General features: G+C 58.4%; 3 protein-coding genes and 2 long non-coding RNA genes across 8 annotated transcripts in view; 3 read left to right on the forward strand and 2 right to left on the reverse strand.

The window, feature by feature from the left end:
• Positions 1-7,261: 7,261 nt before the first annotated feature.
• On the forward strand, positions 7,262-19,125 carry MKNK2 (MAPK interacting serine/threonine kinase 2). The gene is given in 15 exon segments (XM_072948065.1): positions 7,262-7,424; positions 7,572-7,706; positions 10,997-11,084; positions 11,184-11,285; positions 11,363-11,460; positions 13,443-13,522; positions 13,728-13,801; positions 14,067-14,171; positions 14,319-14,374; positions 14,461-14,556; positions 14,982-15,176; positions 15,963-16,127; positions 16,791-16,834; positions 17,167-17,317; positions 17,319-19,125. Coding segments are annotated over 14 exon segments (1,392 nt in total). The 5' UTR covers positions 7,262-7,424; positions 7,572-7,655; the 3' UTR covers positions 17,406-19,125.
• LOC140688502 (uncharacterized) lies at positions 19,071-23,881 on the reverse strand. 2 transcript variants are annotated; one of them, XR_012063238.1, is made up of 5 exons: positions 23,744-23,848; positions 21,664-21,748; positions 20,833-21,059; positions 19,997-20,221; positions 19,071-19,666 (listed from the first exon to the last, which is right to left on the reverse strand). It is a non-coding gene; the product is annotated as an uncharacterized lncRNA (long non-coding RNA). The 2 variants fall into 2 exon arrangements; XR_012063239.1 differs by lacking the exons at positions 19,071-19,666; positions 19,997-20,221; positions 20,833-21,059; positions 21,664-21,748 and adding an exon at positions 23,025-23,205 and having other exon boundaries at positions 23,744-23,881.
• LOC140688501 (uncharacterized) lies at positions 21,455-29,213 on the forward strand. 2 transcript variants are annotated; one of them, XR_012063236.1, is made up of 8 exons: positions 21,455-21,841; positions 22,167-22,565; positions 22,811-23,008; positions 23,785-23,995; positions 24,484-24,808; positions 26,024-26,160; positions 28,152-28,256; positions 28,994-29,213. It is a non-coding gene; the product is annotated as an uncharacterized lncRNA (long non-coding RNA). The 2 variants fall into 2 exon arrangements; XR_012063237.1 differs by having other exon boundaries at positions 22,811-22,988.
• Positions 29,214-36,478: 7,265 nt separating this feature from the next.
• On the forward strand, positions 36,479-55,546 carry BTBD2 (BTB domain containing 2). Of its 2 annotated transcripts, none has more exons than XM_072948066.1 (9): positions 36,479-36,867; positions 46,453-46,572; positions 49,582-49,738; positions 50,659-50,764; positions 50,844-51,107; positions 53,300-53,492; positions 53,607-53,694; positions 54,057-54,203; positions 54,491-55,546. In XM_072948066.1, the coding sequence occupies exons 1-9, from the start codon at positions 36,494-36,496 to the stop codon at positions 54,650-54,652; spliced, it is 1,611 nt and encodes a 536-aa protein (XP_072804167.1). In that variant the 5' UTR covers positions 36,479-36,493; the 3' UTR covers positions 54,653-55,546. The 2 variants fall into 2 exon arrangements, with proteins under 2 accessions (XP_072804167.1, XP_031529775.2); XM_031673915.2 differs by having other exon boundaries at positions 50,910-51,107.
• Positions 55,547-64,815: 9,269 nt separating this feature from the next.
• CSNK1G2 (casein kinase 1 gamma 2) overlaps positions 64,816-67,720 on the reverse strand; it is a 25,732-nt gene continuing 22,827 nt past the window's right edge. The window contains exons 3-12 of the mRNA XM_072948067.1: positions 67,501-67,541; positions 67,314-67,383; positions 67,088-67,236; positions 66,775-67,009; positions 66,625-66,710; positions 66,461-66,545; positions 66,190-66,338; positions 65,996-66,079; positions 65,806-65,912; positions 64,816-65,716 (exon numbers count right to left, since the gene is read on the reverse strand). Of these exons, the coding sequence (XP_072804168.1) occupies positions 65,662-65,716; positions 65,806-65,912; positions 65,996-66,079; positions 66,190-66,338; positions 66,461-66,545; positions 66,625-66,710; positions 66,775-67,009; positions 67,088-67,236; positions 67,314-67,383; positions 67,501-67,541 (1,061 nt within the window). The 3' untranslated portion in view covers positions 64,816-65,661. The remainder of the gene's footprint in view (positions 65,717-65,805; positions 65,913-65,995; positions 66,080-66,189; positions 66,339-66,460; positions 66,546-66,624; positions 66,711-66,774; positions 67,010-67,087; positions 67,237-67,313; positions 67,384-67,500; positions 67,542-67,720) is intronic.

The raw sequence follows: 67,720 nt of genomic DNA on the forward strand, positions 1-67,720 counted from the left end.
AGGTTAGTGGTGTCCAAGGGCACTGGGGTGGGGGGGTGATGGAAGTACAGGAAAAGGGACCACTAGAGGGAAGCTGGGGCCACATCCCAAAGCCTGCCATGGACCAGGGGCTCTGACCAGCTAACTGTCCCTCTCTTGCCCAGGTCTCTGGGCCGATGTCACATCTTACCCCTGATCTGTGTTATATTGACCTGGACCATCTGACAGTGGAGAGGAGGGCCCATCCAGAGAGGCCATTGCCCCCCAGAATCCACAGGAAACAGACCCTCACCACCAAACTCCTTTGCTTTCCACTGTGGGAACAGAGGGCCAGTGGGGATAGTGCCAGGGCATCAAGACCCGAGGACAGCGGACACAACCTCCCGGACCTACAGATGGAGGAAAGGTCCTTGTAAGGGACGTTTCCTGGCCCCTGGGGAGGATGGGTGGGTGCAGGGGATCAGGCTGGAGGACAGATGCAGACCCCCAGCTGCGGTATGCTCTATGCTCTTCTGGCGGACAGGCTCTCCCCAAAGCCACGAGGCGTGGGTGATCCTGGGATGGGAGGGCGATGGGGAGGGTGCTGTCTGGGGTTCAGGTGTAAACCGCAGCACTGCCCACATGCACGGGGTCCCTTCGAGGGAGCTGCGGGCTCTCGATGTCTCGCCCCCCGCTCACTTGCTATGCGCACCTGAGAAAACTGAAACTCAGGGAGACCTGTGGTCCGGGCCCGCGGACCCCCTAACCCTCTGTGTGCCCTTCTCCCCGAACAGGGAGCCAAGCCCCACGCTGTGAAATGCGCGCTGTCCCTTTAAAAGGGACATGGTCCTCCTCGCGCAGCCTCGACAACAATCCCATTGGCCTGAGAGCAAGCCTCGGCCACGCCCCTCACGTCTGGCCCCTGGAATTCTATTGGCCCAGAGCCAGGGCCCCGCCTCCCACTCCTGGGAGCCCAGGCGCTACGCCAGGTTCGGTGACGCAAACGCATTGCCCAGGCAACCGGTTCCTGTCGCGGGGCAGAGGGGCCGCGCCGGAGCCGGGGTGCAAGCGCTGCCGCCCGGATCCCCAGGGCATCTGGCTCGGACCCTCCCCTCCACGGCTCCCCCCTGCCACCGACCCCCGCCGACCGTCACCCCAGGGCAGCCGACGAGGGGCGCCCCGGGAGGCCCCGCTACGCGAATGGGGAGGAGGCGCCGGGGGAGCGCATGCCTGGCGGGGGTCATGGCGTGGGAACGGGCTGGGCGCCGCTGGCGTCCCGCTGCAGAGGGCGGGGAGGGTTCAAAGGCGCCGGGTCACACGCCTGGCAGCAGATCGGCTCGAGCATTTAGCAGCACAAGCAAATCCAACCCCGGGGGAGGACATTCCTGGAGCATGGTCCCTGGACCAGCCCCGTGGTCCGGCGGAACCCCGCCCCGCCTCTGGCCACAGCGGCCTCAGGAGCCTTCAGCAGCTCAGCAGACAACGGGCCCAGGAGTCCAGGCTGCGAGACGTGTCGGCCCCCTGAACCAATCGCCCCTGTCCCAGCGCCGTCAGGGGCCCTGGCTGGGAAACCAGGATTGATTGGCCTCCTTCTGCCCTGGCTGGACTTCCCTCATTTTGCTCATCTGCTAAATGGGAACTTTGGGATGCCTCGGGGCTTTATATGAGCCTCCTAGGGCTGCTGTAACCTATTACCACAAATTTAGGGACTCAAAATAACAGAAATTTATTCTGTGACAGTCCTGGAGGTCGAGTCTGATTTAGGTCTCATGGGGCTAAATCCAGGCCTGGGCGGGGCAGGTCCCTCCTGAGGCTCTAGGGGAGAATCAGCCTTTCCCAGCTTCTAGAGGTGCCGCATCCCTGGCTCGCGGCCCCTCCCTCCATCCTCACCGCCAGGAGCGCAGCATCTCCCCTCTCTCTGACTCTGACCTCCCACCTCTGTTTTATAAGGACATTTGTGATGATACCACCTGCCCCCCAAATCCAGGATCCCCATCTCTCGGCCCTTAATCTTATTCACAAAGTCCCTTCTGCCATGTAAGATTTCACAGCCACAGTTTCCGGGGAAAGCCCCCACCCTTGTCAAAACTAAGGGCTGTTGTACATGCTGCCGGGTCACTCTTGGGGAGCAGGTCAGCTGGCAATGGGAGAGCCACCTGGTGTCTGCTGCCTTGGACAGTGGGGCAGAGAGAAAGAATGATAAGCCAAGTTCCCTGTCCCCAGTCACTGGGGCAGAGTGGTGGCCTTTGGACAGCTGCTGGGCCAGCACTGCCCAGGCCCCACCCCCACCCCATGGCTCCCTCTGAGACTTTCAGTGACTGACCCCAGGGAGGCTACACAGCCCCCCACAACCCCGCCTCCGCCTGCCATCACAGCAAGGCAGGCCTCAGGGCTGCTGAGACACCCACAGCCGGGCCAGCGAGCTAGCTTGGAGCTCCTGGCCACACCCGCCCCTGCTTCCCTTCCCCCCACCCCCACAGAGGACAGCGGGCCTGGCTCCGTCCCTAGGACTGCTGAGCCACTGGAATGGAGCAGGCCCGTGAGTCAGCCAGTAGGAAGGGGCACTTACAGCCACTTGCATCAGATGTTCCTGCCACTGGGCCCCACGGCCAGAGGCCCCAGCCCAGCAGGGGCCTAGTGGTGATCCTGCCTGTGACCCTCACTTCTCTCAGACTTGATAAGACCTGGGGCTTGTGGTTCCTGTCCCTGGGGGGAACATGCAGACAGGATCCAGGCCAGGCTGGGTGCCAGCCCAGGATTCTAACTCCACCTGCCCTTTATGTCCACAGCCACCCCAGCCCCACGTGCCGACCCAACCCTGATTCCAGCACCGTGACCCTAACGCAGGAGCTGTGCTGGGACAGCCTCTGCCTGCAACAGCTCAGTGTTCTCTCACCAGCCCTGTGCCCCCTCTGAACCTCAGGGACCTGGCTCTGAGCAGAGGAGGGAGGGGCCAAGCCAAGCCAAGCCCTCCCCAAAAGGCACAGGCCTGTGAGGCTATTGTAGTGGTCCCAGCACCGCTGCATGGCGCCCAGCCCCGAGCATGCACATCTCCTGCTCTCTGGAGTCCGCGCATGCTGGTGGGGGTGTGCCGGGGCCACACACCTCCACTCCACTCCCATCTGCGCACAGAGTCTGCCCCACACAGATGCAGCCTCAGGCACAGATGCACCCCAATATACTCACACTCACACCAAACTGATGTCCTTTAAAAAAAATATTGGGGGGGAGGTAACTTGGTTCATTTATTTATTTATTAATGGAGGTGCTGGGATTGAACCCAGGACCTTGTGCAAGCATTCCCTTGAGCTACACCCTCTCTCTGGTGTCTTTTTTAATGTTGGGGGCAAAGGTCTTTACCGTCACCCTCTGGTAGGGTTGCCAGATAAAACAGAGGACGCCCATTTAAATTTGAATATCAGATAAACAAGGAATAATTGTTTTGGATATACTTATGCATGGGAATTACACTGAAAAATTATTTGTCTGAAATTCAAATTTAACTGGGAGCCCTATATTTTTATCTGCTAAGTCTGGAAGCTCTGCATGCAGGACTTGGAGGCCCCGAGCTGTCCTGGGGCCCCTTGGATGCTGCCCAGGAGGTGAGCTCCGCACAGCTGAGCCCCCAGGGTCCCAGGGCTCCGGCTGCCCGGCCAGGCAGAGGAGGAGGTGGTCATAGTAGACACCACCCATTTAGCCAGCCGGAATCCTCCTGGCTCCTCAGAGGCAGAGGGAGGCAGAGGCCCTGGGGCTCAGAGTCAGGACATGCCTGGTGTCTTCTCTGGGGTTTGGGGGAGACCCCACATACAACATCGGCCAAGAGTCTCAGGAACTGGACGGGGCACCTCTGAGAGAGCTGACTTCCTGCACCTTGGCCGAAGGCTAGCCACGCCCCCTCTGTAACTGGGGCAGGAGATGGGGGCCAGAACTCCTCTCTTCCTCTCCCCCTAGGGTGCCACAAGGGAATTAGGTGTAGAGCTGCAGCAGGGAGGGGAGGGAAGGGCCCTGGAGCCAGGGAACCCGCCGCCACCTCATTTCCTGCTGGTCCTCCTTTTTCAGGCCAGTGCCTCCTGACTCCGGGCCCCCAGGGCAATCCTGAGCCTGCATCCCGGGCTGGCCACCTCCCCTGGCATCCTTTGGGTGGGGGAATATCCTTGTCCTGGACCCTGACTGTCCTGCCCACCAGCTCTGTGTCTGTCCTTTGCCCCACTGCACCTGCCCCCAGCTGACTGTCACTGCCGCAGCCCTGACTGTGCTTTAGAAAGATGGAGAAACCCAGCAGGCAGGAGGAGTGGGGGCCAGGGGCCAGGTTTTCTGCTTCACCTGCTTGGCAGGTCCCTCCCTGCCTGGAGCAGGAGGGGTCTCCCTCCCAGAGGCAGACAAGACTGCTGGGGGCCCAGGTGAGGTGGGCAGAGTGGCCAGACCCCTGTACCTCCCAGCTACCACATGCCCAGCACTTCTGAGAGCTTGGGCTTTAAATAGGGCTGCCCTCGAGGAAGATGACAGAAATCAGCCTGCAGCTGGACAGGGCTAAGGCCAGAGAGCCACAGGCTAAGCACAGAGGTCCCTCCCCCACCCCCCGCCCCCAGTGCAGGAGGGGCTGGGGCTGAGCCTGGCCCACAGTTGCCCACAACCCAGGCCAATCCTAGGGCTCTGGGGTCGCAGGTGCACCTGGGGGTCTGCAGCCTGTCCTGTTCTGGGGGTTGTGTGTCAACTGTATGCGCCCGTGGACACACACGTGCAAGCAATCATGTTACCAGCACAGAAGCCCACGTGTGTGCACACCCATGCATGGCCCCACCCATGTTGGAGGGCCCATGTATGCACCAAAACCCCTCCTAGCACTCACACAAGTGCCCCCTTGGCGACCACCCTCCTCACGCACAGGGTGGGGGCTTGCAGGACTTGGCTCACCCTGTGCACAGAAATAGTGGTTCCCACCCGGGAGGTGATCCTGTCCCCTTCAGAGACACTGGGCAATGTCTGGAGACATCTGTGGTTGTCACGACTTCGGGGGCTCCTGGCATTGGGTGGGGGCAGGGGTGGTGCTCAACTCCCCACAGTGCCCAGGACCCCCCCTAGGTGTCAGCGGGGCTGAAGGTGAGAAGTGGGAGGAAGGACCACAGAGGCAGGGCCATCTCCCCAGGTCTCAGCTCCCTGTTTCTCCACCTGCAACACGGGGCCCAAGAAGAGACCACCTGCTGGGGCTTCAGAGGGTAAGGCAGCCCCTCTGACCAGAGCCCGGGGCTGGGCCCGGCTTCTGGCTTTGGGAACAAATCTGCCCCCAATGGCCGAGATCCTAATCAGGCTACCAATGACTTGAGCTTGGCTAGGCCTAGAAAGATTGCCCCTGGGCCAAGATTACAGTTCATTTCTGTTCCTCAAGGTCAGCATGACTGGCAACCCCACCAGGGTCCACACAGGAGGACTGCGCTGGACGCCCGTGCCAGGAGACGGATGCGTCCCCACCACACGCCAGAAAATGGTTTCCCTTACTGTCTAGGCTGCACTGTTTCCTCCAGAAATATGTGTCTGTGTCCCAACCCCTGGGACCTGTGAATGGAACATTTCCGTATTTCTGTAAATAAGGTCTTTGTAGGTGTAATCAAATTAAGATGAGGTTGCACTGGATTACAATGGCTTTAAGGCAGTGATGGGTATCCTGACAAGAGAGGAGAGACCGCTGGAGACAAGAGCACAGATGGCCACTTGAAGACGATGCTGGATGGGGCGATGGAGCTCTCAGTCAAGGAGCACCAGGGATTACCAGGAACCACCAGGAGCTTGAAGAAGCAGGAAGGAGCCTCCTCTACAGGCTTCAGAAAGGGTGTGGCCTTGCTGACACCTTGATTTCAGATGTCTGGGCTCCAGAGGCAGCCTCAGGAAGCTCATACACTCACACAACCCCTATATGCGTGCGCACAGACATGCACACACGCTTAAAGACATCCTTTCTCTGCAGCAACATTCAGTGAGCGTTTCCTGTGTGTGTGCAAGGCCCTGTACTGGGTATTGGATCAGCAGTGGGAGGTTCTGGGCTTTCTCAGAGCTGGGCTTCTGGGGCGGGGCAGTGGCCCATCTGTCCCCACTCTCACCATCCAGAAGCACACGAAGACCTGCAGGTGACGGTGCACACCAGAGAGGGCCCTGGCTCCAGAGGCATGGGTGGGAGGCGACAGTCAGGTGAGGAAATGGCTAGGGGTGAGGAGGAGGGAGTCTGAGGCTTGCCCTGGGCAGGCAGGTCTAGCAGCCCCACACCAGGCACCTGGAGCCAACGTGTGTTCACACACACATACCAGGCAGGGGAAGGCAGGGGCTGGCTGGGGCTTCCCTGTGGGTCCCTCCTCTGGAGCTAGCTGAAGTCAGGCCTCACAGTTCCTGTGGCCTGAGCTGTGGCCTTGGGGGATAGCACACAGAGGCAGACTTACAGAGGAGGAAACAATCCAGCTCAGGCCTGGTTGGAGGACAATTGGGAGTGGGTGGTAGGAAGCCTCTGGAAGGACAGGCTGGGGCCTGGATGGGAGGGAGGACAGTCCACTCTGCATGCCTAAGTGTCTAGACACCGGGTCTGAGGACCATGCACCACCAGGCTGCGGGGACAAGAAGTTTGCTGATTCTCTCAGAGCCAGGATCAGGGGCCGAAGCCGAAACGGGGCTGTTTTGCCTCCTGTCCTAGTAGCCCCCATCCCTCAGGCTTTTTCTCCATCAGTCAGTGGAAATGCTCATTTGCAGCACTGAGGGACGGTCCTTCACAGATCTCAGTCCCTACCCCCTACTGTAGTCCCCTTTCCCGTCCAACAATCGGGTGAACTCTTCGGGAGCAAACTGGGAAGGCAGCTGGGCCTCTAAGCCTGTTGGGGTGCGCCTGCAAGACAGCTGGGGCCAGGATTGGGGAGTTGAAAGGAGAGAGAGCCATGGCAGAGCCTAAAGCAGAGAGATGAATGAGGGAGCCATGGCAGGTTCTAGACCAGGGGCGTCGCCCAAAGGAGTCGTGTTTCCTAGGCCCCGGCCGACTGACTCGGGTTGTTGCCAGAGGGCAGGGCCGGGCTCCGGCTCAATGCCAGGCTCCTGCAGGCCTCCCCGAGCCTCCGGCAGCCCCGCCCGCGCCAGCCAGGATCCCTCCTTGGCCCAGCGCGCCGAGCCCCGCGCATCGCACAGCGCAGGCGCACAGACACGCCCCGCGGCTAGAGCGGCCTTCCAGCCCCGCCTCCGCCGAGCGCGCGTGGGCGGAGCCTTGAGGGGCGGGGTCTGCGTCGGGGCGGGGCCGAGCCGGCCTATAAAGGCGGCGGCGACGCGGCGCGCCCGGCTCCTCTCGGCGGTGGCGGCCCTGGCGGGGGAGTCCGCGGTGGCGGCGGTGGCATCGGCGGCGGTGGCGGCGCTGCTGTTCCCCGCGCGGTCCGCGCAGCGGGGTCCGGGCTGCGCGTCTCGGGCGGTGGCACTGCGGCCCCAGCCCGAGCCCGACCCCGGTGAGTGCGGCCCCGCGACCCCGGCCTGGCCCGGCCCGGACCCTGGCGCAGGGATCGGGCCCCACGGAGCCTGGCGGTCCTGGCTTGGACTCCCAGCGCGCCGGCCTCGGTCACTCAACGCCCTCCTTTGTCTGCTCCCGCCCACAGGGTCCCCTCCCCGGCCGCCCCCCGCCAACGGGCCGCCCCCCGGGCCCCGCGTCCCCTCCCCCGCTGGCGGGGCCCGGACAGAAGATGGTGCAGAAGAAAACAGCCGAACTTCAGGGCTTTCACCGTTCGTTCAAGGTGAGGGCCGGGTCGGTTTGGGGGCGCCCCGGGCTGGACAACCGGAGTGGCCGGTGTGGCGGTGGCAACAGCCCTCTGTCCCGCGCCTGGGGTTGCCCAGGCCTGCTGTGCATTGGGCGGGGGCGACGGGGCGGTCAGCGGGCCATAGTCAGTCTCTGGCACCCTGGAGCCTGTGGGCTCTTTCTTCCAGGAACCACAGGTGAGGCTGAGGAGCCCCTGCCTGTGTGTCTTGCATACCTCAGCCAGGCTCGTGCTGCTGTGGCGGGGTTCAGCAGGCCACAGTCTGTCCCCAGCGCCCTGGGGCCTGTGGGGTCCTTCCTCCAGGAACCCCAGGCTGGGCTGCAGGCGCCCACCCATACCCTCCTAGGTGGTCTGCAGAATGGGGCAGTGGATTGGATGCCCTCCCAGCCCTGCACCTCCCAGACACCCCAGGCCCAAGTGCTATTTCCTGTCAGAGCGGGAAGTTTCTGCAGCAGCCCCACAGCTGTGGCAACCAAGTCCTGTCTCAGATGAGTGAGTCTAGGGGGCCGGGCAGGTGCTAGGCAGGGGCCCCACAGGGCCTGGCCCAGGGGACGCAGTGATGTCAGCGGCCCCGGCCACCCCACCCTGCTGGCCATGTTATGTAATGGCGTCCCTGGGCCTCCTGGGGCAGGGACCTGTTGCCCCGTAGAGAAGGCAGGATCAGGGTGTGTGTGCGCGTGTGTGTGTGTGCATGTGTGTGGGGGTGTGTCTGTATGTATGTACCTACGGGCGAACTGCACGCCAGGATGGGAGGAGTGAGCTGAGACTGTTTGGGTTAAAATTCCCAGGCCTGCCCAGCCAGCGTCCTGGGCCGTTGCCCCACCCCTGCCCACATGCCTGTCATCCTCGCTTCCCTCCCTGGGGCAGCCACAGCTTTGGCATGCTCAAGTGTTTGGGGCTAGGTGGGAGCAGGGTGGACTTGAGACATCACTGGCAGTGGTCTTTCCCCTCCTGCGGCTGGGCTGGAGCTGGGATGGGGTCAGTGCGTGGGGCCAGCTCAATGGCCAAAACAAACTCGAACTTTCTGGATGGTGCCAGCTACCTCCTGCCAAGGCCTGCTGACTGGAGGCCTGCAGCCAGCCCGGGGCCTTGCCTGGCCACACTGCCTGATACTACGGGCTGGCCTCTGCAGGCCGCCGGACAGCCCTGAGCTGAGGTGGGACTTTGGGAGTCCCGAGGGAGGCAGGAGGGACAGTGGATGGGGAGTCCTGGCTCTTAGGCTAGGGGCCAGCCACTCCAGGAGTCTCCTCCCACCGCAGTTGGGGGTTCCCGTGGGCTGGGGCCCCTCCCTCCGCTCAGCCTGGCTGCAGTGCAGAGGGAGATGTGTCTGCCAGGTGTCTCCGCTGTATCTTCCCCTTGTGAAGATAGGAAAGTAGAAGCTTGAAAAGAGTGGGCACTTGTTTTAGGTCCTCATGCACATGGTGACAAGGACACAGGAGCTGGCTGTGCCTAGTGTCCCTTCACCTTGGTAGCTTGGCTGCCTCTTCTCTCCAGGTCCAGCTCTCTGAGTTGGAGGCTGGGACAAGGCTGTGGGGTTCTGGCACCCTTACGTGGTCTCACAAACTGGGGCAGCTTCCTCCCACATCCCTCCTCGAATGCTGGTCAGGCCCGCGGCTGAGGCCACTGGGCCAAGGTAGTGTAGCTGGTACCACCATTGCTGGTGCTAACCCCAAGCCTCACATTCACTCTCCCTCCTAGTCACCCCTACATTGCCTCCCTGGGGCCCCTCCTCCCAGGAGCAGGTAGTCACCTGGCGCCTCCAGACACCCCTGGACTGAGCTTTATCGGAGCGCTGGTTGCTGGTGCTGGCACAGCTGTGTGCCTGATTCTGTGTGGGGGCCAGACCCTCGGCAGGCGGGCGCAGGGCATGGTGGCCGAGGCCACAGGCTGGCTGGGGCACCTCCTTCCTCCCTACCCCACCCGCCATGCCTCCTAGCAACTATCTGCAGGGTGGGTGGGGAGGCCACGAGGGCCCACGCCTGTTTTTCAGCCGCTCCCTCTGACCTCTGCCTGCCCCTCTGCTGCCAGACTGGCTTCTGGGCCTCCTGTCTGCAGGAATCTGGCCCAGCCTCTTCTGCCAGTGGGCCCCTCAGGGGTCTCCCTTGGGCTCTCCTTGAGTTCCTTCTCTATTGGGTTGACCTCCTGCCAGAGCCGTGGCTCCAGCTGTCCCAAGGCCCAGTGACTTGGTCCAGGTCATCTTGCATCAGTGCTGGCACCACTGTTCTGTGTGCAGGCCCCCCATGCCCACCTGAGCCCCTGGCCACCTGGTCCACCTGGATGGAGGATCTAAATTAGGGTTAACTCCTAGAAGAAGCTGGTAGGGCCTCAGTGTCCCAGCCTTAAAACCTCACCCTCATGTCGGGGGTTTCCAGTCTTCTACTTGGGTCCAGCCTGCAGAGATATATTTATCCCCCCCGACATCTGTCTGGAGGAGCCCTGGCTCCCTCTGTTCCCAGGATAGGGTCCTGCGCCTGCCCCTACTTACCCTGGCCGTGGCTGGGTGGGGAGACCTTAAGCAGCATCTTCCCCAACAAGGCTGCTTTCTTAGCTGGGTATCGGGGCCTGTGAGGGGCTGCCCCCTGGGGTGTCTAGGGGTGGCCAGGGCGGGGGTGGCCGGGGCAGGGCTGGGCAGGGAACAGCCCGGTGCTCACATTGGAGCCCGTGGGTGCCTTTCCCGTGAGCCCCCGCAGTTGGGTCTTGGCTGTGGGGACCTGGAAGCAGACAAGTGAGGGTTGAGGCGACACACAGAGCTGGGGGGACGGGGCGCGCATACACCTTCAGGGGCAGAGGTGTGGTGGGGAGAAGCATCGGGGCAGGAAGCTCAGTGGGGAGGAGAGGGCAGCATGAGGCATGGGGGGCCCTGTTGCCCCACTTCACAGAGGGGAAACAGGCCAGGAGGCCATGGGAAAGCAGGCAGGGCCGCCCTGCTGGGAGCTCTGCCCCAGGGGAGCTGATGACGCACTCCCTCCCACTGGCTATCCAACAGCCTTTGATCCCCTCGCTGGCACAGGAGGTCGGCTGGGCACTGTTGCTGGCCCCATCCTACAGGTGTGCAGACTGAGGCTTAAGGCGTGGCTTGGGCCCTATGGTGACTCAGTCCTGGCCTGGGAGACAGCGCCCCCTCGCCAGAGGCCCCAGGGGCCCTGGGCTGGGGGCAAAAGGTCCATTTCCTTGTGGTTAGGCAGAGCCAGGCTTTCTGCCCACTAGTGTGTGGACGGTGGTGGGGTGTGCAGTGGGGGCTGGGGCCTGAGCTCTCTCCTCTCCTGCAGGGGCAGAATCCTTTTGAGCTGGCCTTCTCCCTAGACCAGGCTCATCACGGGGAGACTGACTTCAGCCTGGAGTGCCCAACCCGCCCTGGTGAGGGGCTGGGAGGGAGGGGCATGCCTCTGGGGTGGGGTTGGGGGTGCAGGGGCCACCCCCTGAGCTGGCTGGGCTCACCTCTGGGTCTCCTGGCAGACATGCCCGCGAGTCAGCCCATCGACATCCCCGATGCCAAGAAGAGAGGCAAAAAGAAGAAGAGGTGCCGGGCCACCGATAGCTTTTCAGGCAGGTTCGAAGGTGAGAGTGGATTCGGTGGAGCGGGGATGGTGGGAGGCGAGGTGGCCTGGGCAGCCCTGACCGCCCCTGCTCTGCAGACGTCTACCAGCTGCAGGAGGACGTGCTGGGGGAGGGCGCCCACGCGCGCGTGCAGACCTGTGTCAACCTGATCACCAACCAGGAGTACGCCGTCAAGGTGAGCCCAGCCCTGGCACCGGGGCAGCGTCCCTGGCCTCCGCTCAGCAGCACCTGGGGTCAGGCCTGGCCAGGGGTGACAGGAGGAGGGGAGCTGGCATCTGGGCTGCCGGACCGGCCGCCGGGGAAAACTGGTGTCTAAAAATGGCCCCAAGGCCAGTGACTCAGGCCACCCCTGGGAATTCAGGTCTGCCTGGGCTGAGGCCCTGAGGCTGGGTGGGAAGTGACCACAAGGGGTGGCTCCCCGCTTGAGTAGCCAAGGACCTGGTGCCAGGGGGGCCGCCGAGAACTGGGAGCTTCAGTCAGGGCCGACGCTCACCTGCTGGGTCGGTCAGGCCAGGCCTGTCCCCGGGGATGACAAATGCCACCCCATGTCGGTCACAGAGGTGGAGAGGCAGTGCCGTGCTGGGGGCCCAGGGGAGCTCAGCATCAGGGGAGGACAGGGCGGGCCTGCAACAACCCCCGTGCGCCCCATGCCGCCTCTGACCTGGGCTGTGGCCACATGGCCTGCGTGCCCTGGCTGGGTGGCCAGACCCTGCGTTCCGAGAAGCCTTCCAGCTTACCTCGTGACCCTGCCTCTGGGCTGGGCGCGGTCACAGGTGGCTGGCTGCCCAGGAAGGCAGGCCAGGTGCTCCCTGGCAAACAGGGCTGGCTGGGAGCCTCAGGCCCAGGCGGAAGTACAGTGACCAGGGCGGCTGTGGTCCCCACCCACTAGGAGCGCCCAGACCGGGTGGGTGATGGCATTGGAGAACTGGCCACCTGGCATCCAGCACTTTCTGCACCGTCAGTGTCCCTCCTGAGAGTCTTGCTGGGCTTCTGGCTTCTGTTCCTCTGACAGGCGGGGAAACCGGGCTCAGAGGGCTCGGGTCAGTTGTACTGTGTGTGCCTTCCCCAAAGGCTGTCCCCCTCAAGAGGACCACAGTCTCCTCTGAGGTGGGGGCCCTAGCCACATCCCCACAGGACGGATGAGGGTCAGTTTACTCCAGAAGGGCGAGGCTGGTGGCATTATCTCAAGGAGCCCTGGCTGCAGCCTGGTGGTTTTGCTCCTCTGTGGGCAGGTAGACAGGTGGGACAGTGCTTAGGGTGGTGGCCTAGCCCTGGTGGCAGTGGACATGCGTGGCCACCTGCTGCTGGAGCCTGGCCAGTGGAACATCCCTCCCCCGGGCTGCTGGCGGGTAGGGAGCCCCGGGCACTGTGTGACCCAGCCTGACCGCCAGCCGCCTGCCACCACTGTGAGAGAGGCCCAAGGCCCAGCCCAGGAGGAGGCCCCCAGCAGTTGCTGGGGGAGAACTGGCAGGCCCCCTCTGACCCCACTGCTCTGTGAGACAGGTATCTAGGGGAGCCCCTAGGGGATGGGCCCAGACCCTCCGCCTTAGAGCACCTGGGTGTCAGAGTGGGTGGGGGCAGAAGTGCTGGCTGGCTTCCTGAAGCTCTGGGGTCCTGGGAGGCTGTGCCCACTAAGGGGCCAGACTTTGGCTCATGGGACCGGGAGCATCAGCTCTAGTGTGAAACTGGGAAGATGAGACTTGGGGCTCAGGAAAGTGGGATGGCTGGGCTGGTAGCCAGGCACCCCCAGGCCCTTCCAGTCCACTGGGTGATGTGTGAGCTGGCACAGTGGTCAGGGAGGGGAAGCCACCCAGTCTAAGGGCCCTGCTGCTCTGGAGGGATATTTTTGCAGGGGCCCGAGGCTCCAAATATGCCCCAGGGCCATTGGGGCTGGGCAGAGAGGCGCCCAGCTCCTCCTCTCTGCCTTTCCTGTTCTGCTCACCCCTCCTCTGACAGCTCTGGGGAAACATGTTGCCCCGTTTGTGCTGACACCGCCATTTTGACTTCCGGTAAATTCTGGGCCCCCATATGAGAGCTCTGCTTTCCAGAGCTTAAAGGTCTAAGCTCTGACAGGGGAAGTTTCTGGCCTGGGCCCCTCGGGCTGTGCAGGGTCTGGCTGACCCAGTTGGCATCTCCCCTCCCCCCACATCATTTCAGATCATTGAGAAGCAGCCGGGCCATATTCGGAGTAGGGTTTTCCGGGAGGTGGAGATGTTGTATCAATGCCAGGGACACAGGTAATGTGATCCACCCTTACCGCAGCACTGGGCCCCGAGCCATCTTTCAGTGGATGAACGGGCTGAAAGCCTCCTCACCCCCAGCAGGCACCCACTGTGTGCCCGTGGTCGGGGGGGTGGAGCAGGCAGGCCCCTTCAGGGCTGGGCTGCGGGTGCACCCAGGCCTGAGGAGGCCTCCTCTCCTGCCTCTCCACCCGCCACCCAGGAACGTCCTAGAGCTGATTGAGTTCTTTGAGGAGGAGGACCGCTTCTACCTGGTGTTTGAGAAGATGCGGGGTGGTATGTGGTGCCTGGATTTCCAGCTGGATCTGCATGTGCCTGGGGGCTCAGGGCCACCAGGAGGAACCTTTCTGGGGGGGGGGGCCTGCACATCAGAGGGGTCTTGGCTGGTTGGAACTTTCTGTCGACATGCCAACTTAGGTTGGAGGACTTTGGGCCCAAGGAGGATGGAGGGGGTCGTCCCTGCCAGTGTGGGGTGGGTGCTGGGCATTGGGCAGTGGGGGTGACCCCTGTGTGTTCTCCCTGCTGCATGGCCTGGCCCCAGGCTCCATCCTGAGCCACATCCACAAGCGGCGGCACTTTAACGAGCTGGAGGCCAGCGTGGTAGTGCAGGACGTGGCTAGCGCTCTGGACTTCCTGCACAACAAAGGTGGGTGGCAGGTGGCTGCTCAGGGGGCCACCTGCCTGAGGGGTCCCTGGATGTCCAGCCTTGTATCCAGTCCACCTGCCCAGGACTCCTGGAAGATGTGTTCACCCACCCTTGACCTGCTCCCATGTTTCCTGGTTCTCCCTACAGGCATCGCCCACAGGGACCTCAAGCCGGAAAACATCCTCTGTGAGCATCCCAACCAGGTGAGGGGCGCGAGGGCGCCCTTCCCTGTGGACCAGGGCCCCCAGGGCCTGGACCCCACCTTCACAGCCCCCTCCAACCCACCCAGGTCTCCCCTGTGAAGATCTGCGACTTTGATCTGGGCAGTGGCATCAAACTCAACGGGGATTGCTCCCCCATTTCCACTCCCGAGCTGCTCACCCCGGTGAGGGTCCGCGGGGTCAGGGCGCCCCGAGTGGGATGCAGGGAGGTTGGCAGGGGCGGAGAGGTCCGGAATGGCCCCAGATCCGGTCCCATGCTGCGGTTGCGTAACCTCGAGGTGGCGGGGCTCAGGCTTCCGCTTAGCAACAGCCGCTGATTGGCCAGGCGGGCGTGCTAGGCGGGACCGCGGTCAGGCATGGTGGGGTAGAGAGGGCTTTCAGTACCTGTTGATTGGGCGGAGGCGGGGTGGGCGGGGTCGACTCCCTGAGCAGCCTCTGATTGGCTAGCAATGCAGGGGCGGGGCTGGTTCCCTCAGCAGCCTCTGATTGGTCGGGCAGGGCTGTCTGGCTCCTGGCTCCGGGAAGTCCCCGTCGGGGCGGCCCCTCCCCCTCCGCGGCCCCTGACGCCCCGCCCCGCCCCCGCCCGCAGTGCGGCTCCGCCGAGTACATGGCCCCCGAGGTGGTGGAGGCCTTCAGCGAGGAGGCTAGCATCTACGATAAGCGCTGCGACCTCTGGAGCCTGGGCGTCATCCTCTACATCCTGCTCAGCGGCTACCCGCCCTTCGTGGGCCACTGCGGCAGCGACTGCGGCTGGGACCGCGGCGAGGCCTGCCCAGCATGCCAGGTGCGCGTGGGGGCCTGCCTGCATGCCTCCCTTGAGCACCCTGCCCGGCCTGCCCCGTGCAACCCCATCTCCAGGCCTGCCTCGGCATGTGCACACATACCCACCCCGGGAGCTGGACCACACATCCCCTGTGGCCCCCAAGGCCTGGCCTGTGCACACACACCGCCCACATCCACTCCCAGGGCCTGCCCTGTATGCCTCCCTGAGCACCTCTTGGTCTCCAACCACTGATTCCGTCCACAGGGAAGTGCCCTCTGACCTTCCTGGGTTCCCCCTGCACAGGAGAAAGCAGTAAGGGTCCCTGGAGTTGAGGTGGGACAAGGCTTATGGTTTGGGGTGGCCAGGTTCCAGCCTTTTACCCACCACGCAAGGCTCAGGATTCATGGTCAGGCCCCCAGAACCTGCCCCTCAGAGCTGCCTTTATGTAAATTGGGCCCCATTTGGACAGAGTCCACAAAGTTCCTCCAGAGGCCACTCTCTCGCCCAGCCCCCCAGCCACCCCCAGAATGCTGGGCCCTTGCCTTCCTTGTTCCCCCGAGTCGCCGGCCTTGCCGGCTGGTCTCAGGGCACTTACCAGCTCTCCATCCACCCTGCTGTCTGGGGGGGGGCCAGCCCAGGCCCCTTTCCCCTGGGCCCAGGTCATGTGGGGCATGGTGGAGCCTGGGGCCCTGTGGAAACATGTCACTCAGCAGTGTTCCCCCGGATCAGTCTTGCCCATCCAGGCTAGGGATTTGGCCCTGACTCTTGCTGGCTGCGGCTGACCTCCCCGTCCTGCGTCCTCTCTAGAACATGCTATTTGAGAGCATCCAGGAGGGCAAGTACGAATTTCCTGAGAAGGACTGGGCCCACATCTCCTTCGCTGCCAAAGACCTCATCTCGAAGCTCCTTGTCCGTGACGCCAAGCAGAGACTGAGCGCTGCCCAAGTCCTGCAGCACCCCTGGGTGCAGGGGGTGAGTGGGAGCCCCAGGGAGGATGTGGGAGGCCACTGGCCTCCATCCAGCCTCTGCTGAGGGGCCAAAGAAGGTATGAGAACCTTTGGAGGCCCAGCTTTGAGACCCCCCCGCCCCAGAGGGGCCGGGTTGGATCAGGACTGCAGGGGGCTACTGCTCAGTGAGGTGCCAGGCTCTGTGTCCTGGAGGCGCTGGAGCCTCACCCAGACCGTCAGGCTGTGGTCGGCAGGGGGCAGGAGGGTACAAGCCAGGGTAGACCCGCGGCTGGCCAACCAAGTCCAGAGCTCTGTCCCCACCTATCCCAGAAGAGTTTGATGTTTTTTCTGCTCAGGGGTCGAGTCCCAGCCCGGCTGCCACCCCAGGTAGGGGGGGCCACCAGAACAGGGGGCTTAACCAAAAATATAAGTTGGCACTGGGGACCCTGTGGGGAGCAAAGCCTAGGGCCCCACGCTCAAGGCAGATGGGCAGGTGGAGGGGGCGGCTTTAGTGAGACCCACGCCCCGCCCATCACGCATACTTGGCTCCCGCAACGCCCCCCTCCCCCAGCCTGGCTCAGTTCCCGGCAGGTGAACCGCCTTAACTCTTGGTGGTCTCACCGCCAGCCTGGCGCTCAGAGAGCGGCCAGCCTCTGCTTAAAGCCTCCCCTCTCCTGTCTATTTGCAGTGCGCCCCGGAGAACACCCTGCCCACGCCCATGGTCCTGCAAAGGTGAGGCCCCTAATGGGATCTCCGGCTCAGAGGGGGGAGCCCCCGAGTTCAGGAGAGGGTGCTAAACGTTAATTTAAGATGCTTGAAAAAGATTTAAAAAAAAAACTTTTTTTAAGTTGTTGGGGGGAACCGTCCAGTGCCTGGGTGTCCTTGTACCGGCTGACATGTTTGGGACCCCAGTGGAGGTTCTAGGCCCCCCCTACCCAGGCTAGGGGCTCCTGGGGTCTGCAGTCCCTCCTCCAGGGCACTGCACAGACCCCGGGGGGTCCCCAGGGAATCAGGCGGACTTGCTAGCGGCTACCTTCCTCTCCCTGGTGACACCCCCCCCCCAGGAACAGCTGTGCCAAAGACCTCACTTCATTCGCGGCGGAGGCCATTGCCATGAACCGGCAGCTGGCCCAGCGCGAGGAGGACGCGGCCGAGGAGGTGGGGCAGGACCAGCCCGTGGTCATCCGAGCTACCTCACGCTGCCTGCAGCTGTCCCCCGCCCTCCCAGTCCAAATTGGCCCAGCGGCGGCAGCGAGCCAGCCTGTCCGGAGCCCCCGTGGTCCTGGTGGGAGATCACGCGTGACGCCCTCCTTCCCTCTGTACATAGGCCGCCCCTCCCCCCGTCAAATCTAAAGGTTTTTTTAAGCTATTGCCCGCGGGTGACCAGCGGGCTGCCCTCCCCCAGGCTGGATTCCGAGGCGCTAATAAGCTCAGCTGGGGGGGATCTTTTTATATAAGGTTTTTGCTGTTGGGTTTTTCTTTCTTTTTTTTTTTTTCTTCTGTTTCCCGCCCCACCCTCCTTTTTTTCTTTTAATGGTGTTAAAAGCAAAGCCGGCGCCCGGGGAGGAGAGCGGAGCGGCGTGCGGCTGGGTGGGCGCCCTCCCGCCGCCGCCGCCCCCGGGCCGGCCTGCCGGGTACTGTGAAGGCCCCTCCGCGCCGCCCGCGGGCCTCAGGGGAGGAGTGCGTGGCCGTCTTCCGGGGCCAGGGCCGGGCCGGACCGCCCGCCCCCTCCCCAGCCCGCACAGTGTTTTCAGGGACAGGTTGACCCCCACCTCCCCTTGATGAGACGGTCGCTCCTTCCTTCCCCACCGACACCCTGGTGGCAGGGCGGGGGCTTCTCAGGTCTCCCCTGTCGCGGGAGTGGAGCCTGGGTGCGGGCGGCAGGATGGGCAGGATGGCCCACTGGACGCCCTGCCGACGGCCACTGGGGGCTCCCTCGAACCTTGACCTTAAGCTGCAGCTGACGGCCCCTCCCCCGGCCTCTCCCCCAGGACCGCCCGCCTGGGAGGGTGGCTCCAGAAGTGGGGGGGGCTGGGCGGGCGCCCGTCGGCCAACGCGGGGGTCCCGTGGACCCCCGCCCGGGCACCCGAGTGCCCCTTCTCAGGGCTCAGTCTGACCACGGCCACGTCCTGCCCCGTCGCTCCTCGGGTCTGGCGCGGAAGCTCTGTCAGCCCCCCACCCCGGGTCTCGCGGAATCCCCCCCGTCGGGCGGCGCTCCTGCCCCGCCCACCTTCAGGAAAACCGCCCCTTCCGCCCGCCCGCGCCGCAGTCGGACGCCGCGTGAACCGCCGTGCTCGGGGAGGCTCTGGCGCCCTTCGGCCTCGGGCGGGAGACACTATGCAATACAGGCTGCGTTTTCTACGTGCACACTTGCTTCTGCCGCCGGGGCGTGCGGGGGTCTGGGCCGGCCTCGCGGGCAGCCGCCCGGACAGCCCTCTGGCTTCTGGTTGGTTGTCCTGTTTCGTTAGTTTTCTAAAACATCAGTTGACATCCTTTCCCTGTTTTCGAAGAATACTTGAATGTGGGGGGGAGGTTCCTGAGGCGTGGGGGTCTCGGACGCCGTCTCTGGGGCCCCCCAAGTCTCATTGCAGTCCGTGGTGGTTGGTGGGGGGCCGCCGCCTCCTCCCCGCCCCGTCCGCCCGGATCTGTGGACTGGCCTTTCCAAAGACTCCGGGGGTGGAGAGGCCGCCCACCCCATCACTTCTCGCCCATCGGTGATTCCACATTTTGCAACTGGGGATTCTGCCTTTTTATAAAAAACAAATGGACTCTCGCCCACTTCAGGCGCCGTGGCCATTTTACTGGGGAATGCTGAGCTGTGAGCAGCTTTTTTTTTTTTCAAAGGTGGGACAGCCACTTCCTCCCCCTGTCACATGGACAGTGCAGCTGGAGGACTGGTCAGAACCGTTACTGTGAATGAGTGGCCTGGGTCCCAGGCTGCTCTGGCGCTGGGGGAAGGGGGGAACAGCAGTGTTTCAATGTTAACGTGTGAAAAAAACAAAAAAAACTTAAATTTTTTTAAAGTGGGGGAAAAACATCCAAGCACTTTAACTCCACTGTACCAGGTGAACTGATACAGCTCAAAAGTTTTTCTTTACACCAACTGTCAATGCCGGAATTTTGTATTCTGTTTTGTAAGGATTTAATAAAAGTCATAAAAACTTGTTTTTGTGCCGGCGTCCTGCTGGGCAGCTGCCTCGCCCCAAACCTAGTGGCTCCAAATCATTCTGTCATCCCATTGATGCTGTGAGTCAGGAATTCAGAGAGGGCATGGGTGGGCTTTGCTCCAAGACACCTGGGTCCTCAGCTGGGAAGGCTCATCTCCCACAGGTGTGGGCTGGGCAGGCGCCAGGGCTGGCTCAGCCGGACCCAGGGCCAGGTGCCCTCATGTGGTCTCCTGTGTGGCTTGGGCTGCCTCACAACGTGGTGGATAGATCTGAGCGTCCTGGCCTCGGAAGCCTTCCTGCGTCACCTCCCGATGGCCAGGGTTAGACAGGGTCAAGCATCCAGCTGTCCCAGATCCAAGGGGAGGCAGGAGACCAGCTTTTGGTAGGGGAGGGGCACCTTTGGACAACACAATGTAATTGCATGAAACCCAGTAGTTCAAACCTGCCCCTTGTTGGGGGAAGGGGGAGGGAGAGTGGATCAGGGAGGGCTTCCTGGAGGTGGAAGCCAAAGAGGGGGAAATGAAGCCCAGTGGTTAAGGACAGCAGCCCGGGAAGGAATCCCAGTCTCTTCCAGACTGATTCATCATCTAACAAGCAGGTATCCGAGGGAAGCCAGGTGAGGAGACAAGAAGCACAGTGAGAAGGGCAAGAAAGAAGCAGATGACATCACCTCTGCAGGGCCGGGGATAGGGAGCAGGCCAGTCCAGGGTCAGCCTCAGAGCCTTACCTGTGTGGCTTCTCTCACTGAGCATCATGTCCTCAAGGTCCGTCGGCGTTGCAGCGTGTGCCAGTGCCTCACTCCTCTTCGTGGCTGAGTAATACTCCATTGTATGGACAATATTGTGTTTATCCATCACCCAGCGGTGGACACTGAGGTTCCCCCTTTGGAGGGTTGTGAGTTGTGCTGCTGTGAACATCTGTGTAGATTTGTGTGGACTTGGTTTCATTACTCCTGGGTGGACACCCACAGAAGGAGTGTAAGCCGGGCACAGACCCCATCGGATGCGTGGATTGTGGGCATGGGGCCCAAAGGACCCAGTGAGACATTGTCACCCTTACAACCAGCCTAGTGAGGGATGATGGGCCTGGTGAGGGTGGTGGCGGGGAGGTCACAGAACAGACAGATGCTGGGCAGTTGGGAAATCCCTGCTAGCCCTTGGGGACAGCCTGCACGTTGCAGGGGGTGAATGCAGGAGGGCTCTCCAGGCTGTCAGAAAGGCCTCCTAGCAAGATGTGGGCTCTAGGATCCCCTCTCCTGCCTAGGAACCAGGCTCGCACGTGGCACACCCTCCCCACTCCCCGGCCCTTCAAGAAAAACCTTCAGGGACACTGGAGCCTGGTCCTGCCCCTCTTTGTTCACCTGGCCCTGAGAGCCCTCCTCTCAGACCTCACAGCTACCCAGCCCTGGCCAGGGTCTCGGCCCCCTCCAGGTCCCCCAGAGGCCCCGTCTCCTGTCCCTCACGCAGCCTGGCACATGTAGGGGGAATAGGATGGGTGTGCCAAGCCACTGTCCTTCCAGGTGGCACTGAGCCCTGCCCAGCCCTGCTAGGCTGCGCCACTGACCTCTGCCTGCTCCCTGCCACCTGCCAAGTCCCAGCCTCCAGGCACAGCCTGTTCTCGACGCTGCTGCTGGACGTTTGATGTCTGCGGTTTCCTCTTGGCCGATCCCGCCCCTTCCACGTCTCCCGCAGGAGTGGCAGGAAGATCCCAGAACTGGAGGGGCTGGGAGCCTTTCCCAGGCTGGCCACTGTGGCTGCCCGTCTGCGCCTCGGTAAACTGGATCTGTCACCCTGGGATCACAACAAATCACATCTGTGATTCGGGGAGCTGCCCCCATCGCCCCCCCATAAAACGGCCACAAACACACTAATCTGCGTTGCTAAGAGTAAGGGAAACCAGGGCCACTAGATGGAAACTCTGTATTATCTCTGAAATGTTTTTGTAAACCTAAAACTGTTTAAATTTTATTCAAAAAATAGAGAAATAAGTCAGACACAAAAGGCCACATGGTGTGTGATCCCATTTATGTGAAACGTCCAGAACAGACAAATCCACAGAAACAGTGGATTTGTGTTTGTCAGGGGCTGGGGAGGAGGTGGGGGTGACTGCTGCTGGGTCCCGGGTTTCTTTTTGGGGCAATGGAATGTTCTGGAAAAAGAAGTGATGGTTACATAGCTCTGCGAATGGACTAAATGCTGACGTGTTCGTTTTAAGTGGGTGAGTTTCATGTTCTGTGAATTTCACCTCAGCAAGAATGAAAAAGATGCCCGGACCGAGTCTGTGTTGGGTCTGGTACACAGAAAGTGCTCAATAAATGTGTGGAGGGGTGATTTATCCCCAGCACTGGTGTCTCCTCCCCAGACCTTAGGGCTGCCATTGTCACTAGTCACATACCAAGGCCTCCCCATGGGCCCCATCTCACACCCTCCTTCATTGTCCCGTCTCAGGAAGCCGCAGCCTGTCATGGTCTTGGACTCACCTACAAGGAGGAGAAACTGGTTTAAAGTGAAGCATGATGAAATCCAGTCAGACGTGAGGAAGGACTTACCTCATTCGTTGAAGCCCAGATCCGGTGAGCTGAGGAGGGAGCAGGGAAGGAGGGCTGGATTCTTGGGGCAGGAACCTGTGTGAGGATGGAAATCTGCCCTACCGGACCTGCTTGCCTCTGGGATTCGGACGGGCAACTGGAACCTGCAGCCCTGGCTTCATCCTGTACCCCATCCAGTCCCTGCACTTGGTGGCATTCGTCCCCTCTGTCAAACAGGCATTGTGCTCCCTGGCCCGTGGGTTTTGGGGTTTGTAGGCAGCTTTGGGGAGATGCTATGGGGTTTCTGTCACATCTGCCAGTGCCAGCTCCAGCTTTCCCCTGCCTTGTTTTCCCTTTTGTGATCCTCCAGGAGGCAGCAGAAGGCTCAGACACCAGCAAGAGGGGTCTTGCCCAGCACTGCATCCTTGGCTGCACCCTTGACTGGGGAGAGCGTCTGGTTAGCAAGTCCCCAGCACAGATTCACAAACAGGGACGCCACCCTCTTGCCAGCATTTTATCTGCACATTCAAAGGGGCACCCACCCCGCAGGTGCAGGGGCCACACAGAGGCTGTAGGGTGGAGCCCTGGTCCCTCCCCACCCAAGATCATCAGCTCCGTGAATCACCCCTGTCCAGCCTCTGATCTTCCATTGTCCACCATGGTCCACGTCTCCTGGATGGCTTATCCCTTCACTGGGGGCCCGATGCAGGCACCTGATGGCGAAAACCAGCCCACCACCACTCCACATCTGGGCGGGGACCAAGGAGAGGTGAGCTGGGTCCTCCTCTGGGTGTGAAATTGAACGGGGAGCCCCAGAACTTGGTCATCAAGATATTTTGTGCTTAGAATTTTTACTAGGATGACTGTAGATTCACAACAGTTGTAAGAAGTAACATTTTCCCCAGTGGTAACATTTTGCAAAAGTCAGTTACAATGTCACAGGGGGGTTCCAGGTTTTGCTCATGAGGACATCACCACTTTGTCTTGTTTCCATGTCCATGTGTGTGTGTGCAGTGCCTCCTGCCAACACCCCTCTGATCTCAAAGCAAAATAGTGCATGCTTTCCAGGGGCAAGACCCCTTGCCCGCCCCGTTCGCACGTGGAAATAGAAGGCATCAGACTGGACGGGTCGAACCATCTTCAGTGAACATGCTCATCTGTCAGCTGCCAGCCACACGCGGCTAGTGAGCAGGTGAAATGTGGCCAGTGCAGGTGGGGAACAGAATGCTTCACTTACTTCATTTCCATTTTATTGACATTTGTGAAGCCTGGTAGTGGGGGGCACTGCTGGCTCCCCCATTGGAGAAGGGAGGTCACACACCCTCCCCCTTTCAGGCGAAGGGGCCAGGTCTCTGCGTTTTTGCTGGTTTCACTCTGAGTCCTTGGTTGAGCCTCGGTTTGTTCTGAGTCTGGGCATACAGTGGGCGCTCAATTAATGCTCATGGTGGGACAGGCTGAGTGAGTGGGGTCTCTGGATAGGTGGTCCCACCAGGCCTTCTAATCCCTATGTGAGACTGGGTTTGCCCTCCCCTGGGCCTCAGTAGACCCAACTGTAAAATGGGACAGGGCACGTAGGACTGGGAGAGGGGGGGCCCCCTGCACCTTCATCCCTGGCTGGAGAAAATCCTTAGGGTTTCACAGCCCGTGACAGCCACCCGGGGGAACATACTCCGGGACCCCCACCCTACAGCAAGTTGTGGAAGTAGGGGAAAAAGACCCAGTGGGAGCGCTGAGCCCCTAACCCCTGCATTTGGGGCCCGGGGGGAACTCGGGGCATCCCAACAGGATGGGGGCAGTCTCAGATGGGGAAACACAGCCCTGCCAGGTCACCTGCCCACAGGCAGAGAGCGGATGTGTCCACAGGCAAGCCAGGCTCTCTGACCTTCTTTCCCTGATGCTCAGGTCTCCTCTGCCCACCTGCCTCCCCGCCCCCTCCCCTCTGCCTACCTTTTGATCACAGAAGAAGTAACATCTTGCGTTTGCTATAGATCCAGAACGACTGGATGTCCCGGAATGAACGCATGGAAAATAGTTGTACTAGGGGCTTAAAAAAATCCTAAGTGAATAGATGGCGGCGGCGGCCACGATAACCGGGAGCGGGGGTCCCCGCCCCACGCCAGCGCAGCGGTCTCTGCCCCCAGAGGAGTCCTCCTCCCGCCGCCCAGGGCACAAGCAGGCCTCGGAGCCCGGGTGCGGCAGGTGAGGTCACTCGGAGGCTCGCCCGCTGGTGAGCTTGTCTGGTCTCGTTTGCTCCGCCTCCCCGGTTGGGCGGGTCCCGCGTCTGCGGCCTCCCCTGGCTGGGCTTCTCCTCCAAAAGGACAGTCCGGGAGCGGGAGGCGCTGCGGGTTGGAAGCAGGGAGGTGGCAGAGGTCGGGGGAGCCACGACGGTCCACTTGGCGAGGTTTCCTGGGAGAGCCGACGCGGCTGCGCTTGGCAGGCGGGCTCCTGAGGGCTGCGGGCTGGGGGCGGGAGCCCGCCAGAGACGGGGCTTGGCGGCAGCGCTTGAGGAACAGGGGGAGCCCACGGGGAGGGCACGCGGGGGCGGGGGCGGGGGCGGGGCCCCGCACCGCCGGCTCCTTCACGCTCACAGCGGCCCGGAGGAGCGGCCCCCCATGTCACCCGCGAGGCAGGAGCTGAGTGGAAGGGAGTTTCCCCTGAACCCTAATGGAGAGACCGGCTCGTTTCAGACGCCGTCGAGGACAGGACACAGAAGCCACCGTCGCTGCTGATGGTGGCGGCGCGCGCCCCCGGCCCGGGCGCCGCCTCGCCAGGCCTGCGGAGCCGGCCCTGTCCGTGTCCCCGGTAACGCGGCCAAGCGGTCCGCTCCCCGAGACGCGGGCACAGAGACCTCACGACCCAAGCCTTCCACGCAGCTGCTGCTGGACCTCAGCCTGGGGCTCGTCAAGACAGAGCCCCATTACGTGGAGGGCGTTGGGTTTTCCGAGTCCTGAGAGATCGCAGGTTTGAGCACGGTGGAGGGACAGAGGCAGGATCCCAGCCGCTTCGGTTCAGGTGCCACCACTCATTTTACAAGGGCTCCTGCGAGCTACATCGTCCTTCCTGAGCAGGGCATAAGGTTCTTCTGGAACATTCCAGAACGTTCTAGAATCTTCCAGCTTGTTAAATACCCATTCCTGGCCAACGTCCCTGGATTATAACCGTCAGCCTTGAAGCTTATAAAACGTTAGGTCATTGGGCTAATCTCTAGAATACCTTCGATGTAGGAAAGAATTTGCTCAGTTGAGTCGCAAAAAAAAAAAAAGTGTGTTAATCAGACACATCACTCTGTGACCCTCACAGGCCCTTCTGTGTATTTGGAAAGCTGTAGGCTCTCAATTCTATTTTTTCCCCTTGCTGTCTTTCTTTTGGTCCAGGTTTCCCAGAAGCAGACCCTGAGACACAGATTTCTGGGAAGGCAGTTAATTAGAATTTCCTGGGAAAATCCAATAGGGTAATTCTGACTCAGGAAACACTGGGTGACCTCTGGGGACGTCTGTGGTTGTCACGACTTTGTGGGGCTCCTGGCATTGATTGGGTGGGGTCCGGGGATTCTGCTCCAATACCCTACAGTGCCCAGGACGCCTTCCCACCCATAACCAAGAATTATCCGTGCCCTGGGGCTATCAGACAAGGTCCCCTGTTGGAAATCTGGAAGCATTGAGGGTCACATCTCAGTTGTCCCATCTGAGGCAAGGGAGCTGGGGCATTTGTACCCCACACCTGCCAGTCATTGGACAGAACTCCCAGGTATTCGCAGCTCTCCTGAGTCCAGGTGAAGTAGGTTCCAGCTGCCCGAGGGCAGAGAGAAGGTGCTGGTTGCTGGGGGGCAGGTGTGCAGGAGGACAGGGGCAGGACACTGGGGTCGACACATAGCATCTGCTCCATGCCGTGTAAGCCAAATAGAAATGGATGACAACCACCCATATGTGACAACAGACCAGACAGGTGGCCAAGCCCCAGAACCCTCCCGCTGCACCAGGAAGTAGACCTGTTTAAAAACTCTGCACTTGAGGGTCACTCAGGTGGAACCGCCGATTCTCGTTGCCTGTCGCATTCTGGATCCTGCAAGTTCATTCCCTTCCCTCTCCGTGGTCACCAGGGCTCTGAGATGGCCCCTCCGTGACCGTGCCATCAGACACTCCTGCCCTGTGTAGTCCTTGCCCACATGGAATAGGATGGGCCGGAGGCTGGAAAATGATGGGGTATGGCTTCCCTGGCTGTCTTCAGGCTCACCAGGCTCGAGCTGGGGAAGCCGGCCGCCGCGTTGTGAAGACAACCAAGCAGCGGAGCAGAGACACCCACTTGGGGAGGGGCTGAGACGCCCACCAGACGCCCTTTTCTCCTGATCAGACTTCCTGCAGAGAGTAAGCCCCCTGTCCTGTAGAATGTCACCTCTGGCAGCTCCAGTGGCCTTAGCTCATTTCCTGCCCCCGACCCCAAATCTCTGACAAGTGGGAAATTGGATTCAAAGGCTTGATGAAGTCAGCTTGAGTACTTCCCAGGTGGCACTGGGTGGGAACCCCCTTGTGTCTCCAAAGGTGATATTTGGTGGGTCCCTGTTGTTCGATTTATCCTTGAACTAGAGTGACTGCAGACACCTAGTGGCTTGATTTCCCCTTTCATGACTCACCTGGTTATCTGATCACTGCTGATGGAACCAACAATGTCATCAAGAGTTTCAAACTCCTGGCTGGTCTCCACTGCAGTTCCTTTCCCCAAACGCAGTCACATCCTTAATTCCTGATCTAATGAAGGCCATGCTGTCCCCATGGGTGAATATTCTATTCTGTGCCCAGACAAACCCCACAGTCTGACTGGGTGTGAGACTTTAAATGGCCCAGAGATGAAATCCAGGCAGAGCCCCTGGGCCCCAGGCACCTGGGCTGGGCTGGGCTGGGCCCCACCTGTTTGGGGGGGTCACTGACCCCCTTGTAGGCTGTCCCCCCGGTCCAGGAGGTCAAGGAGAAGACTAGGCTGTCTTATTGGAAGTGATTCCACCTTAGGCACCGGCTAATTAGAACCAAGAAACATCAACCCACAGCTACCTCATTGGCAAACTTCATTTGTGTAAGTGAGGAAAATCTTTCCCTCTACCCTCTTAAGCTGTGAGTGAGGGCCTACAAATTAAACTGAGAAAGGATATTTCAACAGGAGAAAAGCATAAAACTGTATTACTTACTTTAATTTTCTTAATTTATTATTATTTATACATTTATATTTATTTTATTTTTGTGGGTTTTTTTTTTTGATGGGGAGCTAATTAGGCTTACTAACTTACTTTTTAGAGGAGGTACTGGGGATTGAACTCAGGACCTTGTGCATGCTAGGCATGCGTTCTACCACTGAGCTACCCCCTCCCCCACAAACACATTAATTTTTAATTTTATATGCTTGGGGCACCACAGAAAGAAGTGAATCCCCCAAGGAGCAGTGCGGCTTGAGAGCTCATGTACCATCGTCATAGGGGGAAGGGAGGGGAGAAAGGCCACGTATGGGGGAGCAAATGAACGTTAGGAAGGGCCTCAGGAGACCAGGCCAGAGACGTGACTGGCGAAGTCTGTCTGGGAGCTGTCTTGTCTTCTCCGAGAAGACAGAATTAGAGTTGATCCCAGGCAGGGATTCATGACGATATGAGGCTCTGTTTTTAGGAAGATAAGGGCCTTAAAATCACTTGAATTACCTGGGGCGGGAAATCTTGATCTCCAGGTGCTCCTCCCCAATTTTTTGCTTCCTCTCCAAATGTTTTCTTCGATGGTGGGCATTTTTGGTGTGAATGCTGTTCTCTGGGACAGCCCCAGTGTCCTAGACTCCGGGAAGTGGCTGAGAAGTGACCTTGGCACCTTGCTTGCGGAAGCCCAGAAATAAAGGGAAACTCCTGGGATTGGCTGTGTAAACAGCGCCCTCTAGAGGCCGCCACCGGCTCAGACAGGGCGGGGGGTGGTTCGGCGACCCCTGGGTCGCACGAACACCCTCAAAGAATTACCGCGAGGGAGCTGGGCAGGTGTGAGATCAGCGAACAGGAAACATGTCAGTGAGGTGAGGCGAACAGGCGTGGCGACGTTCCCTGGTCACCCCCGCGGCCGGGTGGGCTCAGGCTCAGCTTTCTGCATTCACAGCTGATTTCTGTGTCTTTGAAAAGATGTCAGACCTGAAGGTAAAAATGTAATATTTTTATACCAACTGAACTTAACTGAGATATAGTTGACTTACAGTGAACCTCACAGATCCCAAGTGTAGCTTGATGAGTTTAGGCAAATGTAGGAACCCATATAACCTACACCCCATCAAGACCTAGAACATTCGGGCATCCCAGGAAGTTCCCTCCACTCCCCAGCCAACCTTTCCCCGATTCTAGCACCACAGAAGTTATGGCTGTTCTGAAACGTCTAGATGGGACCGCACGAGATGTCTTCAGCATCGGCGGTGAAAGGGCTGTGACTCTGCAAACACATGACATGAGGTGAGAAAGTTTGTGCTCCAGGAAATCTAAAGCTTTTTTTTTTTAACCAGCAATATAAACACTTGCATTGATCTCTTCCTGGACAGGCATGGAAACGTGGTATGTGTAAAAAATAAAGATCTTGTAAGTTATTTCCCCAAAGTAATTTAACTCCCTTGACCATCTGTGGGTCCTGAAAGTGGTGATTTGAAATAGCCTTCTATGGTCAATTCATCAGTTTGGGGGGTTCATCCTGATTTGCTTAGAAAAGATAATCTTGCCAACGAGGATAAAGTGCAGAGATGGAAGATATTCTGATCAGAATCATCAGTTCAGCCATTTCCAGGCTCGGACATTTCAAAGAGGGGAGGGCGAGGGTGTGGTTCAGTGGGAGAGTGAGTGCCTGGCATGGAAGGGGGTGTCCTGGGTTCACTGCCCAGCACCACCATTATAAGTAACCTAATTACCTGCCCTTCCCCTCAAAACCCCAAGCAGAGAGGGGAGGCTGGCAGTCCCCGTCTCTGTCCAAAGGTTTGTTTGGTCTTTTTAAAGTTCATATTTACAAATTAAAAATGGTTTCAAATCTAGGGACTGTCAGTTTAAAATATAATACAGCATATGGCATATTAAAATTGAACACTTCTTTCTCACATTTCAGAATATTTCCTTACGTATTGCTAAAAGACGTGTGTCTCAGAGTGTTTTTGTTTTGTTTTGTTTTGTTTTTGTTTTTTGAACATTTTGATTCCTCTCTATAGCAACAGGACATTTTCAACAAGATGCAACACTGAGGCGAAAGCAGTACCTGGTTTACGTCCTGAGAAGATCTGTGTTTCTACATCGATGTTGAATGGCTAAAGCTTCCTGAATTCCCTGTGTTTGCTTTCATAAGAACTCTACCAGCAGGTGAACTGCTAGTCTAGACAATGTGAAATAAAGTGTGACCATGGCTTTATACCAAAATTTGTTATGATCTAACTTACTGATGTCTTTTGTCAATTTTGTTTTGGAAGGGGAAGTAATTAGGTTTATTTATTTTGAATGGAGCCACTGGGGATTGAACCCAGGAACTTCTGCATGCTAAGCGCATGCTCCACCACTGAGCTATCCCCTCCCCCCCTTACTGATGTCTTTTAAAACATCATTTGTGAAAACCTTTTTATCGTGAATTGTGATGCATTTTCAGAAAAGTGCATGCAATAGAAACACATAATTTAACAAGTTATTATAAAGCCAATACATGACCACTGCTAGGACCTTAGAAGCCCTCCCCCACCCCCTTGCAACCATAAGACCCATATGAATGCAGTCCTCCCTTCCCCCAGTGTAGCCAGTAATTTGAGTTTTATGATTATTACTTTCTCGCTTTGTTTAGTTTGACCACATGAGTATGCAGCCCTTTGAAATGTAGTTTTACCTGTTTAAAACATTACTTAAGTGGAATTATATTGCATGTATTCTTTTGTGTCCGGTTTCTTTCAATTAATATTCATCAAGGTGGTTCTGTGTACCTGTGTGTATTCATTTTCATGACTGTGTGCATTTCATTGTGTGAATATACCACCAAATTATGTACCATTTGACTTGAATTATTTTTGGATTTGGGCTGTTACCGAAGAAAATGTGGCTATGAGTATGTCTGGCTATATGCGTGCATGCGTTTCCCTAGGGTATATACACCTAAGACTGGAGTTGCCAGGGTGTGGTGTTTGCGAATCTCCAAACTCACTTGATTACATTAATCGCATCCCAAAGTCGTTGCACCAGATGACACTGCCACCCACCACAAGGGTATGACAGTTCCTATCGCCTTTCACCTTCACCAGCACTTCTCATTAGCACATCTGGAGTTTTGTTCCCAGCCTGTTGGGTCTGTAGTGCTATCTCATTGTGGGTTTCATGTCCATTTCTCTATCTATTAATAAGGCTGAACATCTTTTCGCAGTTCGTTGGCCATTCGGATTTCCCCCTTTTGTGAATCATGTGTGGCCCAGTTTTCAACTTGGCTGCCTGATTTTCTCTCAGTGATTCCTGGGAATTCTTTATAAATTCTGGAGATGAGCCTTTTATCCGTTGTATGCATTACGAAAGCCTCCTTTGTGACTTGCCTTTTCACTCTCTTAAGTTGTCTTTTGAACAGTTCTTAATGTTATATAACCCAGTGTTTCCTTCTTTTCCTTTATTATTATGTTACCTGTTTCAGAAATCATTGCCACAAGATTATGAAAGTATTACCTCTATCACCTTTGAAGTGTTGTTGTTTTATCTTTCATATTTAGGTCTTCAGTCCTCCACAGATTGTCTTTGCGTTTGGTGTGAGGTAGGGGTCCCAGCATCTTTTATTGTGTGACTGTCCTTTCTGCACTGCTCTGCACTACCGCCTCCATCATAAATCCACCCTCAGTGTGGATACGCTCTGTCTTGGGCTCCTCACCTTTCCAGTGTCTATCCTTCAGCCCCTGTCTTACTGACCACAGCTGTTTGAGAAGTCTCGGTAGCAATATGAGACAGTATTGTGCGTGATGAGAATCACACTTGTTCAGCGTTCCAGGTCCCCATCCACAGTGGACCCAAGGGTCTCAAAACCATCAGGAGTCTTTGCCTGAATGAGCAAAGAGCTCGTGAAGAGCCGCGAGCTCTTGGGGATATCACCTGCTTCTGCAGCCTTCAAGCCTGGAAAGCCCAGAAGCCTTCCAACTTCAGACGAGGGTCATGCAGTCAGACGGGGCCAGAGCAGACTGCATGCATTTGAGTTGTAACTCGTCCCATGTACAAATTCCACTGCAGGTGGGTGGTCATAGGGTCTTTTCACAATGTCTTTGGACACTGCATGGCTTGCATTGTTTTCCTTCTGTCTCACAGAGTGAACTGCCTAGAGGTGACCTTGCTGACCCTCCAGTCACTAAATGCCATTATCAAGTAAGAACTGATGGCCGAAAACTACCAAGTAAGCAGCATCAGGGGTCAGAACAGCTGCTAACGAAACATGAACTTAAACAACTGACCCAAAGGGCTTGGGTGGGTTGTGCAGTGACCGCAAATTCCTCCCATCCCGATATGCCTGCCCCTTTGCATATCGGCTTCTCCCATCCAGAGGAGGGTTCTGTTTCTCCACCCGTTTAAATCTAGGCCTGGCCGTGTAACTCGCTGTGATCTATAGAATGTGGCAGAAATTAGGTGTGGGACTTTGATCGTCATGATGTAAGGAACCAGTGTAGCCTCTTGGAGGCTGTGAGGCCCCAGGGGGAACTGAGGCCTCCCGGTCAGCAACCAGCACCAACTGCTCAGTGTGCCAACGAAGCCGTCCGGGACCTCCAGCAAAACCTACCCAGCCTTCCCGGCGTCTGTGGTCTCGTGGATTAGCTCAGACGAGATCAGCAGAAGTGCCCACTAACCCACAGAGTGGTAAAAAAATTATTCAGGGTTTTCCCCAGCAATATTTGATTTTGAAAAATTTCAAACATATATCAAAGTTTAAATAATTTGACAGTAAACACCTGTATTCCTAACACGTTCCTAATGATAGAAATTCTGTCATTCCTATTTTATTATACCTGTCATCTTCCCATCCCTTTGTCCACTCATCACTTCATCTATTTTTGATGCATTTCACAGTTGCAGACATCAGTCCACTACTCCCTGAGTAATTTGGCATGCATATCATTAGCATATGATTAAATAATTTGATATTTGTCTATTTTTTCTTTTGAAGTAAAATTTACAATGACTTGCATAAAACCGAAGGATGCATTTGCTGAGTTTTGACAAGTGCACACGTCTGTGTGACTAGGACCTCTTATTGAGGTCTAGAGCATTCTATTCACTGTGTGATCAGCACAATAATGGCCCCAAGGATGTCCACATCCTGATCCCCAGAGTTTGTGAATGTGTTATCTTACATGGCAAAAGGGATTTTGCAGATGGGATTAAATGAAGGATCTTGAGATGGGGAAATTATCCCAGATTATCCCTGTGGATACACCAGGCAACTGTTTACACAATCGGCCCTCCCTGTCAGCAGGCTCTACCTCCACAGTTTCAACCAACTGCGGATTGAAAATATGAAAAAAACCCAACTTTCAGAAGATTCTAAGACGCCAAAGTTAAATTTGCTGTGCACAGGGAGGAGGGTATAGCTCAGTGGTAGAGTGCATGTTTAGCATGCGTGAGGTCCTGGGTTCAGTCCTCAGTACCCCCGCTTAAAAAAAAAAAAAAGAAAAAAGAAACATAATTACCTTCTTCCCCCCAAAATAGCTTAAAAACAAAATATAAAAAAATTGCTGTGCATAGCTAGCTATTTATGCAGTATTGACATTGTATCAGGTATTGTAAGCTGTCTAGAAGTGATATGTGTATCATTCGTGCATAGGTCAGGTACAAATACTTTGCCATTTTATGTAAGAGGCTTAAGCATCATCGGGTTTTGGTATCCAAAGGGGTCCTGGAGCCAGTACCCCCAGGATACCGTGGGACGACTGCAAATAACCACAGGGCGTCAGGGATGATGATAACAGAAGCAAGGACAGCCCCTTCCCTGTCCGTCATTAGCGGGAGGTGTTCAGAGGTGGCCACCAGGGTCAGCTGCACCTGGGTCAGTTACATCCCTATGGTCACAGAACCTGACTCAGCCTGCTTTACTCCATGAAGAGATTTATTAGTTTACGGAACAAATAGCCCCGAGCCAGGCAGCCTCCAGCCTCGGGATGATCGGCACCCCCCCACCCCGCCCCGCAGGGTTTCCTCTCCTCTCATTGGCCAAGGCGGGTCACATGCCCGGTCTCTGACCCAATCAGCGGCGAGTCATTCGCACTCGTCCTGACAGCCTCTGTGATCGTAGGTCTTACTTCCTAACCAGCAGTTGTTTTAAATATGTTGCTATTACTCTCGTGGCCTGGACTTCTATTTTATGCCGACAGCTAAGAGGAATAAGAAATTACACAAATTCTAAAAAGAAAAGAAAAAAGAAAAGAAAAGGAAAAGAAAAGAAAAGAAAAAAATTACACACGTTCTAATAGGATCTTCAGAGACTTATGTGGGTCACCAAATGCTAGAAGTAAAAAATAAAATTAGACTTTGGGTGAGGCATTTCTAGAGCAGGGATCTGCAAATGTTTTCTGTAAAGGACCAGAGAGTAAATATTTTCATTTTCCACTTTGCTGGCCCCTCTGCAGCAACTAGTGGAATCGGCCCTGGAAGGTGGGACGCGGCTGTCGGCCACATGTCAGCGTATGGGCGTGGCTATGTCCCAATAAAACTTTATTTACAAGGACAGGTGGTGGGCGGGGCCTGGCCCGCAGGCAGGCTGTGTTGCTGGGGCAAGTATTACTGTTAGAGCTAAATTAGAAAGAGCAAGGCGAGCTCGCAGTTGTTGAAACGTTACTTCTACCTGACCACTGAAGTAGACTTTCATCAGTTTTCCATCACAAATCTGTGTGCAGCAATCAGAGCCGGGCCCACCATGTCCAAAATGCGTTCGTCAGGACTTTCCCCACTCCTAGAATGAGGGCTCATTGGAGAACTGCCGGTTTTATGTTTCAGGGCAGGGAAGGTGCCCATGGACGGGGAATATCTCGTTACCAGAGAGAAGGGATGCTCTTCCTAAAGTTCCCCGGGGTGCTGAAGGCCCCCAGGGGCCTCCTTGCAGCTATCCCTCATCAAAAATGATTCGTCAATGTCCAGTTCAGGAGACGACTCGTTTGAATGCCATGAATTCATAATAATCCTCAAAAGACGAGATTCAGGATTTTCCGTCTTTATCAAGCCGCTAGTTCTCTCCCCGCAGCCTGATTCTGTTAGGATGTACTGTTTTTTCGCATCCCCACATGAAAAGGCCGACATTCCCTCGCCAAATGATGTAAAAAGATTCTATCTTTGGAAAAAAGGTAATAAATAAATACACTGAAGTGTCATGACTGGTTACTTTTGAGTAGTCAGGTGATAGAGGGTACTCGTGTTCTTTTCCTGTATTTTCCTGGCATTTCTAAGTTCCTGGTTTTATTATTTTTTTCCTTCTGTTTTATGAGGGGGAGGTAATTAGGCTAATTTATTTATTTATATTTGGAGGAGGTGCTGGGGTTGAACCCTGGACCTCGTGCATGCTAAATAAGCTTGCGCCCTCCCACTGAGCTACGCCTACCACCACTCCCCGCGTTTATTTTTTATATACTACTTTTAGAGTGAAAAAAAAAGTCTTTGGAAAACAATGTATCTCCTGGTTGGGGACATGTTTGTTCGTGGTTATAACATTGTACTGTCTGGCCTTCAGTAAGTGCCTCACCCCGAGGAGCAGGGGCAGCGGGCCGGCAAGGTGGGATCTTATAAACTCTAGAGGCCAAGCACATGGGACAGGAGAACTTCCTGTGAGGTGGGGCTGGAAGGTGTTGAGCCGGGAGGGCTGGTGCAGTCTGCAGAGCTGGGTCCTTACCCCTGGGGTAGAGGATGTCCCCAGATGAAGGGGTCTGGCTTTCAATGAGGGGGTCCCTGGAGGGCTTTAAGCAGAACTTCCAGAGACCTGGTTTAAGCTGGGAGGAGACTAGATTTTAAAACGTGTGAGGAAGGGTAGGTGGTTGGGGCTGGGGGTTGTAGGGAGAGGGCTGGGCAGTTTTAGATGACGATGGAGGAGGAGTGGGGCCTGCGCCCCTGCAGAATTCCAGGAGGACCATGCAAAATGAAAACACGGGGCCCCTTACTAAAAAATTATTACACATTTCACGATGGTGACAGCAGAGTAGTAAATTAAGTGCAGAGGCTACACGCTGGTGAAGGTGGGCCTCATGGGGCTCTGGGGAGGGGCGGGCTCAGGGTCTGCTTTGGAGGTAAGAACCGGCCCAGGAATCGGGCAGAGACTGGAAGCCGAGATGGACTGTCTTGCCTGGGGCTCTCCTGGGTGTCCACGGAGAAATCCCTCACGCAGAAATCCCTTCTCCATGATACCAACCAGGCCCGAGACCCCTGGGGGTCTCCACCACTTTTGAGATGCTAAATTATCACAGGTGTTACTGAAGTCCCAGGCACAGGAAGGGGCTGGAGGAGGGCCCCACGTGTGCCTGTGGGGCCAGGTCTGTGCTGACCAGCTGCTGACCCCTCACGCCCCCCATCTGCCCAGCTTCGTGCATCTCTGCGACTTGAAAGAGGCTCCCCCAACCCCTGCCCCGCCTATTCATTTTCCCGACCCTGAGTCACTGGTCAGCAACCCTTCCTCCAGGAAGCCCTCCCTCAGGCTGCCCCCTTGCAGCCCTGAAGTTGTAACCCCCCTACAACCTTCAGGCTGCATCTCCAGGTTGCGACCCCCAGGTTGTTCCAGGGACTCCTTTTTCTGCCCCTAGTTCCATGTGCCTCCTCAACAAAACAGTCAGGCCATAAGCCACGGTGGGTGCAGCAGCTTTTCGGGGTTCCAGCTCTGTCCACCCCAGGCAGCCAGACCCGGCCCAGAGAAGGGCCCTGTGTGTCTGCTGAGTCTGGGTGCACCGAGCACCCCCTGCACTCGGAGGCAGTCTCTGGGATTGTGCCTTGAGCCCTCTGTGCAGTGGGGTCCCCTCCACTGGGCAGGCAGACCACTTGGGGCTGGGGGCTGGGGTCCAGGATCCCACGTCTGGAGTTTGGACTCTGGAGTCAGATCTGGATTTGGGATTGGGGGTCCTGGGTCAGAGATCGGGATCTGAGTTTCATGGACTGGGGTTGGGTTCTGGGTTTGGGGATCTGAGGTCTGGAGTTTGGGATCCAGAGCCTGGGGTCTGAGGTCTGGGGCCCCCGGGACTGAGGATCTAGGATCTGGGGCTGGCGATCTGGAATCTGAGGTCAGGGGTTTGAGGTTTGAGGTCTGGGGTTGCAGTTCCTGGTCTGGGCTCTAGTGTGTGGGGTCCAGGGTTTGAGGTTCGCGATTTAGAATCTGGGGCCCGAGGTGTGAGGTCAGGGATCTGGGGTCCAGAGTCCGGGGTCCGAGGCAAGGGATCTAGAGTCCGGAGTCAGAAGTAAAGGACCGAGAACCCGGGGTCCGGGGTCTGAAGTGAGAGATCTAGAATCCAGGGTCCAGGATCCGAGGTAAAGGATCTGGAGTCCGGGGTCTGGGCCCCGGGTCTGAAGTACGAGATCTAGCACGCGGGGCCCCTGTCTGAGGCCGGGGGTCTGGAGGCGGGGCCCAGGGTCCGAGGCACCGGGCCTCCAGCCGCTCGCCCCCGCCCCGCCCCGCCCCTCCCTCCTCCCCCGCCCGCCCGCCCCGCCCCCCGCCGCCCCGCCCCGCCGGGCGCCGCACCGACAAGATGGCGGCGGGTGGGAGCGGCGGGCGCGCGTCTTGCCCGCCGGGGGTCGGCCCGGGCGCGGGGGGCGGCCCCGGGCCCAGCGCCAACGCCGCCCCGGCCCCCGGCAACGCGGCCGCCGCCGCCGCGCCGGCCCCCGCCGCCCCCGGGCCGCCCCCGCCGGTGTCCGGGCCGGGCGCGCAGGCCGCGGCGGGCGGAGAGCGGGCGGCCGAGGAGCCGGGGGCGGCGGCGCTGCTGCGCGAGCCGGTCTACAACTGGCAGGCCACCAAGCCCACGGTGAAGGAGCGCTTCGCCTTCCTCTTCAACAACGAGGTGCTCTGCGACGTGCACTTCCTGGTGGGCAAGGGGCTCGGCGCGCAGCGCATCCCGGCGCACAGGTGGGCCGCCGTCCCGGGACCCGGGAGCCGCCATCCCCGGACCTGGGACCTCCCCGGGACCCTGCCACCCCCGGGCACGCCATCCCCTGGACCTGGGACCCGCTGTCCCTGGGACCCTGCTTTTCTCAGGACCCACCATCCCGGGGCCCCACCAGCCCTGGGCCTTGCGACCCTGCCAGGTTCCCATCCACCTGGTACCCCAGATATTAGCCAAATCCTGGTCCTGCACCCCCTACCCCTTCGCCCCCATTGGAGACCCCTGGCTCTGTGACCCCTGACCCTGCCACCTTGGCCAGGATCTCCTGAACCCAGTGACCTTCCACCTCCAGCATCCCTGTGACCCCTCCAGCCCTGCTGGGCTCTCCAGGCCCTGCAAAGTTCAGTCTGGCCAGCCACAGGACCCCCAGACACTGCTGTCTCCCTCCGCTTCCTCCACCCTGGGCTCTGCCATCCTGCCCCAGTGCCCTCCTCCCTCGAGTGCCCCATCTTTCTGGGACTGTGACCCCCAGAGCCCCACCTGACTCCCACCTTGTGAACCCAGAACCCCCAGTGACCCCCCAAGCTCTGTTACATCCCCCCTCCCTGACCCCCCAGCTCCTCTTCAAAGAAGGGTGTTCTTGGTCCGGGCCCCATCCCTCTGCTAGTCTCCAGGGTGCAGCCTCCAGACTCCCGGGTGGGGTGGGGCTGTCAGACCCCACCGTGCCCACTGCTGGTCCCTCTGACCCTGCTCGCTGGGGGTGCTGGGGAAGGTTCTGTCAAGGGAGGGGGCTGGTGGGGGGTTCTTGTCAGTCTGCCTGGAGTGTCCCTCAGCCTGCAGTGAGCGTCCTCCCCACCTTTCGGACATGTAGCCTTTAACTTGTGCCTTCAAGAGGCTTCGTTCTGGCCTTTCTTGGTTATTTATGTACAGCTTGGTCTGGATTCCTGTCCGAGGAAGGTCCCAGGCCTGCGACTGGGTCCCCAGGGCCTCCTGCCGGGAGCAGGCTGCTGGTTGATGGGCCGCCCTGTGTCTTTCTTGTCCCATATTCCTGCTCTGTGGACCTCCCCGTCAGAGGTTCTAGTTCATTGTCTTCTTTTCAGCCTTTGGGTGGTTATTTCATACGTGTTGTTGAGGTTTTGCCTGCAGAGGTCAGGTAGCTGACTGCCCAGTGGGTGACCCTGGGCTCTGAGGTGCCTCAGTTTCTCTGCGGTGACTCAGGACCGACCACTCAGACACCACCTCCCCCAGGCGGCTGGGAGGATGGAATCCAGTGACCCAACGAACCGCTTATCCCAGTGGCCCGGGGCTTGTCCCATAGACGGGCTGTGTTAAAACAAAGCTGGGGACAGAACCCAGAGCATAAACATCCCTCAGCCTCGCTGATAAAACACGTACGGGAGTGGGGAGGGGACGGAACTTCCTTATGGGAGAATTCCTAATGATGTGTCTCATTCTGCCTGGCTGGACCGAATTCCCAGCTCCCTCCTGGGTGGCCTGGATGTGGGGAACTTGCGTGTAAGGAGTAGACTGGAACCTGATGTTGGGGAAGGAAACCTAGCAGATGCCACCTTAGCTAGGTGGTCGACGGCAGCCTCAGGGTGATGTCCTGGGGGGTGTCAGGGCCCCGCCGGTGGAAGTGATGAGAAGGACACCGCACCTTAGTGTGTTCGCCCCAAACCCGTAACCCCAGTGTAGTGGGTTGAATGGTAGCCCCCAAGAAGGCCTCTCCACGTCCTGACACCCAGAACTGGGGAATGGGACCTAATTTGGAAAAAAGTCTTTGCAGATGTGAATAAGAGTTTCAGAAAGAGACCATCCTCAGTTTTCTCAGTGAGCCCTAAATCCAGTGACAAGTCTCCTTATGAGATACAGGAGAAGCCACTGATGACAGAGGCAGAAACTGGAGGGACGCAGCCATAAGCCAAGGGAGGCCTGGGGCCCCCAGGAGCTGGAAGAGGGGGGAGGACCCTCCCCGGGAGCCTCTGCGGGGAGCACAGCCCTGTGACATCCTGACCTTGGACGTGTGGCCTCCCACAACGTGAGAGGATAAATTCCTGTTGTTTCAAGTCACCCAGTTTGCAGGAATTTGGCAGAGCAGCCCCAGGAAACCAGTGCACCATTCTCCATTATTGGAGAAAATAACAGATAAACCCAGCTTGGGGACATCCTGCAGGACACCTGCCAGTCTTCCAGACAGTCATGGGAGGAGCCTGAGGACACAGTTTAAAAAGCAGAGAAGGCCGTGGGGTCTGGACCCACCCTCTCCCAGGACCCAGGTGGGAGGTGGTCTTGGGTGAGGCTCAGAGTGGTCATGACTCTGGGTGCATGATGACCGGGGGCGTGGGGCATCAGAGGGCCGGGGTCTGGCCTGGCATTTGTGACAGTGGCAGGGGCTGGCCTGGGTCTGGGCAAGCTCAGGCCTCACTCGGAGCCCCCCCCCACCCGCCGATTAACTTTGCAGCCCCCGGCCCCGGAGAAGATCTGGCGCACAGCAGGCGCTCAGGAAAGCCTTGTCCCGCGACCTGGCCGAGTCCAGCATGTGCACTCACGGGCCCCCTTGGAGGGAATGCTGAGCACCTTCAGGGAAGCGCCGTGTGTCCTGCTGGCGGCCCTACGATACTAGCATCGAAAACATTCGTCAGGAAAAGCTCAGCCTGGCAGAGAAGTCCAGGAAGTGGAGCAGCCTCCACAAGTGTCTGGGGTCCCTTGTCCTTCATCCACGTCCTTGTGCTAGCTTAGCCCAGTAACACGGCTTCTGATGGCTGTGGCTGTGGTGTGTTTCGAGAATTGCTGAGGGTGTTCTTCCCAGTCTTACTCCTTGTCAGGACTTTTTCAGCTAGTCTCACACACTTAGCTCTTCAAGAATCAATCACCCATCCATCCGTCCCTCCTTTCCTCCAACAGTCATTGAAATGGTGCTGCCAGAAAACATCTCTTTGTCCTTGTGGACCATACCTTCCAGTGCAGCACCAGCGAATTTGTGTAAAGTGCCGGAGAGTAAAGACTTTCAGCCGGCCACGCGGCCTCTGCCCCAGCTGCTTAACTGGCCAGAGCAGCACAAATGGAGCAACACATACACGCGTGGGCGTGTCTGCATGCCAATAAAACTTTATTTACAAAAACAAGTGGTGGGCCAGATTTGGTCCAAGGGCTGTGATTGGCCAGGTCTCCCCTTACTGATTCCTGGCTGGACTGGTCTTCCCAAGGTTTGGGGGAGCTGATCGTTTAGAATATGAAGTCTGTCTGGGAACACGTCTCTTTCCGTGTATCCAGGGCGTGTTTGCGTGTCCTTAGGAAAGTGGCGTAATTTCTCAAGTAGCTTGTGCGTGTTCACTGCGAAGTTTTTGCTTAGTTACTTTTTGTTTTTTTCCTCTGTTGTGAGTAATTTCTGTTACTTTTTTTTTCTAGCTGGCTCTTTCTGGGGAGCGATAGACTTCTTGCATGTGTATCTTTATCTGATGTGAACGAGTTCTTCTGTAGCCATCTTCATGTTGGTAATTTTTCAGCTGTTTCTGTGGTCTGGCGCTGTCCAGTAGGCTTTTCTGTAATGACGGGAAGGTTCTAGCTTTGTGCTCTCTGGGCCTGGCCACAGTCACACGTGGCTGTTGAGCACTTGAAGTGAGGCTCTCGCAACCGAGGAACTGAATCTTCTATCTCACTTAATTTTAATTTAGACTTACATAAGCCCTGTGTGGCTAGCAGCAGCGACGCCGGACGGGGCAGTCTTAGAATTTCAGACGAGAGAATCGCGGCATGGGCAGTCAGTTTCTCTTTCCCACTCGTGTTTCCGCCTCGTGTTGTTCTCTGTTCCGGCTGCATTTCCGACCGTCCAGGCACTGCTCCGTGTCAGAGATGTTGTTTGCAGTTAAATGTGGGCAGTGACGCTGGTCTCTGACAAACGCTCTTTAACAAGAGAACAAGTTCCTTTCCATCCCTTGTTCTCTGAGAGCGTCCGGAAGTCTGGGTGGGGGGTGCTACCGAGAGCTTTGGCTGGAGTCCGGTTTGTTTGATTGACAGTGGGCTGCGTGGAGAATCTCTGCACTGGTGGGACACCCGGTGGCGCCTAGCTTGGGGGAGCTGCCGTCACCCCAAAAGGCCCCTGTCTCCACTTGCGCCAGCCCTCCTCCCAGCCCGAAGCCCGGGCAATCGGTGATCTGTTTTCTGTCTCTCTAGTTACGCTGTTTTAAGAAATTTCCTACGGGAGTGATGGAATCTGTGGGCTTTGGTCTGGCTTCTTTCACTTAGTGTCCTGTTTTTGAGGCCCATCCACGACTTTGCATCAGCAGCATGTTTCTGTTTCTTGCTAAAGGAAGTCACTGCTGAACTCCACTGCATGGGTGGACCGCAGCTGGTCCAGTCCCCCGTTGGGGGCGTCCGGGTTGTTCCCAGCTTTTCCCGACGGGGAGCGATGCGGCCGTGAACGGCCGTGTGGAAACCTGTGTGTGGAGGCGTCACTCCCTCTCTTGGGCAGATACTCAGGGCTTGGATGTTGGAATTACAGGGTGACACTTGTATGTGACATTTTAAGAAACTGCCAAGCTGTGCTCCCAGGTGGCCTCCTCGCGGTGCCCCGGCCTGCACGGTGTCTTCGGCCTCAGAGGTGAGCTGGGAAGCGTCCCCGCCTCTCCTCTCGGGACGAGTTTGTGCAGCGTTGGTGTCACCTCTTCGGGCGTGCTTGGCAGCGTTCCCCTGGGAATCGTCTTTTCCTTGTGGGAAGACTTTTTTGGGGGAGGGGGAGCTAGGGTTATTTGTTTACTGGGATTGAACCCAGGGCCTTGCACACGCGCTCCACCCTCCCTGCCGTGGGGGGTTCCATGCCTGCTTCACTTACTTGTTACCCGTTTGCTTAGGCTTCCCCCCTCCGTGAGTTCTGACAGTGCGTGTCTTCGAGCACTTCAGGGCCTTTCAGCCGTGATTTTGGTAACCTGTGTCTCTCCCTCTTCTTGGTCAGTCTCTCCAAAGTTCTCGCCATGGTTGACTTCCCCCCAAGAGAGCAACCTTTCGGCTTCGTGGGTCTGGCTCTGTTTTCCCACCCCCGGTTTCAGAGATTCCTGCTCGCACGTCTGTTGCTCCTTTCGTGCTTTGGGTCGGACTTGCGCTTCATTCTCCAGGTCCTTGAGGCGGGAGCGCACCGCGTGGACTGCAGGTCTATACTGATGCGTGTGTGCCGTGCGCCTCGGAGCCCTGTTGCGGCTGCACCCCTGACACTCTGATGAGCCGTGTTTGCATTTTTAGTCCGTTCAAGAGCCTGTCTAGGTCCCCTTGTGTTCCTTCTCTGACTCGAAGGCTGCTTAGAAGGGTTGGTCCGTTTCCAGATACTTGGGGACGCCTCCGATGTCTTTCTGTTGTTGGTGCAGAGTTGAACTCCTCCGTGTGTGGCTGCTCTCAGGGCTTCCACGTGTCTGGGTGTGGCCTTGGGCTGGCGTGCCCCTGAGAATGGGCCGGCGTGCTCGAGGGGAGCCTGCCTCCCGCCCCGTCGGCGGAGGTCCCGCAGCGCTGGGCTGGCCGTGCGGCCTCAGGCTCGTGTCCCGGCCGGTGGTGCTAGGTTGTTCTGTCAGTTTTGGAGACTGAGGCATCGGAACCTCCAGTGATAATGGGTAGATTGTCCCTTTGTCCTGTTTCTGCTTTGTGTACCTGGGGACCCTGTTTCGTGTTCATTTGCGTTGTTACCTGTTGCCAGTGTCCTGACCCTCCATTCACAAGAAACGTCCGTTCTCCAGGGAGGCTCCTCGCCTCCCTGTCTGCTTTGTCTGCTGTGAGGGCAGGCACTCGGCTCTCCGGCGGTCTCCGGCTTTCCCTGTCTTCTGCCTTCATCCCTCTGTGTGTCTGGATGTCACACGTTGGTGTGTGTCCTTCTCCGTGTGTTGTGTCAGGAGCCTCTGATGTCCCTCTGTCCCATCTCCGGTGGCGTGAGTCTTGGCCTTGGGGTAAGTTCCTCCCTGGATGTCACCCTCCCCGAGGGTACTCTGGGACTGTACAGACCCCCCGCTTTCCTCCTACTTTGTGCGCTGGTGCAGCACCGTGGGCTGGTGGCTCTTGCTGGAGAGGGTCATTTACGCTGGCGTCCGCCGTATGGTGCCTGTTTCTGTAACTCCTGCGTTTGCTAACTGGAATTCTAAAAGGAAGAGCTGTTCCTTAGCCCTAACACATTCCTCGAGTTACATACTCCATCCTCACCGGCTCGTGGATGTCTGTGTTACTGTGTGGGTCACCATCTGGTAGGAATGTCATTTGGCTGCTCCTGTGGTCCCAGGTCTGGCTGTCGGGAGTCCGAACAGCTGGCTTCTGTGTCTCTTCCCTTCAGCATCTCCCCCTCGTGTTGGGAGCATTGCTTTACTTCCTGGCCCCACAAGATCCTCCAGGCTCTTTGTGGCACCTCCCCTGCCCAGCCCCAGCCCTGGAAGGAGCCTGGGTCCTTTTAGTGGAAGGTGGTATTTAGCAGCCAAGGTGTGCATTCTGAGTGTGCCCAGGGCTGCTGGGGTGTTGATGGTTAGAGACGGTCTGAGCAGACGGAGCGAGGAAGTGTACTGACACACACATCCCCCTGTTCACTTCGGTCTCTCTCCATCCACCCTTCCATCCATGCACCCACTGAAAGCCGTGAGATCATCCTGAGTCCTCTGATTCCGATTCAGCCCTGCAGAGCTCATTCCAGCCTCCCCTCCCCTCCCCTAATTTGTAACTCTGTTCTCCCTTGATGAGAGCCCCGGCTCTTACTCTCCACACTTCTGCTTGGTGGCGCAGACCAAGTGCGTAGAGTAACCCTCACCCGTGAAGAGTGCTCTTCCCGAGTGAAGCACAGACTTTGGGTGCAGTTCTTCTGGCCTGTAACCTGCTTCCCAAGGCTACGTAGCTGGTCTTTTCTTCTCCTCCCCTTCAGGGTAGTATTTAACTGAACATTTTTTTTAATTGTGGTGAAACACGCAGACCATAGATGCACCATCTGAACCATGTGTAAGAGCACAGCTCAGCGGCGTTAAGCACGTGCACACTGTTGTGCGACCCTCCCCACCACCGTCTCCAGAGCTTCCTCATCTTCCCAAACTGCAGCTCTGTCCCCAGGAAACACCGCCTCCCCCTCCCTGCCCTGGTCCCACCGGCTACTTCCTGTCTCTGTGGCTGTGACTCCCCCAGGGACCTCCTGTGAGTGGGATCAGGCCGTATCTGCGCCGTGTGTCTGGTTCTCCCCGAGCTTCTTGTCCTCAGGGCCGTCCACGTGGTAGCCTGCATCAGCATCTCCTCCTGTTGAAGCTGATCGGCATTCCTTGCACAGAGGGACTGCACTGTGTGTGTCCATTGTCTGTCAGTGGATGCTGGGTTGCTTCTGCCTCCGGCCACCTGTGGGCCGTGCTGCCGGGAGCACTGGTGCAAGGGTTTGTGTGGACGTGAGTGCATCTCCCTTGGGCACACGCTTCTGGGCCAGGTGGCCACTCGTGTTCAGCCCCAGCCTGGCTTGCACCGCGGCCACGTGCCTTACGTGCCCACGAGCCGTGCACGAGGGCCCCGATTTCTCCGCAGCCCCAGTGACTCTTGCCATTGCTTGTGTTTCTTACTCCGGCTGGCGGTCCTGGTGGTGCCTTGCTGTGGTTTTCACTTGCTGTGTTTACACGGTTTTGAGGATGGATAGAAGAGGCCCTGCGGGGACGGGCTTGGTGGCCAAGGGTCCGGGCAAGCAGGGCTGTGGGTGGAGGAAGCGTGCGTTTGATCAGACGAGCCCCTCGGACCCGGGCCTTGCCGGTCCTGGGGCTGTCACCACACCCGCCGAGGGCCCTGGGGGTGTGTGACCATCTGGCATCCTGGCTCCACACAGACACACCAGGCCCAGCTGGGCGACTCTTCCTGCCAGGGAACCTTTGGGGAAGGTTTTCCCCACAGAAGGTCAAGCTGCCGTGTGAGATCCAGGCAGAGAGGAGGACAGGAAGCTACTTTCTTTGTTCAGCACATGCGGGAGCGCAGCTCTGGGCCGGGACCCGGCCTCCGAGGATGCGGTGGGGCTATGAGCTGTGCGGGGGGGAGCATCCTGCAGCGGCCGCAGCAGAGCACCACCGACGGACGGGTGGGCAAGACCCCAAGGCCCCCCTTGGTTCTGGAATCCGAAGTCCAAGAGCCAGGGGTGGCAGGGCCAGGTTCCCTCCGGGGGCCCCAGGGGAGCGTCCTTCCTGCCCCTTGCAGCTTCAAGGGGCTCCGGGCATCCTGGGCTCATGGCCACCTTGCTCCGGTCTCCCTGGGCCTGGGTCTAAAGTTCCCTTATAAGCCACTGTGCTGGGGCCCAGCCTGGGCCAGGGCGATCTCATCCTAGCTGGTGTCACCTGCACAGACCCGACTTCCAAATGCAGTCCCACTGTGACACTCCAGGTGGACGTGATGCTCGGGACACTGCTCACCCCATGTCACTCAGTTTCCCACCTGGCCCTGGCTTGGGTCTGGCCCTCGGGGTGCTTTTGAGCCCTGGGCCGGATTGGGGACGAGACAAGGGCCTGGCAGGGCCTGGAGGCACACGTCCCACCATGGAGAAGGAGGTGGGAGGTGGCGGAGAGAGGGTTCTTGGGGAGAAGAGGGCACTGCTCACTGGGGGCTGGGAAGGTTGCCCCAGCACTGGGCAGAGGCCAGGAAGTGGGCTGAGGGGCTGGCTCTGCCCCATCTGCCAGTTCCAGAGGTTTCCAAGTCAGGGTGGTGGCTCAGAGCCCTGCCTGTGTCACAGTCGGGACCCTGGGAGGGGCTGTGATGCAGGGGCCTTGCAGACCCAGAGGACAGGGGCTTTGCAGGGGCAGCCATTGAGCTGGGCCCCAGGCCGACTTTGCCTCTGGGGGGACGCTGTCTGGGGGCAGGCCCTGGGGACCCTGGGTGGGCAGCACAGAGTGGGCATGTCATGAAGGGCAGACCCCAGTGGCCTCCGTGAGGCCACTCGCCTCCTAACGCTCCCCTGGCCTTGACGCCCTTCCCTGCGGACTCAGCCCGGCTCCCATGTCCCCACCAGGCCTTCCCTGACCCTTGCTCTGTCACGGCCCTGTGTCGTCCTTTCTACTCCACTGTCAGGCTGTCTGTGCGCTGGACCAGTGGCCGCCTCCCTGCAACAAGGCCAGGGTTCCCATGCTTTGGCCCGAGCACAGGGGAGCTGTGTGCAGAGCAGGCGAGGGAGTGAGGGAGGGAGTGAATGGGAGGGGAGAGTGAATGAGGGAGGGGGAGTGAATGAGGGAGGGAGGGGGTGTGAATGAGTGAATGAGGTGGGGAGTGAATGAGGGAGGGATGGGGGAGTGAATGAGGGAGGGAGGAGTGAAGGGGGAGCGGGCACCAGCCAGAGCGCAGGTGCGGTGGGAGCTGGCAGAGCCCTAAGCCCTCTGTCCCAGGGAAGTGCTTCTGCTTCTCTGGCCTCTGTAGCCGTTGACCCACCTCCACCGCCTTCTTGCTCCTTGGCGCCTTCCTTCCGGAATCATCCACTGCAGGCTGCTCTGGGTACAGCGTCCACTGCGGTGCTGGCAGGGGAGCCACAGCTGCGGGGACCCTCCCTGACACACCCTGGGGTCCCCGACAGCCCCCACCCCACCGGGCTCGGGGAAGAGGGACTGGTGGGCCACCGGCAGGTGACCAGGGGCTTCTATGACACACAGGTTCGTGCTGGCCGTGGGCAGCGCTGTCTTCGACGCCATGTTCAACGGGGGAATGGCCACCACGTCCACTGAGATCGAGCTGCCCGACGTGGAGCCCGCTGCCTTCCTGGCCCTGCTCAAGTAAGACTCCCCAGGTCCTTGCTGCGCGGGTGCGGGACCGATAGCCTGATGTTTGAAAAATACAGACCCCTGGTGATGTGGCATCCAGAGCCCCCAGCTTTCTAGAGGTTCCTAGAACTCGCCTCCCCAGTGAGGGGTTGGGCTCTGGAGGTCCCTGCCCCACATCTGTTTTTGTGTTTTTTATATCAAGATGTAATTCACATACCACATATCACACAGCTCACCCACTTAAAGTGTACGGTTCAGTGGCATTTAGTACATTCGGAGTTGTGCCCAATTCCTCTGCCCAATTCCAGAACGTGCCCTCAAAAGAAACCCCATCCCCATGAGCAGTCACACCCCCTCCTCCCCCAGCCCCTGACAGCCAGGAGCCCCTCCCCGGGTCTGGGGACTGGCCTGCTCTGGACGCCTCACGTCCGTGGACTCACACGCTGTGTGTCCTGTGTCTGCTTGTCTCCCTGAGCACCGTGCTCTCAGGGTCCGGCCCCGTGGGAGCGCGTGTAGGCCCCTCAGCTTTCATCCTTTGTGGTCAGTGGAGTTTTGCAAGGAGTAACCTAATGTAAGAATTTAAAATTCCATCTATGTACTGTTTTGAGTTGCAGGTCTCGTATCCCGAGCGCTGTAGGACAGCGCAGTGGGCGCGGGGCGGGGCCTCGCGCGGGGGCGGGGCGGGGGCGGGGCCCAGGCCGGCGCCCCGCCCCGCCCCGCCAGGCCCCTTTCTTCTCCGAGGCGCTGGCGTAGATTGGGTAACTTTAAGGGTTATCCCAGCAGTGCAAGTAGCTTTTTAATCGTCGAGTTAATTTTTTCCCCTTCAGATTATAGAAATGGTATTGGCTCACAAAGAGAGAGTACTGAGAAGCGTAGGGAACAAAATGCAGTGGGCGTGTGTCCCTCATCTCGGGGACAACGCAGCGGGGCCTCGGCTGGCCTGCGAGGCCCCTGTCCGGTTTACATAGTGTGCCCCCCCCCCGCAGTGTCCTGTCTCCTTTCCCTGTCTGGTGCTCACAGCCCCCCGCTGGGTGTGAATTGGTTCCAGTCACCTCCATGTGACATCCTTGACGCCTGTGGGCTGATCCTCTGTCTTTTTGCAACTTTTCAGAAGGTCCCCTCAGACCAGGGGCAGCAGGCTGCCTGCAGGGTTGGGGGCTCTTGTCTCCACGCCCCTCCCCCTCCCACTGCCAGAGCAACCTCCAAGGATTTCCAAACCGTGGGCAAGGCTGTGTGCCGAGAAAGCTTTATTTACAAAACAGGTGACAGAACCAGTGAGAGAAGCTTCATACCCTCCAGGATGGCTATTTTTAGAAAACAAAAAACCCAGAAAGTAACAAGAGTTGTCTCCAGGATGTGGAGAAATGGGGACCCTTGTGCACTTCCGGTGGGAACATGAAATGAGGCAGCCGCTGTGCAAAGTCCACAGGGTCCTCAAAAAACTCAACATAGAATCACCAGGTGCTCCAGCAGTGCCACTCCTCGGTGCATCCTGAGAAGGGAAACCAGGGACTTGAAGAGACATTTGCACACCTGTGTTCACAGCAGCACAAGGTGGGGACACCCCAAGTGTCCGTGAACAGATGATAGACGAACAAAATGTGGAGCACAGTGGAGTATGTTACTCAGCCTTACAAAGGAAGGAGATTCCGGCACCTGCTACCACGTGGATGAACCCGGAGAACATGACGCTCAGGGAGAGAACCAGACCCAGAAGGACACACACTGTGTGATTCCACTCACGGGAGGTCCCTGGAGGAGGCACATCCACAGAGACAGGAAGTAGGACGGTGGGGCCAGGGCTGGGGGAGGGGCTGGGGAGTGAGTGTTTCGTGGGGACAGAGCTGCAGTTTGGGAAGATGAGGAAGCTCTGGAGACGGTGGTGGGGATGGTGGCACAACAGTGTGAATGCACTTAATGCTGCTGAGCTGTGCACTTAGAAATGGTTAAGATGGGAAGGTTTATGTTACGCGTATTTTACAATAATTTTTTAAACCTGAAAAATTTGAAAGTCATGCAAAAAAAAAAATCCAAACCAAAAACAGGTGACAGGTTGCAGTGAGCCAGACCCTGCCTTAGACTGACCTTGGTGGGACCTAGGGTGGAAGGCTGTGCTGTCCCTGTGTCTCCTTGTCTGTCTCTCTCCCTGTCTCTGTTTTCATCTCTCTCTCTGGGCTTTGACGACCGTGGCTGCCCTCCTGAGAGGGTGACACTGTCTCTGTTGGTGTGAGGGTCTCCCCCACCCCGTCTGCAGGCGTCCTGGGCTTCCCCGTTACAGGGTCTCCTCGGCACTGCAGACTTAGTGGTCATTCTCTGTCCCTGACCCCGCAGGACACCAGCTGCTGCTATGCCGCCGGCTGCTGGTGCGTTCTCAGGGGAGCTGAGTCCCAGGAGAGGGGACCCCTTCCAGGAATTTGCTCTTTGGGCTCCTCCAAACCCCGGGTGGGACACTCTGGTCGTTTTGCATGGGTTGTACTGCTGTGAACCGGCATGGCCTCCTTTCTCCTGGGCACCAGGTGTGTGTGGGAGGGGCACGGGGCTGGGAGCCCCCAGCTGCCTTTGAGGCACTGCCACCAGTGTGGCCAGAGTTCCGGCTTCTCCAGGCCTCACGATTCTTCCGCTGGTTTTGTGATCTACCCTGGACTTCTGACCCACATGTAGCGTCAGGCTGATGGCGGGTGGCACTTCATCCCTGAAGTGGTCGAGCGTGGCAGTCAGCCTGACGGCCGAGTCAGGGGCTGTGGAAGCCTCTCTGCCTCCCAGGGCAAATCCCGTGGTGCCCACGGAGGAGCCAGGGGCCTCGCCCCAGGGCCATGCGCGGGGCCATCCCGCGGGACAGAGGCCTGCCTGCTGTGCAGACACGATTCCCGGTGCTGGCATCGTGAATCTGCTGAGCCTCGCAGCTTTTCCCGGGTAACAGCCTTTGCGGGGTCCTGTCTGCAGGTCAGAGGGCAACTGATGCTTGTTCTGGGCCGGTGGGTGGGGGCTGGGCGGCTGTCCTCACACCCCGTCCGCCGCCAGGTTTCTGTACTCCGACGAGGTTCAGATCGGGCCCGAGACGGTCATGACCACGCTGTACACCGCCAAGAAGTACGCGGTGCCCGCGCTCGAGGCCCACTGCGTGGAATTTCTGAAGAAGAACCTGCGGGCGGACAATGCGTTCATGCTGCTGACGCAGGTGCGGGGCGGGGCGAGGGCGCAGAGCCGGCCACGCGCAGATGCTAAGTCTAAGCGAGGGCCCAGGTGCGCCGGTGTGCGGGCGAGGACGCCAGACCTGGCTGGGGGAGGACGCATCCGGGTGGATCTGAGTTTGGGGCTCCCTGGTAAATCTTGCCCCCGGGTGAGTGTCTCGCTCACCTGGCTAACCCTGACCCCAGCCCCTCCCCTGGTGGCACATGGTGACTTTCTAGCTGGGTTTCGTTCAGTGCGGATTGTTGGCGGGCCTCGCTACACTAATTTGGCTAAAAGTTTTCAGTTGGCGTTTTGGTGCCTTTTTGCGGGGGTCAGGTGTGGGGAGAAAGACATTGCGTTATTAGGTTTCTCAGAGGGGGCCCCTTTCCCTGCTGATAGGGTCCCACTGGCTGTGGCGGGGTGCCGGGAGGCCAGGTGCAGAGTCGCAGGGACAGGGCAGCCCCGAGTGGTCCGGTATCTGGGCCTTAGCTCTGACTGAGTCGCTGTGAAGGGTCAGAGCCAGGCCAGTCATGCGGGAACCACTCTTGGCCATTTGCTGAGAGCTGCCGCTATGAGAGGTGTCCAGGCCTCCTAGTCGCCCCAGGGGGTGGGGGTGGAGCTGCCCCACAGCTTCCTCGGGTACATGGAACCAGAATCTTCTCCCTCCCTGGCCCTGCTTGTCCCCTGTGCGAGTTCCCGGACCGTCAGAGGCACAGCACTGCGTGTCCTGCGGGTGGTTCTTGGCCCTCTCCCCGGGGCTCCTGCCTGACCACAGTGGGTTACTGTGAACCATAAGGGAGAAAATCCGCTGGCGCCTCGGCTGACACCTGTGCCAGCACCCCCACCCCCACCCCCAACTTGAAAGCCAGAACCAGTCTGAAGCCAGCGTCTGCCTAGGGCCGGTGCTGACATGCTCTCCCTCGACAGGCGAGACTCTTCGACGAGCCACAGCTTGCCAGCCTGTGCCTGGAGAACATCGACAAGAACACGGCCGACGCCATCTCGGCAGAGGGCTTCACGGACATTGACCTGGGTAAGGCTGCCGGGCCGGGGTGGCCGGCTCGTCCTGCAGGGGCCCTGCCAGCCTGAGTTCCGCCTTCTGTTTGGCCCAGCCTATTCCCTGGGCCGAGCGGAGGCCAGAGTGCTGGGCCCACACAGCTGCTGGCCCCTCCCTGCAGACACGCTGGTGGCCGTGCTGGAGCGGGACACCCTGGGCATCCGGGAGGTGCGCCTGTTCAACGCCGTCGTGCGCTGGTCGGAGGCCGAGTGTCAGAGGCAGCAGCTGCAGGTGACGCCCGAGAACAAGCGGAAGGTGCTGGGCAAGGCACTGGCCCTCATCCGCTTCCCACTGATGACCATCGAGGAGTTCGCTGCAGGTAACGGTCAGGGGTGCCGAGCTGCTGCTCTGGAGGAGCAAGACCCCCAGGGACCCCCAGTGTGACTCAGTCACGTGTCCCTTGGCCCGGCCACAGTGGGTCAGGGCCGGCTGCATCCACCTCAAGAGCCCCGCCAGCTTCTTTGTGCCGACAACACACTTGCCGTGTCCAGGGGAGAGGTTGCCCGGGCTCGAGAGTGTCACGCTGGAGTCACCCACAGACGCTGACCCTCCCAGGTCCCCGCCTTCCTTTCCCCCCGCGTCTCGTGTATCCAGGCACGTGCGTGAATGTGCAGGGCCCGGGGGGGGTCCTTGTCTTGGGTGCACTTCCTGGGGGCCAGGCTCTGGCGTCATCGTCCTTGACAAGCCCCGTGAAGGGCTGGAAGTGCCTGGAGCTGAGGGGGCCACTGCTGCAGGGCCTTGGGGGCTCGGGCCCAGGTCCGGGTGGCCCTGACCCTGCCTCCCACCCCATGGGAATGCTCCTGTCCTGGCTGTGGCCAACCTGGGACCCACTGGGGCTAGGCCTGCCTTTTGTGTCAGTCTCATGGCTGGTGCCGACCGTGGTCCTGGAGCCAAACTGGCCTGGAAGTTTCTGGATGGGGCTCCATGATGCAGCCCCGCAGCTGCTCTGTCTCTCCTGGGTCCGTGCTGCTCCTGCTCCCACCTGGGCTTAGGGTCGCCAGATTGAGTGACAACAGCAAAGAAACGAGGTTTTAGTGTATCTCCCATGCGCAGCTGGCAGACATTTATCCTACAGATCTGAAATTCAGACTTCACCAGGTGTCCTGCGTTTTAGCTGGCGGTCGCAGTGTTACGTCAGTGCTGAGGTCATCTCTGTGCTCTGGGAGTCACTCATCTGGCAGAGCCTTGGCGCCTCCCTAGTACCAGGCCTGGGGGCACAGCGGGGGCTGCAGACGTGGGGCCAGGTCCTCCTCTGTGGGACGTCCTGGGGGGGTGTGGAGCAGCCTCCCAGTCCCCACCTGCTCGATGCCAGAAGCCCCTGTCACGACAACCACAGACGTCCCCAGACATTTCCCAGTGCCCCCAGGTGAGAACCCCAGGGCAGGCTACGTGAGCCTGCAGGAGCCTTGCTGGGCCCCTCTCTCTCCAGCCCTGCTTGCCCCCCCAAAACCGCTCTCCTCACAGTCCCTCGGCCCACCTGGCCACCAGAGCCCCTGGGGTCTCAGGCCCCTGTGACACTACCACCTCCTGGAGTGCCATCCCCCCACCCGTGGCCATCTCACCACGCCTACCGAGGGCCCCCCAGGCCGAATAGCCACCAACCACCCCCAGCTTGCCGGCGCCTGGGATGTGTGTGTCTGTCCTTCGGCATGAGCTGGGCCTGTGGCCTTGTCCCTCTGCGGCGGTGCCCACGGGGCTTCAGCTGTCACTCAGTGTGTCCTAGAGGATTCTCCTGCTTGTTCTGTTTAACTTGAAAATACAAGAAAGTAGAAGTTTGAAAAAAAAACTTGCCGGAAGACTCGTGCGGCTGAGCGCGTCCCGGCTGAGGTCTGATGGAGTTTCCCTTCTGCATTTTCCATACGGAGATTAAAAAAGTGGTTCATGTCTGGATTCAGTTTTGTATCTCACTTATTCACGTGCTCCACGGAAACCTCGCTCCCGTTGCTAAGATCCGTGCGTGTGGGGTGCGGGGGCTGTGAGCTGTGGCCGCCCTGCGGCAGAAGTGAGCTCAAAGCTGGTGAATGAGTGATTCCTGTCAAGTGAGGACCGGGTCCTGGAGGCCTGGCGGGCGCCCGGGCTGTCCTGGGGCGCGGGGGTGGGGGTTGGGGGGCGGGCAGGGGGCGTGTAAGGCCCCCCCCCCCGTGGCCTCCCTTCGCCGTCTCGTCACTGCACCTCGGGTCCCCTGTCTGGGGGCAGCACCTCCCTGTCGCTGTAGGTGCCCCGGTGGACGAGCAGGGCAGCATGTGCTCTGTGGACCGTCGGCGGTCCCAGGTGGAGACTGGGGGGTTCTGCCCAATTAGCCAGCGAATCAGAGCACTGGCTCCGGGTCTGCGTCAGGCCCCTCCCCGAAGGCGAGCAGAAGGGCATCGTCCCCCCGCGGGGGCTGCTTGTTCCCGTGCTGTTTTCCAGAGGCTCGACCTCTGCTCTGAAAGGCCGAGGAGCCCAGACGCCGGTCTTCGGCGCGCCTGGGGGTCCGCCCAGGCCTTCCCAACCCGCCCCCTGTGCCCGCAGGGCCCGCGCAGTCGGGCATCCTCGTGGACCGCGAGGTGGTCAGCCTCTTCCTGCACTTCACGGTCAACCCCAAGCCGCGCGTGGACTTCATCGACCGGCCGCGCTGCTGCCTCCGCGGGAAGGAGTGCAGCATCAACCGCTTCCAGCAGGTGGAGAGCCGCTGGGGCTACAGCGGCACCAGCGACCGCATCAGGTGGGCGCTCTGGGAAGGGCTTCTGCGGGCCTCCGGCTGGGAGGGGAGGGCCGGGCTGCCTTCCCGCAGGGATGGTCCAGGTAGTTCAGCATCTTCCTCCTCTGACCGAGTCAGGTTCTCCGTCAACAAGCGCATCTTCGTGGTTGGCTTCGGACTCTACGGCTCCATCCACGGGCCCACAGATTACCAAGTCAACATCCAGGTGCCGCCCCGCCCCGCCCCCAGCCCCCCCATATCCCTCCGCCGCCGCCTCCCTCCCCACCCCCCACCTCGCCCGAAGGCCGAATGTCTTCCCAACCCTCCCCAGCTCCGTATCCTTACCCCTCCTTCCTTGTCAGGGGTCTATCCCGTGTCTCCCACAAGGTAGAATGAATGTTCCGGGGTCCACGGGACCCAGGACGATGCCTCCCCATCCCCCACTGGCCTCCTCCTTGAGGGTCACGAGCTGGACCCCACACCGCTGGCCTAGGGCTGGGGCTCAGCCCTCGGTCCGCCTTCCCCGGGTCCTGTGGGGGGCGGGGCAGGAGCGCCCGGGGTGAGCTGTGTCCGGCTCCTGCCCCGCAGATTATCCACACGGACAGCAACACGGTCCTGGGCCAGAACGACACGGGCTTCAGCTGTGACGGCTCGGCCAGCACCTTCCGAGTCATGTTCAAGGAGCCGGTGGAGGTGCTGCCCAACGTCAACTACACGGCCTGTGCCACGCTCAAGGTGGGCCTGACGCGCTCCCCCAACCAGGACCCTGACTGACCCCTACCCAGAACCTGGCCCCGATCCCTGAAACCAGCCCAGGACCCCAACCACGAACCACAGACTGACTCCGACCCCCAAACCTGAGCCAGGACCCCCACCCTGACCTCTGACCCTGACTGCCAGTCCACTCCCCCCCCCACCGTGATGGGGCTGGGAGGGTTGCAGCCACAGGGCCTGCTGCCCTGTCCAGCTGGGGTCCTGGACCTCCTCCCTGACCTGCTGGGGTCCCCCCGCACCCCACGCAGGGCCCGGACTCCCACTATGGCACCAAGGGCCTGCGCAAGGTGACCCACGAGTCGCCCACGACGGGGGCCAAGACATGCTTCACCTTCTGCTACGCGGCCGGGAACAACAACGGCACATCAGTGGAGGACGGCCAGATCCCCGAGGTCATCTTCTACACCTAGGCCGCTGGGCCCCGCACGGCCCGGGGACGCCACAGCCCCGATGTCACCCAGCACAAGTAGGCCATCCCATCCCAGGCCGCGCTAGGCCCCGCCCCGCTGCCGGGCACCCCTGCCACGTTCCCAGGCACCAGGAGGCATCTTCGCACTCCACCGCGGGGCAGCCAGCTGGCCGCCTGCTCCAGGGAGCCGGGAGGTGGCCGGGGTGGTGGGGGACAGTCCCTCAGGACTCGCGGGGGCGGGGCTGGCCTGACCTCGCCCTGAGACGGGGGTTGCCTGCCCAGCTGCCTGACCGCAGGATTTGTGTAGGGTGTCGCCCCGTGTGTGTTTCAGCTGCACATGGTGGTGCGTCCGGGATGCCCGTTTCTCTGCTAGGAGACCTCATGCGGGGCCCCTTGTGTAGTGGGGTGGGGCTCACATCCTGTTTGGTTCACCGGGGATGCTCAGGCCACCCTGACCCGCCCCTTAGATGCAGGCTTGAGCTCTCCCGAGGTCCCGCAGGCCGGCTTCCTGCCAGGCCCAGGCCTACCCAGTGGACCCAGCAAAGGGCCATCCCTGTCCAGCCTCTCTGGATGGTCCTTCCCAGTCCTTGCAGATGAGGACAGGGTGGCAAACCCTGCCTGCCTGGGAGGGGCGATACTGCAGGTCAGCCGGGAGGGCATAGTCCCAGCCGGCCTGCCCGCCCGTGCATCCTGCAGCCCTGCCCCTGCCTCCCAAGCCTCCAGAGCGCTCTGCACAGAGGTGCTGGAGGGCCAGCCCCTCCCTGGCCCCCAGGTACTGCCCCCTTCCTATCCTAGTGTCTCCACCTGGAACCTGTGTCTTCCCCGAAGCCATGGAAGGTGTGTCCTCACACCGCACCCCAAAATGTTTTTTTAAATAAAGGAAAGAAACACACCATCCTGCCCTACGTGCTGCTTCCCGTCGGAGCCGGCAGGGGGGCCCCTGGAGCTGGACACCTGGCCCTTCTCTCTGCAGCTGTTTCCCCCCCCCCCCCAGTTAGAGGGCCTGGCTGGGCTGGGGGCCTGTGGGAGGAGCTGTCTCAGCTTCAAGGCCTCCAGATCACGCACGGCTCCTACCCCCACCCACCCCGCCATAGGGACCCTCCACGTGAAACCTCAGGGCCTCCTGTTGTGCTACTGCTCTCCAGCAGTGGGGGACCCTCACTGCACTGAACTGTGCTGGGATCTTGGGCTCTGCCCTCTGGAGCTGGGGCTGCAAGAGGCACACAGCAGGGGCCCAGGTTGTGCCCCGAGCTCTGGCCCTCAGGCCCTGAGGCCTGCCATGTTGCAGGCCGGCCCTGGGAGAGGGGCCGAGGGGCAGGTGGCCAGGCCTTCTAGTGCAGCCCCAAGAGCAGCCTGTCCTGGGGGCCACTGTGGTTCAAGGCTGCCTCCTCAGGAGGACAGGACAGGTGGTGCTGGCCCAGGGCACAGCTGGGCCAGCTGCGGAGGGTGGGCATGAGCAGAAGCACAGCCTTGGCAGCAAGACAGCGCGGTTACAGAACAGCCCCAGAGACAGCTGCGTCCCAGTCCCAGGACCTGCGGCCGGGTCGGGTCACAGTGAGCCATGGCGACTGTCTCCCTGCGGAAAGGAACACGTGACGGCCCCTGGAGAGAGATGGCAGCAGTACCAGCCTCGACTCGCGCTCATGGCAGTGGCCTGCACCCAGACTACAGAGTGAGAGGGGAAATGGAAATGGATCCACATGCTTCCACTTCAGAGCTGAGATTATCAGAGAATTCATACATTCACGACAGCAGAGAAAATGAAGGACAAAACAGATGTCTTAACGGAGAATTTCAGCAGAGGTGGAACGTCTGTATCTAGACATTCTAGCACTGAAAAATACATTATCTGTAATGAACTTGGTAGCTAGGAGCAACAGTAGCCTGGACACCCCAGCAGAGGGTAATGAAAGTGTCCACGGTGAAGCAAAATGAGAAGAACGCGAGAGCAGCACAAAGACCTGAGGGACGGTCAGAAGGCCTACGTGGCAGTTGCATCACCGAGGGGAGGAAGAGGGAGGGTGGGGCAAAGGTTACGTGCGAAGAGAGGTAGCTGAGAATCTTCCAAAATGTGTCAGGACATCAATCCACATACGTAACAAGTCCAGTGACCCAAAGTAGAATTAAAAACAAAAACACACATAATCGAACTGCTGAAAGCCGAAGGAAACATCTTAAAAGCAGCCAGGAAACAGAAAGAACTACCAAACTAGAATTCGCTGCCCCTCCCAAGTGAACATAAAGACAAACGACAGACGGAGGCAAAGGAAGGCGGACCGCAGAACGGCAGGCTGAGCTTGGCAGCACCAGCAACTGCCCCGCAAGCAAGGGGATCGCACCCTCCAGGTCAAAGGTGAGGGCGGCAGACTGGACACGGAACCAGACTGCTCCGTAACCGCCAGAGCCTCGCTGCAGTCACAGAGACACAGAGGGAAGAGGAAAGGTGGACAGAGTCACTCACACAAATGCTAACCAAAAGAAGGCGTACTTCCACCAGCATCAGAAGCAGCACTGTGAAGCAGTAAGTGTTGCTGAAAGGACATTGCACAAGGAAAAAAGGGTTAATTGTATTTTTTTAACAGTCCTAAATACTTATGCACCAGAAAACAGGTTCAAAGTAAGAGCTGAATAGACGAAACTGAGAAATAAGCAAATCTGCTCACAGCTGGAGACAGACACCATCACACCTCTCTGTAGAGACAGAAGAAATCCCGGTGCTTAAGATCTGAACATGCACGACAGACCTGCCGTAACTGGCGCACACAGAACCCCACACACCGAGCGCCTGCCGCGCGCAGCAGCAGAGCGCTGTGCCGTGACTCGGGCCTGGACGAGGTCACTCACCTCCTGCGCACTGGTCTCCAACTGCAGGGGAGTCGGACTGGAGCCACCCGTAAAATAACAAGAAATCCCCCAATGTCTGGTAATTAAGAAACACTTTTATATAAAACATAGGCTAGAATAGAAACCATCTGGAAATTGGGAAAAATATTCAATTGTAATATACCAGAATTTAAGGACCCTGCTAAAAGCAGAATTGAGGGGGACATTTATACTTTATCCATAGATTGGAAAACAAATGTTGAAAATCAGTGGTCTAGATTGGAAGAATCAGTGGCATTAAAATGACCACACTACCCAAGGCAACCTACAGATTTAACGCAACCCATGGCATTTCACAGAACTAGAGCAAGTAATTTTAAAACTTACATGGAAACACAAGACCCTAAAGAGCCAAGCCAGTCCTGAGAACCAGCAGAACTGAAGGAAGCAGGCTCCCTGACGTCAGACTGCTCGGCTACGGTGACCCTGGCCGTGTGGCGCAGGAGCGGAAGCAGACACGCAGATCAGCGAGCAGGGCAGGGGGCCCAGAACAAGCCCGCGCGCTCACGGCCAACCGGCCTGCGACGCAGGCGGCGGGACCGCGCAGTGGGGAACACCGTCTCCTCAGTAAGTGGTGCCGCGAAAACCGGGCAGCCACGCGTGAAAGAGTGAAATTAGCACGCTCTCCAGCACCCCGCATACAAAAATAAACTCGATGGATCAAAGAACTAGATGTGAGACCAGATACTGTAAGACTCCTAGAGGAAAACAGACAGAATGCTCTGACATAAATTGCAGAAATATCTTTTTGGATCCATCTTCTAAAGTATAGGAAATAAACAGAAAAATAAACAGATGGAACCTAATTAAACTTAAAAGCCTTTGCAGAGCAAAGGAAACCATCAAAAAAAAAGAAAAGACAACGTACTGAGTAGGAGAAAACATTTGCAAGCGCTGTGACTGATAAGGGACCAATATCGAACATCTACAAACAGCTCAGACAAACTCAACAGGAGAAAACCAAACCAACCAATTAAAAAATGGGCAGAACTGAATAGGTATTTTTCCAAGGAGAACACGCAGATGGCTAACAGGCACCTGAACAGATGCTCAACGCGGCTAATGACGAGGGAAGTGCAAATCAGGACCACAATGAGCCGTCACCTCGTACCTGTCAGAATCAAAAAGAGCATGGACGCTAAGTGCTGGCAGGGGCGTGGGGAGGAAGGAGACCTCGCGCACCGCAGGTGGGAATGTAAACTGGCAGCTCCTGGAGAAAACAGCACAGAGGTTTCTCAGACACCTACAAACAGAGCTACCATATGGTCCAGCAGTTCCACTCCTGGCTCTACATTCCCCCCCAAAAAACCCCAACAAAAACACCAATTCAAAAAGACACATGCACCCAATGTTCACAGCAGCGTTATGTACGATGGCCAAGACGTGGAAGAAACCTAAGTGTCCATCAGCAGACGACTGGATAAAGAAGAGGTGGTGTATGTACACAATGGAATACTACTCAGCTATAAAAAAGAAGAAAAATTTGCCATCTGCAGCAACATGGATGGATCTGGAAAGCATTATGCTAAGTGAAATAAGAGGACAAATACTGTGCATCACTTACATATGGACCCTAAAAAACAAAACAAACTGGGGAATGTAACAAAAAAAGCAGCAGACTCACAGATACAGAGAACAGACTAATGGCCACCAGCGTGGGGAGGGGCGACCCAGGGGTGGGGAGAGGAAGCTGCAAACTGCTGGGTGGGAGACAGGCTCAAGGCTGTACCGGACAAGGCAGGAACAGAGCCAACATTTTGTAAAAACTAAATGGAAAGTAACTTTAAAAATTGTGTAAAACTTTTTTAAAATATTAAAGAAAAAATGAGTAAGGAAACTTTAAAAGTACATAATAAAAATAAAATTGATGGTCAAAGCTTTCATCTTAAGCTTTTAACAGCAAGTTCAAGCCAAACAGGAGAAATAACAAAATAACGAGACCAAAAACGAAGCAGAAAACAAATGAAATCCAAACGTTAGTTGGTTCTTTGATGAAACCACAGCAAAAGGTTTTGTTTTATTTTAAAGACAACAGGAGACCAGTATCAGAAGTGAGAAGGGAACAGCACTACAGCAGCAGGCCCGACATTCAAGAGATGATCAGAGGGGCTCAGCTCCTGTTAGGACACAGACTGACACGGCAGACCGCAACTTCAGCTGGTTAGAAGTAAAACTAGACAGAAGGATAGAGTCACTACAGAAATCACACACAGGTTCAGTGTCTATGGAGAACTCTATGGACTTAATGCAAGAACATTTAAAGAGAATTACTATGTGTCCAGCAGTCCCACTTCTGGACGTGTACTCAAAGGAGATGAAATCAGTTACCTCAGAGCACATCTGCACCCCCACGTTCATAGCAGCATTATTCCCAATTGCCAAGACTTGGAGACAACCTAAGTGTCCAGATGGATGAATGGACAAAGGAAATTATACATGTATGAATATTATTCAGCCTTAGAAAAGAAAGAAATCTTGCCATCTGCAACCTGAACAATGGCCCTGGAGAACATTATGCTGAGTGAAATAAGCCAGACACAGAGAGAGACATATTGTCTGACCTCACTTATGTGCGGAATCTAGAGCTAAGATGAAATCATGCAGGCAGAGAGAACGGTGAGTGCCAGGGGCTGTGGGCTTGGGAGGGGAAGGTGCTGGCTGAGGGACACAGGCTTCCAGTCACGAGGATGAGTGAGCTCTGGGGATCTGGGCGCCCACGTGCAGCCCGGTGCCACAGTTACAACACTCTGTTCTGTACTTGAAATTGGCCAGGAGAGTTATCTCCTGAGTGTTCTCAGCACACACCAAGAAAGGTAACCGGGTGAGGGGATGGCTGTGCTGATCACCTCGATTGTGGTGACTGTCCCACAGCGTGTGCGTAAGACCGTTGCAGTGTACACCCTAGGTTAAATACTCACGTGCAGCTGAAACGTCATCAGTGAGGTGTGGACGCGAGGCATCCCGTGGAGCCAAGCTGCAGTGAGGCAGCGGTCCCTCCCAGGGGGGCGGAGGCCAGCGTCGCCCCCAGGCGTCTGCAGAGCTGGGGGCAGGGCGTCGCCTGGGGAAGGAGGAGCCAGCAGAGAGGCTGGTGGCCACGAGGGCTGGCGGAACAGACCGGGGCCTGGAGGAGATGGGCAGACTGTCTCCCACGGGACTTTGCTCCGTGCTGGGCTGTGAGCAGGCTGGGTGGAGGGCCAGAGTGAAACCTGCAGTCTTTTGCGCTTAGAGATCAGGGAAATCAGAACGCGGGGCTAGCAGGTGAAGACCTAAGTGAGTGTCAGGACCGCTGGGCTAGAACTGAAGCTGATCGAGGTGGAAGCCCAGCCTCCGCAGCCAGCTCCGCTCCTGGGAGACCCTCCCCCAGGCTCCCCGGGGAGGGAGGGCGCGCTCTTGCTGGGGGAGAGGCACCTGGCTTCTCGTCCCTTCACACGGGACTTGGAAGGCAATGAAAACTGGGAACATGGCAAGGACGGAAATGCTACCCATAATCAAGAGGGAAACCAGTCGACAGACGCAGACCCACAGAGGCCCCGATCCGACACCAGATGCCAAGGATGGGAGAAATCACTGCGATGAATCCGGTAAAGAACAGAGAGGAAAACAGGGCATGGGGTGAAGAGAGAGGATTTCAACAGAGAAATGGAAATGCTACGAAGAGAACAGAGCCTCTGGAACTGAAAAATACCTGAACGGATGTACCGGATTTGGTCGCTTACAGGAGACACAACTGGAGAGGCCAAGTATTTATCTCCAAAGACAGGTCCAAGTTCTCCAGGCTAAGCCGACAGAAAACAGGGGGAAGGAACCCAGAGCAGAGTATGAGAGACCTGCGGGGTCACTTCACACAGCCCCGCACACAGGTCACTGGAATCCTGAGGTGCAAAGAGAAGACGGGCACACCAGGTGTGTGAAGAGCTAACAGGCTGATGGAAAGGACCGCCCTGCAGACCCACGATGCTCAGCAAGCATGCAGCAGGGTGAATACGGGAAAGGCCACACTTTGCAGCCAAGTACCTTCGAGGCAAAGGTAAAACACTCGAGCAACCAGGCAAAAACGGCACGCTCCTTCAAAGGGCTGATGGTGGCAGCTCCCCGCTGGGACGGCATCTTTAAGATGCTAAAAGGCGCCACGTAGATGCCCACTGACAGATGGCTGGATGAAGAAGTTGTGGTGTGTACATACACACACCGTGGAACACGACTCGGTCATAAAACCGTCAAATGCCACTTGCAGCAACATGGATGGAGCTAGAGATCATCTCGTTAAATGAAGCCGGAAAGAGAAAAATGCCATAGGGTGTTTTTCTCATACGTGGAATCGAAAACAAAGGACACGATGAACTCACCTACAGAACAAACAGACTTGACTCGCAGACAGAGTAAGCAATCTTATGGTTACTGGGGAAGGGGTGGGAAGAGAGAAATTTGGGAGTTTGAGATTTGCAAATGTTAGCCACTACATATAGAGATAGATTTAAAAAGTTTCTTCTGTACAGCATAGGGAACTATGTTTAATATCGTGTAATAACCTTTAATGAAAAATACAGAAACGAATACATGTATGTATATGCATGACTGGGACACTGTGCTGTGCCCCAGAAATGGACTCACTGTAACTGACTGTACTTCAGTATGAAAAAAAAAGACACGCAAAGGCCACGGCCACGCCCAAACCACTGCCAACCCGGAACCCCACTCCCGCTGAACATACCTCCTGCCAATGCAGGTGGTGTCTTCGGGCAACTAAAGGCTGAATTTTTTCACAACACCCCACACCACAGGGAATATTAAAGGGAGTGTTTGGGTGGAAAGGCCAGGGTCCTGGAGGGAAGCTGCTGGCGGCAGGGAGAAACGGGGAGGTGGGAGGTGGTGACATGGGGGTGAACACACGGGAACTCTCCAAAACTGTATCTGTGAGACTTGACCACGTAAACAAACATGGTGACAGGGAATCACGCGCTTTTAACAGACGCCAGAAGTAACAGAAATGGCAGAAACAGCACACGTAGGGGGAGTGGAAGAGGACACTGCCTGCCGGCCTGCAGGCGCACCGCCACCTCCGCGCTTCTCCGCTGCTGGTTATTATGAACCGGCACATGATCCTCAAAAAACAGACAGACTTACCCTCTGATCCAGCAGTCCCACTCCTGGGCATGTAAACAGAGGGAACTCTAATTCGAAAAGATGCGCACCCCAGTGTTCATAACAGCACTGTTTACAACAGCCAAGACATGGAAGCACCCTAAATGTCCATCAGCAGGTGGCTGGGTAAAGAAGCTGTGGTGTATATGCAACGGAACACAACTCCGCCATTTAAAAAAGTGAAATAATGCTATCCACAGTGACCCGGATGGACCTGGAGATCATCATTCTAAGTGAAATAAGCCCGAAAGAGAAAAACACCCTACGTTACTTATGTGTGGAATCTAAAAAAAAAGAAAAATGAAAAAAGAGGACACTAAGGAAGTCATGTACAAAACAGAAGCAGATTCGCAGAGTCTTACGGTCTGAGGGGAGACAAAGGGAGCAGGAAAGGGGGAACGTGGGAGCCTGAGATTTGCAAATGGTGACCACTGTACATAAGGACAGACTTAAAAGAACAAATGTCTTCTGTGTAGCACCTGGAACTATAGTCAGTCTTACGATAGCCTTTAAAGAAAAGTATGTGTGTGCACGCCTGGGACACGGTGCTGCACACCAGAAACTGACACACTGTAACTGACCGCAATTTAAAGAGCGAGCGAGCCTGAGTTGGTGCCTCTGGCTCCAGCCCACCCCGCAGGGCTCAGGCTGGCCTCCCCTCCGCCTCGCGGTCCAGCGCGTCCAGCGCGTCCTGGCAGCACCTGGAGCCCCTGGCTTCTGAAAAGGCTACTCCATCGTTGCCTCCCTCCCGAGGCCGAACCCTCTCGCTTTGATAAAGATTCTACCTCTTTGCCTGTGGGCCTTGACGGTGATTGTCTTGCAAGGACATGCCTCATGGGTGACTGTTCTGATTCACCTGGAGGTTCAGGTCTCCCAGTCTTCAGTGGTCGTTCTGACCCATGTTTTCAAAGATGCAGGTTGAAACCCTCCCTCCGCTGCTGCCCGGCATCACCTCCACGCTCCCCACACCACTCACTGCTTCACCTCTGCATTCTCCTCCTGCTTCCAAGGTCTTTTCCCACATCCTTCTCGGCACTTTGGGCACCGGGCAGTTTATCCTTCTTTTCTAAAGTCATTTTGTTTTCACGCTTCCTTCCCAAATCCCATCAGTTGTTTCCGGGCCTGGGTTCCATCCATGTCCCTCCTTAGTTTCTGAATTTCTGAGCCAAGATGGTTTCACATCCTCTGACCCTGTTGGAGTAGCCTTGTGCGCCTGCCCTCCTCCGGCCTCAGGTCATCTCCCTGGGGAGGCCGGGCATCCTGTTGCTGGGGCGGAGGACCGTGTTGGGTCGTGCTGTGAACTCCTGCTCCCTTTGCTTCTGGCCACTTGCTGGCTGCCCCCCACCCCTGCCATTGCTCCCACAGCCTGACAGAGACGCAGGGGGCCAAGACCCAACGGGGTATCTGGGGACTTCACTTACTTTTGAAGTGTGGGCAGGACTTGGCACACACCTGGCCTTCCCCTCGGTGGCTCTGACTTGTCCTGAGCAGGCTGGCAGCAGGCAGGGCAGGTGCTGTCAGCATCTTCAGCTTCCTGGGATCCCTGTTGAAATGTTTAAAGAATTGTTGCTGATCTGCGTCCTGCCAGTTGCCCGCTGTTGTGAAGGCCTCACCTCCTAACACCATCCTGCTGGGGGTTCGTGGCAACCTCTGGATGCTGGGGGACAGAAACAGTCACTCTGTAGCCACCAAGATCGCTTTTCCTCTGCTGCGTCCGTGGTGACTGGGAGGCCGCCACCGGGCTTCCCACTTGGCGCTGTTGGCCTCCCTCGAGACCCAAGCACCCAGACACAGTTGGCGCCTCTTTGCTCCTGGAAGGGAAGCAGCCTGAGTCAGGGGTCCCAACGTGCGTGTGGAGACCCAGGGTCCTTCAACGCCCGGATCTGTGGTCTCCCCCTCCCATCACTGTTTGCTTAAGGCTGTTCTTCCCACCTACTCCCAATAACCCAGCCCAGTGCTTACCTTCGCTTTAGTTCTGCTACTGTTTCCCACCATCCGCTTCTCCTGAGCAAGGGGCCTGACACTCCCTGCCTCCTTTCCAGACTGTCCCACCTCCGCCTGTCCCCCCCAGGGACACTGTATCTGAGCTGCTGCTTGGCTCGGCCAAGCCTCTCGGAAAGACGACACCACACTGAGGACTGGTTTCATTTTCCTTTATTTTTTTTAAAAAAGCCCCTAAGTTCTATGGCTTCCAGGAAGCATCAAAGAAACGGAAGTGCCATTTCTGTACACTTTGTAAAGCAAGACCTAGACGCACACGCCGTGGGGGCACCCCCAGCCGCTCTGCCCACGCAGGACGCGGGGCTCCAGGGACCACTGGCAGCACTGACGGGGCTGCCCGCTCCGCACGCACCTGCGGGGCTGGGACGGGCTTTAAGGCGCTTGTCTCCCACTGCTCGGCCAGCAGCGCACAGCCCACACAAGAAGCCCGCACGCCCGGCGCTGCCGGCTGGCCACGAGGCAGCGCCCCGAGTTCCGGGCCTGCAGCGGCCCCTTGAGCAGGTGCGCAAAACAGCCCTCGGGCCACGCCCGCCGGCCCAGGCTTTGGTGCAGCATTTTGGTTGCCGGCCGCCCCCACCCCGCCTTCCCCTTTGGTTTGGGGAGGCCCAGGACGGGCTCACCCTCCGCAGCAACGCCCCGCAGCGCCCCCTCGAGAAATCGGCCTTTGGATCGAGGGAGAAGCTGCACTGAATCACACTAACGGCGGCGGCGGCGGCGGGCCCACTACTCACTCAGCAGGCGGGCGGGGAGCGGGGCAGGACGGCCGCTGTGGTTTTCTCTTTTCCTTGTTTTAAAGTTAATGCTCTCGGAGGGGAGGACTAGACACAGGTGTAGAAGTCTCGGCCAAAGTCTTACGTGAAGGAAGTGCCCCCCGTGGGGGCGGCAGCTCAGCCAGCCCTGCAGCTTGCATCTGGCTGTGGCCACGGGGCCACGGCAAGCTGGCCCGAGGCTGCAGCGCGTGGACTCAGGGGCCACCGCCCAGCGTCACTTGTGTCGCTGCAGCGATTTTCTCTTCCTCCTCTTGAAGAAACAGCAGCACCTGGAAGAGGCGGGACAGGGTGGGCGGTGGGCGCAGGCTGGGGGGGTGAAGGCGGGCGCAGGGCGTGGAAGGGGCGGGGCAGGCCTCACTTGGTGTCGTCGGCCACCTCCACCTCTGCGGGGGCCGTGATGGGGGCATTGGAGTGACCGGCGGTGGGGTCGTCCGCATTCAGCTCCCCGTTGGTGGAGTTCAGTGCCTGCCGGGAAAGCGGGGGAAGGGAAGTCCTGTGCCCCGCTTTGCGCCCTCCCGTGTTGTTAGGTCCTCTGCCCAGCCCCTCACCTGGTTTTTGCTGTGTAGCAGGGCTTTGTCCCGAACTTGAGGCTGCGAGGGCAGGTCGGCGTGGACGGTGCCGATGGGCGTGGGCTGCAGGGACAGGACCCAGTGCTGAGGCCCCGGGCCCGCTCTCACCCCCCTCCACGTTGCAAGGCTGGTAGACCAGCATCCCGCCCCCACGCACCGGGGCCCCCACGCACCAGGGGCTTGCCGGCCCAGTCATACTCATAGTCGAACACAAAGCCGCTGCGATCAAAGAGGTCGGTGAAGAGCTTGCGCAGGTAGTCGTAGTCGGGCTTCTCGAAGAAGTCCAGGCGCCGCACATAGCGCAGGTACGTGGCCATCTCCTCTGCGAAAAGCGGCATGGCTGGGGGCGTGGAGGCACGGGGACGGCCCGGAACGGGGGCGCCTGGGGTGGGGGGCCCTGCAGGGAGCGGGGACCCGGGGAACGCGGGGCAGGGCGGCCCTCACCTGGGAAGCTCTCGCAGAGCACCTCGATGGGCGTGGCTCGCTTGGTGTCCCCGATCTTCTGGTAGCGCTCCTTGAGCGTGTCCGCCTGCGGGGAGCTGGGTCAGCGCCTCAGCACGCACAGCACGCAGGAGACCCCGCCCCGCCCGGGCCCCGGCGCCGCCCACCTTGAGCCCCTGCCAGGGCAGGCTGCCGCGCAGGAAGTACATGAACATGTGGCCCAGCGCCTCCAGGTCGTCGCGGCGGCTCTGCTCTGCGGGGGGACAGCAGGTCAGCGCGGCCCCCACGCCCCCCCGCCCGGCCTGCGCGCCGCTCACCCTTGCCCAGGTGCGTGTTGATGCTCATGTAGCGCGCCGTGCCCGTCAGGCTCTTGTGCTCGCGGTACGGGATGTGCTTCTTGGTCTCGGGGTCGATGTACTCCTTGGCCAGGCCGAAGTCGATGATGTGGATGGCGTGCTGACGCTTGGTGCCCGGCCGCCCCACCAGGAAGTTCTCCGGCTTCACATCGCGGTAGATGAGGCTCTTGGTGTGCACGTACTCCATGCGCGTGATCTGCGGGCAGGCCGCAGCGGTCGCCCCGTGCCCCGCCCCCGCCCGCCAACCCCCCACCCCGCGCTCCCGAGTCCGCACCAGCTGGATGGCGATCATGAGCACCGTCTTGAGCGTGAACGTGCGGTCGCACAGGTCGAACAGGTCCTCCAGGCTGGGCCCGAGCAGCTCCAGCACCATGGCGTTGTACTTCCCGCACGGACCGAAGTAGTAGACCTGAGGGACGCCCTCTGCAGGCGGAGGACCACAGACTCATGCGATGCCCAGGCGGGCTCCCGCTGTGCCCCCGAAACCAGCCCCAGGGTACCTGCCGCGCTGAGCTGCTTATAGAAGCGGTACTCCAGGTGCAGCTGTGGGGCCCGGGACTTGATGGGCTCCTGCGAGGGACGAGGACATGTGCGGATGTTACCCAGGGTGCAGGCCTGGCACTCCTGCTTGGGGTCCCGGGGTGGGGACAGACCAGGCTGGGGGTTGGGGGCAGGGCCTGGACTCACCAACTTGATAGCTACGTATTCGTTTGTGTAGAGATTCTTTCCTGCGGGAGGAAAGGCACATCAGGCCGGCAGGGCCCCGGCACTCAGAAGACCCGGCCCCGCCCACCCCTCCGAGGGGCACCTCCTTCTCCACCGTGAACTTGGCCCAGCCCTCTCAGGCCCGGGAGGGAAAAGGGTGCCCACAAGGGAACGGCCACACCGCTGTGGGCACTGCCAGCTG

Source organism: Vicugna pacos, chromosome 22 (genome assembly GCF_048564905.1).
Source record: "Vicugna pacos chromosome 22, VicPac4, whole genome shotgun sequence".
In the NCBI taxonomy this organism is placed as follows: domain Eukaryota; kingdom Metazoa; phylum Chordata; class Mammalia; order Artiodactyla; family Camelidae; genus Vicugna; species Vicugna pacos.

Excerpts from the sequence above, each read along its gene's own strand:
- BTBD2 (XM_072948066.1), top strand. The coding sequence starts at position 36,494 with ATGGCGGCGGGTGGGAGCGGCGGGCGCGCGTCTTGCCCGCCGGGGGTC. Across the intron at positions 50,765-50,843 it reads CTTCACGGACATTGACCTGG|CCTATTCCCTGGGCCGAGCG; the intron begins GTAAGGCTGCCG and ends TGTTTGGCCCAG. Across the intron at positions 54,204-54,490 it reads CGGCCTGTGCCACGCTCAAG|GGCCCGGACTCCCACTATGG; the intron begins GTGGGCCTGACG and ends CACCCCACGCAG.